General features: G+C 35.8%; 8 protein-coding genes and 1 pseudogene across 9 annotated transcripts; 3 read left to right on the top strand and 6 right to left on the bottom strand.

The window, feature by feature from the left end:
- The first annotated feature begins 13,952 nt into the window (after positions 1–13,952).
- Positions 13,953–17,240, top strand: LOC18991602 (LRR receptor-like serine/threonine-protein kinase GSO2). The gene is made up of 2 exons (XM_006395986.2): positions 13,953–16,658; positions 16,737–17,240. The coding sequence occupies exons 1-2, from the start codon at positions 14,084–14,086 to the stop codon at positions 17,039–17,041; spliced, it is 2,880 nt and encodes a 959-aa protein (XP_006396048.1). The 5' UTR covers positions 13,953–14,083; the 3' UTR covers positions 17,042–17,240.
- Positions 17,241–17,305: 65 nt separating this feature from the next.
- LOC18991615 (dihydrolipoyllysine-residue acetyltransferase component 5 of pyruvate dehydrogenase complex, chloroplastic) lies at positions 17,306–19,825 on the bottom strand. The gene is made up of 6 exons (XM_006395985.2): positions 18,854–19,825; positions 18,244–18,435; positions 18,043–18,130; positions 17,875–17,945; positions 17,703–17,786; positions 17,306–17,583 (listed from the first exon to the last, which is right to left on the bottom strand). Exons 1-6 carry the CDS (start codon positions 19,709–19,711, stop codon positions 17,479–17,481), a joined length of 1,398 nt encoding a protein of 465 aa, XP_006396047.1. The 5' UTR covers positions 19,712–19,825; the 3' UTR covers positions 17,306–17,478.
- A 2,825-nt stretch (positions 19,826–22,650) lies between these two features.
- Positions 22,651–27,292, bottom strand: LOC18991614. The gene is made up of 7 exons (XM_006395984.2): positions 26,724–27,292; positions 25,962–26,600; positions 25,523–25,878; positions 24,711–24,922; positions 24,125–24,381; positions 23,594–23,772; positions 22,651–23,121 (listed from the first exon to the last, which is right to left on the bottom strand). Exons 1-7 carry the CDS (start codon positions 27,028–27,030, stop codon positions 23,032–23,034), a joined length of 2,040 nt encoding a protein of 679 aa, XP_006396046.1. The 5' UTR covers positions 27,031–27,292; the 3' UTR covers positions 22,651–23,031.
- Positions 27,293–38,003: 10,711 nt separating this feature from the next.
- LOC112084058 lies at positions 38,004–39,991 on the bottom strand. The gene is made up of 4 exons (XM_024152464.1): positions 39,326–39,991; positions 38,871–38,994; positions 38,579–38,794; positions 38,004–38,231 (listed from the first exon to the last, which is right to left on the bottom strand). Exons 2-4 carry the CDS (start codon positions 38,970–38,972, stop codon positions 38,004–38,006), a joined length of 546 nt encoding a protein of 181 aa, XP_024008232.1. The 5' UTR covers positions 38,973–38,994; positions 39,326–39,991.
- Positions 39,992–55,122: 15,131 nt separating this feature from the next.
- Positions 55,123–57,227, top strand: LOC112084149. The gene is made up of 4 exons (XM_024153318.1): positions 55,123–55,278; positions 55,559–55,689; positions 55,806–56,356; positions 56,413–57,227. The coding sequence occupies exons 1-4, from the start codon at positions 55,123–55,125 to the stop codon at positions 57,225–57,227; spliced, it is 1,653 nt and encodes a 550-aa protein (XP_024009086.1).
- A 5,837-nt stretch (positions 57,228–63,064) lies between these two features.
- On the bottom strand, positions 63,065–64,375 carry LOC18991600 (putative F-box/kelch-repeat protein At2g29810). The gene has a single exon (XM_006395982.1). It carries the CDS (start codon positions 64,373–64,375, stop codon positions 63,065–63,067), a length of 1,311 nt encoding a protein of 436 aa, XP_006396044.1.
- A 946-nt stretch (positions 64,376–65,321) lies between these two features.
- Positions 65,322–66,512, bottom strand: LOC18991604 (putative F-box/kelch-repeat protein At2g29810). The gene is made up of 2 exons (XM_024153316.1): positions 65,707–66,512; positions 65,322–65,658 (listed from the first exon to the last, which is right to left on the bottom strand). Exons 1-2 carry the CDS (start codon positions 66,510–66,512, stop codon positions 65,322–65,324), a joined length of 1,143 nt encoding a protein of 380 aa, XP_024009084.1.
- Positions 66,513–66,673: 161 nt separating this feature from the next.
- LOC18994753 lies at positions 66,674–68,580 on the bottom strand. 2 transcript variants are annotated; one of them, XM_006395980.2, is made up of 5 exons: positions 68,306–68,580; positions 68,164–68,223; positions 67,595–67,716; positions 67,359–67,480; positions 66,674–67,255 (listed from the first exon to the last, which is right to left on the bottom strand). In XM_006395980.2, exons 1-5 carry the CDS (start codon positions 68,466–68,468, stop codon positions 66,943–66,945), a joined length of 780 nt encoding a protein of 259 aa, XP_006396042.2. In that variant the 5' UTR covers positions 68,469–68,580; the 3' UTR covers positions 66,674–66,942. The 2 variants fall into 2 exon arrangements, with proteins under 2 accessions (XP_006396042.2, XP_024008231.1); XM_024152463.1 differs by having other exon boundaries at positions 66,675–67,255; positions 67,595–67,734.
- Positions 68,581–68,752: 172 nt separating this feature from the next.
- Positions 68,753–70,379, top strand: LOC112084059 (annotated as a pseudogene).
- The last annotated feature ends 449 nt before the right edge of the window (positions 70,380–70,828 follow it).

Genomic DNA, 70,828 nt, shown 5'->3' with positions numbered 1-70,828 from the left:
TTTCTTTAAGTTTTTCTTTCTTTTTCTATTGATGTTTTTCTTTTTCTTAGTTTCAGGTGTTCCTATAAATAAAATAAAAACGACCAAAAAATTAAAAAACAAAAATACCAAAAAGAAGAATTGGTTTCCAACTACTCGACCCAGAAAATTCCAAGGAGAAAAAGGACTTGACCGCATGAAGATCGGCTGCGGTCGTAACCAACCGGACTGAGGCCAAGGTGAATTTGAGCGCGACCCCAAACTTGTGACCGTGGCTAAACACATGTTTCCCAAGGTCGTGATGCCTTTACTCGTGGCCAATGGTCGTTTGACCAAGCCTCATCTTACCTCACTTCACATTTCCCCCCATATCACCTCTTCCAGCATCTTCCACCACCTTCATGCACCTTGCTGCATCATCCTGCATCGTCCCGCACCAACCAAATCAACTTCCTGAATGGTCGATTCACCACGGTCGCAACCACCCCGACCAAAGCCCAGCATGCATAGACTGCGATCCCGTGTTTTGGACCGCGGCCGAGCCATCCCTTGCCACGGGCACCTCCTGCCCGACCCATCCCGACCCATCCTGACCCTAGCTCGATCCGACTCATCCCGCCTGCATCCCGGTTCGAAGCTCATTCATCATTTGGATCATCATCATCATCCAAAATGCATTCCATCATCATATGCATCATTCATTCCCTTCTGCATCCAGGTAAGTCTTCTTTTTTCTTATCTTTTTCATTCATACATACTCTTTTTCTCATCCTTACTCGGTTTATTTCACACTGAGGACAGTGTGATTTAAGTCTGGAGGAGGATTTTATCTCTTACTAATCACATTTCTTTCATGAGTCTTACATTATCTACATTTTTCTTGTTTTCTTTAAAAAATTGTGAAAACGTTTTCAAAGCCAAATACGTTTTTAAAGGGGATGGTGAACATGAATCAATGATAGTTGATTGTGTTCTTCTAGGCTATTTCCTAGTGACATGTTCATTCGTGTTTTAGGACTAGATTAGGTGGTAGCTAAGCACATTTGAAACGAAGTATCTCAGAGGAATTTGAATGGTTTCGATTAAGATAAAGGAATACACTAGCTCGGTTTTATCTTGACTTAACATAAGGGAAATTAAACAAGAGATTACAAATTTGCAACCTTTAAATCTTTTGCTAATCTTTATAGTTCATAAGCTACATGTAATTTTTTTTATTTCATGTTACTCTTGTTAGGTTAATGCATATTATAGTTATTGTTACATTAATGTAGTTATGTAAAATAGTCTTTCTTTAATTATTGTAGTTCCAATATTTTGTGTACAAATAATATTATGATTATTGATTGATGGGCTTGCGAGTCTATGGTTGTTTTTTAACAAGCCCGTTGGTCCTCTAAAAGTTTTAAATTTATAAAACCTAGTGTTTGCAAGTGCACAGATGTACATTGTAGGACTTAGGGTGTCGATCCACAGGGAGGATGTCTAATCTGCGAGAAACAACAAACTGGGAAATAAGCAAACTCATAAACCAATAAAAGTTTTGGGGTTTTGGTTAAGATCCTAAACTAAACCTAATCTAATATTCACAAGAAATGCAATGCAGGATGAATTGTTAAAAGAACATCTAAAGCATATCGACTCAAACTAAAGACTCTTAAACTCATAGGTGGCAATTTAGACTTCTCCGGGTTACTCTAATCGCTGTATGATGGCATTTCCAATTAGCTTCCGGGCGATTTATCTTCATCTGTTTCTGGGAATCTGCATTGAACTAGAATAGACATATGTAAGATTAACCAACTGTCGCCACCTTAATCAACCAATCTCTTAGATCTAGCAATTAACTCTCGCTCTCATGCTAAACTTAAGATCATGCATTGGACATTGAATTCGTGCTCACATCTTCTCTATAGGTAGCTCTCGACTCCTATAGCGACTATGTTCTTCTGAAGCTAGGTTCGGATGATCTGATACAACACTCTCGTGGCTTTGATCGATCCTAGGCTCAGAGAATACGTCATGAGTCTACTCTCATGCTTTACGAACAAATTAGAAGAGATGAGATCCAGAATATGGCTAAGAACAATAGAAATCCTAATCGATATATATTCTTGTCGATATCTTCAAACAACTTGACTCTCTGGGACTAATCTACATGATGCAATGAATAATAAAAGACATAGAAGAATGCAAAAGAATGAAACAGAAAAGTTAATAAGATAAAAAGGAGAAAGAACAATGGATCTGGGGAAGAATCCCCATCTCCATCGCCTAACCCTAGAAAAACAGAGTTTGGTGGCTCAAAATCTCATTACAGGAGCACACACCCGTTTAGGACTGCTAAACAATGTAAAAATAGGTCCTAAGGTCTTCCAGGTCTCATTTAAGGTTTCTCTGAAGAGAAATGGCAAAGTGGGCTTTGATGTTGGGCCTTGTGGCTCGTCCTGAGGTCCACCGCTGGTGAGAGTCTTCCAGGGCAGGTAGAACATGTGTTTCTCGTGGACGAGAGTCTTCCGGGACTGGTGAACTGGGTCAATATTTTCTCCATTTATCTTTTGATTGCACCGTTGGATCTTTGTGATGTAAAATGCTATGGAAAGCTGGTTGTTTTCTCTTGATTGTATCTAAATTTGAGCTGGATCAGACGGTGAAAAAGTCTTCATTTGATGCTGAACTTCTGACGGTCTGACTCTGTGCTAAAAAAGTGGATTTCTTCCATTTTGCCATCATATTCCATTTTGTCATCACATTCCCTAAGTTTACTGAAAAGAGCGTTGAAACTACAAATACATGAAAATCATAATAAAAGTTCCTAAAACTAATTAAAACCTTTGAAAAACCATTTGAAATCCATGGTAAAAAGTGGTCAAAATCAGGTGTTATCATTGATACCTTTATTTTTAACTTTATATGATAAGATTCTTTCATTGGGTGATCTTATTTTGTTTTCTCATTATTTTTTTTTTTTTTTTTTATGGGTTATAAAATATTAAATCATAAATTTGCACATATGTGAATGCTTATCTAGATGTGGTTATTGTTACATTAGTATAGTCATGTTAGAATAGTTATGCTTTAATTATAATATTATTATTATTTTGTGTGTAAATTATTTTATGATTGTTGATCATTTTATTTTTAAACTTATGTATTACCTATTTTCACGGGTGATGTCAATTTATATTATTTTATTTTATTTTTACTTTTTTAGAGCTATGAAATATGAAATTATAAATCTGCATATATGCGGATACATATCTAGTCTTTATATAAAGAAAAATGATTCAAAATAAGTAATTCGTCTGATCGTGACACATGTCAAGAGAAAAAATCAGATTTTGACATGTGTTTATACCTTTTTAATTATATTTTAATTAATATTAATAGAAAAAAAGAAATTTTTATAGTTGGTTCCTAATCTTAAAAGTAAAAGGGATAACAAAATCATGTTTAGACAAAAAAGGTTAAAAAATATAAAAAAAACCATGATTTATATTAAAAAACCCTATATATTTCAGTTTACCGTAAGGAAATTAAAAATAAATAATAATAATAAATAGTATTACTCTTTAGACACTACAAAAAAACAATCGTTTTCCAATGGTTTGTTATGACGGTTTAAAAATCGTCGTAAATAACCAATGGTTTTACGACAACTTTACGATGAAAAAATAACACGTCGTAAAACCGTTATAAAAAATCGTCATAAATTCGACGTATAATTTACGACGCTTTACGGCGATTATACATCGATAAATAGAGATATGATTTTTCATCATAATTCGTCATAAAATCGACGTAACTTTACGACGAATGTACAACGATAGTATTCCGATGTATAATTACGACGATTTTACGTCGAACAAAAACGTAGTTGAAAAACGATTTAAACATGTTCACCTACCTAATGTCGTTAAAATATTTTATCGCACAATCAATGTAAAATCGTCGTAATTTTGAGGTTTGGTTGTAAAAGCGATGTAAAAAGCCGTCGTAAAAGCGTCGTAATGTCTGAAATTTTGTTATAAATACATCTTCATTTCTTTTTTCATTCACAACATCATCATTCAAACATAAGAGCATCAGCATCCCAGAAACCCATTTGGGTCTCTTAAACCTTATTATAGTGTTTTTTCAGTTTATAGACTGTGTTTAAAAACCCGATATATTGGGTTGTCCATTGCTGGAAACCCGAATGAGTTTCTTTAAAAAAAAATGAAATAATAATATAAAAAGGTTTGTCCAATCAGGTGGCTACACGTGGCACAAGAGATCGTTTCTTATATTGTCTAAGCAATAGAGAGAGAGAGAGAGAGAGAGTTTTTTCGAGTTTGTTTTTGAGATGTCTATATACGAGCTAAGAACCTGGATGTATATGCGTAAAGATTCAGAAGGGGAGTTGACAGAAGAATTCAAGAACGGGTTAGAAAACTAATGTATCAAGCCACAAATATGGAGAGAACCAAAGAAAGCGGGAAGATGTGTTGTCCTTGTTTGAAATGCAAGAATACAAGGTATACACTAACCAAAACTGTGTGGACGCATTTATTAAATAGAAGGTTTACGCCGCAATATTTTGTTTGGTATCTATATAGAGAAGGATATGGCAGTAATACTCATGATAGGAATGCTGGTAGTAATAGTAATTATCAAAGTCATGTTGATTTTGATGAATCAAATTATGGTCAGCCTAATCAATATCAATCTGATCAAGGTCTAGATCATGATAGGATGCATGAGATGGTGACTGATGCATTTCATGAAATGCATACTGCATACTGGTAATGCTGTTGAAGAACCCAATGTAGATGCCAAACGATTTTATGATTTGTTAGACAATGCTAATCAGCCAATCTATGAAGGATGTAAAGAAGGTCTGTCTAAATTATCATTGGCAGCTAGGATGGTGTCAATTAAAACAGATCATAACCTGGCTGAGGTTTGCATTGATGATTGGGCTGATCTTCTGAAAGAGTATTTACTGGAGGATAACTTGGCAGCGGCAACTTACTATGAAATACAGAAGTTGATTTTTATTCTTGGTCTACCTTCTGAGATGATAGATGTATGTGTTGATAAATGTATGATTTTTTGGAAAGATGATGATCAGCTGTAGGAATGTCGATTTTGCCAAAAACCAAGATACATGCCGCAAACTGGTGGGCGTAAAAGGATGCCGTACCAACGTATGTGGTATCTCCCTATAACTGATAGGTTGAAACGGCTTTATCAATCTGAAAGGACAGCTTCATGGATGAGATGGCATGCAGAACATACACAAGTAGATGGAGAAGTTGCTCATCCATCAGTGGCAAAGGCATGGAAACACTTCAGTATGGTATACCCAGATTTTGCTAAGTTCAAACGAAATGTCTATCTTGGTCTGTGCACTGATGGTTTTAGTCCATTTGGTATGTCTGGTAGACAATATTCATTATGGCCAGTAATCTTGAACCCTTATAAACTTCTTTCAGATATGTGCATGCAAAGAGAATTTCTTTTCCTTAATATTTTGGTTCCAAGTCCCAATCATCCGAAGCGAGCTCTCGATGTATTTCTGCAGCCACTCATACATGAATTGAATCAGTTATGGTATACTTGCGTTCGAACATATGACTGTTCAACGGGGAAAAATTTTACAATACGGGCTGTGCTTATGTGGACAATAAGTGATTTCTCCGCTTATGGTATGCTATCAGGATGGACTACACATGGGAGGTTATCTTGTCCTTATTGTCTTGATCAAACTGATGCGTTTCAACTAAAACATGGTAGAAAAACATGTTGGTTTGATTGTCACCGGAGGTTTTTACCAGATAATCATCCATATCGGAGGAACAAGAGGTTATTTAGGAAGAACAAAAGTGTATGTGTTCCTCTACCTGTATATTTAACAGGAGCTGATATTGAAGCGCAAATAGAGCATTGGGGGGCAGAGGAAACAATAACGCATGGGGAAAACTGGCACACTCCTGCAAATATGCCTGAAGGTTATGGAGTTCATCATAATTGGCACAAGAAAAGTATTTTTTGGCAACTACCGTATTGGAAAGATCATCTGCTCGGACACAGTCTTGATACACATTGAGAAATTTTTTTTTAATAACATCATGCATACAGTTATGAACGTGACGGGAAGAACAAAAGACAATGGTAAGTCAATATTATACTTGCCTGATTTATGCAACAGAAGTGAGTTGCATATACTGAGAAACGGGAAAGCACCAGTTCCTGTATTTCGGTTGAGTGTAGATCAGAAGTCAGCATTGTTCAAATGGGTTTCATCTGACGTTAAGTTTCCTGATGGGTATGTTTCTAATCTTTCTAAATCTGTTGAGAAAGGGGTAAATTTTGCAGGGATGAAAAGTCATGACTGCCACGTGTTTATGCAACAATTATTTCTATTTGCATTTATTGAACTCTTGCCCAAAAAATTCCATGAAGCTGTTGGAGGTAAAATAATTACTACTTAACTACACTTTATTCCTATTATACTTTTTGTAGATATTTAAAGTTTTATCTAATATATTATTTATATGTCATAACACAACTGGCACTGAATATTCCAATCTTGTTGTGCAATTTAGAAAAGATCTTCTCGCCATCATTTTTTGATGTTATGGAACACCTTCCTGTTCATCTCCCTCATGAAGCAGAGCTCGGTGGACCGGTTCAGTACAGGTGGATGTATCCGTTCGAGCGTTTCATGAGGCATCTTAAGGGTAAAGCCAAAAACCTAGCTAAAGTGGAAGGTTCAATTGTGGCTGGAAGCTTAACGGAAGAGACTTCGCACTTCACTTCATACTATTTTGCACCAAAAGTACGAACACGCAAAAGAGCTACTCGTCGATATGATGATGGAGGACTTGGCCAAACATATGCAGTTGAGGGTGTACCTGACATATTCTCGCCGATCGGATGTCTTAGTGAAAAAGTGAAGGAAGTTTGGTGGTCCAATAAAAAATATTATCACAGTGCACATACGTACATCCTGTTAAACTGCGAAGAGTTTTCGTCTTAAGGGTAAAGCCAAAAACCTAGCTAAAGTGGAAGGTTCAATTGTGGCTGGAAGCTTAACGGAAGAGACTTTGCACTTCACTTCATACTACTCGTCGATATGATGATGGAGGAGTTGGCCAAACACCTGACATATTCTCGCCGATCGGACGTCTTAGTGAAAAAGTGAAGGAAGTTTGGTGGTCCAATAAAAAATATTATCACAGTGCACATACGTACATCCTGTTAAACTGCAAAGAGTTTTCGTCATACGAGAGATATATTTTTTTTCATTGTATATATAGAGAAGTCGGTGTTAATTATTAGTTGTTTTAACATTATATATATATACATATTTTTGCAGCACATTCGTTGACGAGGTTAAAGAATGCATCTCCTGGGTTTCTGAAACTAAAATCAATGATCGTAAAGATTAACACTATGCCCAGTGGTTAAAAGCGCAAGTACGTATAAAATATATATATATATGTATTGTTTTTTGGTACAGGATATGCATATTTGCAAAATTAAGAAATTAAAGCAATTTTTTTGTGATTAGGTGGACCCGAATGATCCGGATGAATATCTAACATGGTTCCATGAGTTACTCTTAGGTCCGATAGCAAAAATAACGACAGACTCCATGTATTTTACTCGGGGCTATGTTTTTCATACATACAGTCACTGTGTAAAGCATGCGACAACTAACTATAGAGTTTGTGTGAGGGGTGAAATAGATTTTTATGGAGTTCTGCAAGAAATAATTGAAATGGAGTATCTTGGATTGTTAAGGCTGAAAACTGTTATCTTCAAAGTTGATTGGTTTGATCCAACTGTTGGAAGAGGGGTACAACTACACAAATTTGGAAACCGTCGCAATTTCGTCGTAATAGGGGTTATACAATGAACTTACGATGGTTTCGGCCGTTATAAAATAGTGTTTTTCTTGTAGTGAGATTATAAAAACTAAAAAATAAAGTACAAACCTAAAAAGAAAAAAAAATTATAATTTCCTAATTCTATAAAACCAAATTTGATAGATTCTCAAATTCACAATTAAAAAAAAATCATTTATTTTTTATATTACAAAAAATGATTTAAAGTTTATAACTGACATGATCGTAATACGTGTCAAGATAAATGATTTGATTTTGCCATATATTTAATTAATTTTTAATTATATCTTTAACTAATCATGTTAGAAAAAATGAAATTTTATAGTTCTTTCTTAAGGAGATAAAAAAAATTATGTTTAGATTAGAGAAAATATAATAGATTAAAAGACAATAAATAAAAGCACAGTTATAAGAAAAAAGGAAAAATTATATACTTCAGTTTAGCATAAGTAAATTAAAAATACATTACAATCTTAAAAAATTCAAGTTTAAAACAAATAATAATAATTAGTATTTCTGTTTAGATTAGAAAAAAAAGAATACAAACCTAAAATGAAAAAGAATTCTAATTTATCACCTTTATAACCAGTTTGATAGCTTTTCAAATTCACAATAAAAAAATTTACTAATCTTTTTAGACAAAATTTGTTTTTTATTTTTTATTTTTTTACGTGCTATAAATATAAATTATAAATCCATATATATGCGGGTGCTTATCTAGTATAGAATATATATAATATCATCAATTAAAGACTTAAAAATGTAACAACACAAAGTGAAGTTAATTAATTAAAGTTAAAAAACAAAAAAAGTCCATCTTATTTTATTTTTTTTTGGGAACATTTTAATTGTATTAAATTAACTGAAGCAAAAGTGCTCACATTGTTTTACAATATAAGCCATCTTTAGTCACAAACTCATAAGTTAAAAGAACCTAATTGAACCAAGAAATAAAGGCTTTGATGAGGAAGCCCCTACGATGAAGTTGATATTGCCCATAGGAAAGCCCAATTTTGAAGATAATTTTCTGTCCATCACGAGACCCAGAGAGAGTAATCAGAATCGAAACCTAACCAGATAATGTAAGTCGACGATGGAGCCGCCGATTAGTTCGAGAGACTTTGTTGCTTCACTAGTTGCTTCACTAGTTATTTATTAAGAAAACGACGTGTTGCAAAGAAAACATAGTAGTTGAAAAGAAGTGTAAAACTTGCTAATTACAGTAATTACATTCAAAACTAAGCAATTCCAGAAATTTCCATGAAACATCGTTGCTTCCCGGTTATGAGACGTCCTCGGACAAGGCTCTCAAGGAACCGTGCACTAGGGAAAGCTTCCAGATGGTAGTCTCATGGCGGTGAAGAGGTATAGAGCTGTGAGTGAAGACAATCGGGCAGAGGTCATCAATGAGCTGCTGCTTCTAATTAAGGTTGAGCATAGCAATAGATTCTTCTTGAGCAATATCATTCCTGCACACAAATGATCAGCATAAGATCTACCACAGAGATATCAAAGCTTCCAACATCATGCTCGATGAGCACAACAGAGCAACTAGCTGACTTTGGACTTTCAAGGTCAGTAATTATTGACAATACACACTTGTCGACAAGAGAATGTGCAAGTACTTTCAAGTTCAGTAATTATTGATATATATAATTTTAAACCATTTACTTAATTTCTCTCTTTTAATATTAGAATAATATTAAGCAAAATACACAAAAAATATAAAAAATATATATATAATTAAGCAAAATATAAGAAAAATATGAGCAAACATAATATATATATATATAAAGAAAACAATAAAAATAGATAAGTTTGTCACACAAACCAATTGTTTCATAGTATTTAAATAAAAAAATAGTATTTAAATAAAAGCATGAGTTTTAAATATTATATCTTACGTACTATTAATTTAAGACTAAATATGTGATTTACTATTAAAAAACTAAAAGATATGGTGGCCTTAGATCCTAACCCGCCTATCCAACGGGCAGGGCCTGGTGAGATCCGGACCAGGGAAACAACCAACGATCAGTCAAGTGCATATGGTGATATGGAGTTGGAGAATATCCGTGAGCTACAGTTTAGTGATCTTGATCTTAATATATAGAATTTTCACGTCCTTTTCTTAAAGATACCACATACAAACTCATGGTCCTCTCACATTGGTATGTTTATTAGTCCATATATATTATCACCATGTTTTTTTTTTATGGACTAATGTTATGAAATTATTATTATGTACATAGAAACACATGCTTATATATACATATATATATATGTATATGCATGTGTGTGTTTATATATATATATATATGTGCATGTATAATATAAATAGATATCGATATGATGCATATCTAAAAGTGTGTAGATTGATTGATAGGATACTTATCTTTGAGGTAATAAGCTATCAGCAACTAGCTAGGAAAGTGACAATAGAGCCAACAAAACAAATATAATTAAAAACCAACTTGAAGTTTTACGTCTTTGTTATAAATCTCTAGGCAAGACATTTTTGAATATTGGATTATATGTATGTGAGTTTAAGAGAATAATTAAAAAAATATTTTTAGTGTTTTTTTCGGAAGTGATATGAGAGAATTATAACAAAGGACGAAGACGGAAGAAGCAGAAAACAAGTTCAAGCTTGGATGTTGTAGAGAAGAGGAAATTGAGAATAAATATGTAGAAGCTTGGAAGATGATTTGAACTGTACTAATTTTACATGGGACATTCACATGCCCAATACATATTCTTGATCAGACCACAAGGTTGTGGCTTGTGGGCTTGAAGTGTTCCATAGTATGATGTATTTGGGTCAGCTTGATCAGTTTTCCAACGCGCAGACACCAGACAGACTAAAGAGCTTCGGGAGCGCTCTGTGTATGATGTCAATGTCGATGGGGAGCTTTGTAAGTAGCTTGTTGGTGACAATGGTGGTAAAGATCTCTACAGAGGATCACATGCCTGGTTGGATTCCAAGGAACCTCAACAAAGGTCACTTGGATAGATTCTATTTCCTCCTGACTGCATTGACCAGCATTGACCTGGTGGTATACATTGCATGTGCACGGTGGTACAAATGTATAAAACTAGAAGGGAACGATGAGATGCAAAACATGAGTGATGATGAAAATGATACATACAGCAACGCTACAAGGAACCAATGAAGGATTCTAAAGTATAACAATGTGTGTTTGGTTTTCGGTTTTTCAAGGTGTCGGGTGATGTAACAGCAAACTGATTGATAAATAAAAGGCTGATTTCGGATTAGGTTTGCAAATTGAGAGGGCAAAGGCTTGGACATAGCTGGGATGATTTGGATGAAAGAAGTTGATGAATTCGTTATTGGGTAACTAAAGTTGTCTTAACATATATATATCATCGAAAGCTTCTGACATATTTGATTGTAATAATATTGTAGTTCTATGCAATACAAGTAATGATTTTTCATGTCTATACTTCTGTTTCGGATCGTGTTTGTTATATTCATCAAGATAATACTTCTCAAGAGCCCAAATCTTCGAGAGAAAAATATAAAAATCCTAGTATACTATAAACATAAGTAACACACAATATTTCGATCAGTTATTATCATTCTCTAATTCATAACTATCATGCCATTGAACTAGGATTTCAATAAATCAATCAGTAACGAAGTTTAATTTCAGTAAGATTCTACACAACTCTTAACATGAAACATAACCTTTCTTTTTCATGTTCGTAATTGGAGAAAGATCAGTTATATAATATTCGATCAATTGTAACCAAAGATATTAGTGCTTAATGATAATCTCAACATTGATATAAGATGGGATCTCAAAAGAGGTTAGAAAGATATGTTGGATATGAATCTTCTTTGATGATTAAATGTATTGAGCCATCAAATAAGGAAAAAGGTCTAATGTGTTGTATCAAAGATCCTTGTAGGATTTTACATACAAAATACTCATATATAGTTGGTCTTGAAGTACCACAATATGATATTTGAGCAAGTTGTTGTTCACTTCATGATTAAAAGATGTGTTTTCGTATGAGACAGAAGAAATCTAAAGCAATAAGAATAGCATGAATAAATTATATGCACAAATTTTGGATAATACAAATTTTTAGAAAACTATATATTAAAAGAAATTTGGCATGAATTCCAAGTAAACGAAGAAAATATCTTCTATGAGAAAAAGTATATTACAGACTAGAAGTCCAATAACTTGAGAAATTATGATAATCATACGAGTGTATTAAGTAAGGTTATACTTTTTTTGATTGTGTAAAGATGATATATATGATTGGAATGCATCTCTTGAAGAAGATGTTTCAAATGAGAGAATTATGATGGTACGTGTGGCTGTACTCTTTTCCTAATTATGGTTTTTATTATATTGGGTTTTTTCATGAAAAAGTTTTAACGAAATGGCAGAAAACACGTAAACGATAGACACTTAAGGAAAATGTAAATATGAAAGTCTATCACCATTCTAAAGATTAATGAGATCATTATAACCAAATAGAATGATCAAGATGGATCATCCGCGACACCCATCAAGTGCAGAAGAATAGTGATGTACATGTACTACAAATTTGTTCAAGTAAAGATTTGGCGAACTTATTTACCAAGAGGTTTCCAACTACTACTTTCAAGAAGCAAGTTCATCATATTGAACTGCTGCTTCTCAATCTTTCAAGTGATATACTCAAGCGGTGGAGTAATAGCACGATGCACTCTTTTTTTTTTGACTATTGTTTTCCTCATTAGGTTTTCCTAGTAAAGTTTTTTTATTAGACAACATCTGACACATTACGAATAATGGATATCAAATAGAGAATGTTATTAATTAAATATATGAATACCTATTATAAAACTCATATCATAAGAAGGTTTAAAATATTATTGGTTTCTTTATTTTCCCCATACAACTTATTCTTCAAGTCTTTGTAAATCTATTCGTACTCTTCATTATTCAAAAAAATAAAACACAACAATTTTCTCTCTCTTTATTCACAACACATAATATTTATAAAAAAAATAATGAAAATAAAATATATGGGATTTATGAGATAAAATATAATTAAGAAATAGAAAGAAAATGATGAAATGGTAAAAGCGCATGCTACTGTAGCACATAAGTGTGTCATATAAAAAAAAAATATCTATCCTATTAAAGACATCTCCAAAAAAAATTTCATTTTTGAAGTTGGTCAAACTTCAAATTTGAGATATAAAGGTGTTTGTTTCTAAAAGTAAAACCTCATATCAAATACAATCTTACAAAATTTTACATTTTGCATTATAGTTTTTACTATTAATCTTATTAGTAAAAATCATAAAAACTATAAAAAAAAGAAAAAAACATACATAGTATTGTTGCACTATTATAACTTGTGTAAAATTTCAGTTTTCATACAACTTTATTTATTTCTATTACTTTATGTTTTGCTAAGTTTGTTTAATATAATATTATTATTCTGTAAATTTTTTTAATATTATGTAATATTTCGTTTATGTTGATATTCTTATTTTAATGTTATAATTTTTTATTTAATTTTGTATATAAACGTAAACTTTATAAAAATGATTAAATTTATAGAGATTAAAATGATAAACAAATAAATTAAAATAATTATTTTTAAAATATATAATTTTAAAGACTAAAATACGCAAAAAGTAAAACTCAAATTTAAGATTTTGAACAATGAAATCTCATAAGTGAAATTGTTGAGGTTTTATTTTTCAAAACCTCAAAATTTAATGTTTTAAAGTTGTTTTGGGAGAACACAAAATCTCAAGTATAAAATTTTAAGGGTGTTTTTTTTAAGATGTCCTAAGTAAATTCATAAAAGTTTTCAAAGTTTAATGCATTCTTCTTTAAAACACTTGGTTATTGGATCAACAAAGCTACAAAAGAGAACCCATTAATTTTAAGACAGAAAAAAACGTGATAGAAGAAGCTGACGCTGCAGAACAGAAAATCAAAAAGACTTGGAAAAGTCTTTTGTATCATAAAAACACACCAGTCAACGTCTTCAACCCAATCAACACGCCACTACAAACTGTAACAGTGCCCCCACACCATTTTTCTCTTCACTTTCCTTCCTTGACCACTTTTTTCCATTTTTCTCATCGAATTTTCTCGGCACTCTGTTTCCATTAAGCTTGTCTATCTCCTTTGCCTGAAAAAAGAAAAAAGATCACTAGGGTCAAAAAGATGAAGGAGATACATGTTCCTTCAGAAACAGGCAAGTCTATGTTCTTTCTCTTCTTCATCATCTTCCTGTCTTGTTGTAATCTCTCTTTCTCGGAGCTGTCTTCGAACCAGACAAGCACAATGATCGAGCTCTCAAGATTCCTCAATGTCTCAGATTGGAATCTTCCTGGTTCTGAGAGGAATCCATGTTTATGGAAAGGTGTTCTTTGCAGCCGGCCAGACAATGGCTCTGTAATAAGCTTGTCTCTCTCTCGTTTTGATCTTACCAATTCTTCCTTTCTACCACTCGTCTGCCAAATCCAGACTCTTGAGTCTCTCGATGTCTCCAGCAATAGCTTGAGCTCAGTCCCAGATGGGTTCATGACGAATTGTGAAACGCTCGTAGGGTTGAAGCAACTGAATTTCAGCATGAACCAAGTTTCTTCTTTTCCTCGTTTCCGCAATTTCTCCAAATTGGAGGTTCTTGATTTCTCATACAACAGGTTGAGTGGGAACATTGGAGACTATGGTTTTGATGGTTTGGTTCAGTTGAAAAGTCTGAATCTCAACTTCAACAATCTATCTGGTTCAGTTCCTACCAATTTGGCCAAACGTGTGGAGACGCTCGAGGTTTCATACAATTCCTTGAGCGGTAGTATTCCTGAGGGCATTGAAGATTATCAAGAACTAAAGCTGATAGATCTCAGTAATAATCAGCTTAACGGGTCAATTCCAAGTTCGCTGGGAAAACTCTCAAAGTTAGAAAGTTTGCTTCTTTCCAACAACCATCTTAGCGGCTCAATCCCAGAATCACTCCCAAACATCCAAACCTTGCGTAGATTTGCAGCGAACCGTAACAGATTCACTGGAGAAATTCCTTCTAAGATCACAAGACATCTCGTGAGTTTAGATCTCAGTTACAACAGTCTAACGGGGTTGATTCCAAGTGAACTTTTATCACAGGCCAATCTCGTCTCTGTGGATTTGTCGTTTAATCAGTTAGATGGATGGATACCACAAAGCATTTCGCCTAGCCTGGTTAGGCTGAGACTAGGAAGCAATAAGCTAACAGGATCGCTGCCTTCTGCTTCGTTTAAATCATTGAGGAACCTAACTTATCTGGAGATGGACAACAACAGTTTGATCGGCACCATACCTAGTGAGCTCGCTTCGTGTTCGAATTTGACTCTCCTGAACTTGGCTACGAACCAGTTCACTGGGATCTTATCTCATGCAATTGGGAACCTTAGTACAACGCTCCAAGTGATAAAACTGCAGCAAAACAAGCTTACAGGAGAAATCCCAGACGACATCAGACAGTTAAGTAACCTCTTGATTCTTAACATCAGCCGGAATTCTCTGAGTGGCTCCATACCACCTTCGATTTCGCAGCTAGCGAACCTTTCCAACATGAACTTGCAAGGCAATGATCTAAGTGGTGCCATACCTGACAAGATTAGAGATCTGAATAGTCTGATAGAGCTCCAGCTCGGTGAAAACAAGCTAAGCGGGAGGATACCAGTAATGCCACCAAAGTTGCAAATCTCCTTGAATCTCAGCTACAACTTGTTTGGAGGACCTATCCCTACTACATTGTCTCAACTTGAGCGCTTGGAAGTTCTTGATCTGTCAAATAACAAATTTTCAGGCGAAATCCCTGATTTTCTGACCGGTTTAATATCCCTCACACAGCTCATACTCTCCAACAATCAGCTTACCGGGAAAGTTCCAAGTTTCATCCGGAATGTTTCAATCAGTGTCAGCGGAAACCCCGGGATAACTGAGGATGATGAAGTCTTGATTCAGAGAATGCCATCACAGAAGAGCAAACTAATTGTGGTTGTAAAATATGTCGCCATTGGAGTGTGTTCTCTTGTGGCAGTGATCATAACTGTCATCGTGCTGAAACTTTCTAGGCGTTTCAAGGGGGTTAACAACATGCAGGTCGACCATGATGAAGAAGGATCAACTGTTCTTCCCGAAGTCATTCGTGGCAAGCTTCTCACTTCAAACGCTTCACACAAATCAAACATCAATTTCACCAAAGCTGTGGAAGCTGTGGCACATCCCGAACATGCTCTGTTCCAGACAATATTTTGGAGTTACTACAGAGTAGTCATGCCCTCCGGTTCCAGTTACTTGATAAAAAAACTCAACACAAGAGACCGACTTTTCCAGCAAGCCAGCAGTGTGCAACTAGAGCTAGAGCTAGAGATGTTAGGGAAACTGCATCACGCAAATGTTATGGTTCCACTAGCTTATGTGCTCTATTCAGAAGGATGCCTTCTCTTCTATGACTATGCTCACACTCGTACCCTTTACGATGTTCTACACAACAATCCCAGCGATGTGGTTGATTGGACGAGCAGGTACAGTATAGCAGTTGGCATAGCTCAGGGAATCTGCTACTTACATGGATCCAAATCCAGCGGTCGTGATCCAATCCTTCTACCAGATCTTTCTAGTAAGAAAATTATGCTCAAGTCGCTCACTGAGCCACTAGTAGGGGACATTGAACTGTTCAAAGTAATTGATCATTCCAAAAGCAATAGTAGCCTCTCGGCAGTTGCAGGCACAATCGGCTATATTCCACCAGGTGAGCATATAATACAAAAGCTTTTTGGGCTTGTCTGAGAGCTCTGTCTTAATCTTTCCGTTTTGATCTCTTAATCAGAGTATGCTTACACAATGAGGGTGACAATGGCTGGGAACGTCTACAGCTTTGGGGTGATACTTTTGGAGCTGTTAACTGGAAGACCAGCGGTATGCGAAGGAAGAGAATTGGCTAAGTGGGTACAGAGCCATCCAAGCCAACCAGAGCAGCTCAACAGCATTCTTGATATCAGAGTGAGCAAAACATCAACTGTAGCAACCAAGCAGATGCTCCGTGCCCTCAGCGTTGCTCTTGCCTGCATAAACATCTCTCCTGGGGCAAGGCCAAAGATGAAGAATGTCCTACGGATGCTCACAAGACTCTAGGTAAAAGTATCAGATGATGCATGATGTGTAAACTTTTACTTGTTGCTGTATGTACAAAAAACATAGAGAGGTTTTCTCTGGCACTCCATTATGCTGAGAAACAAAAGGATCTTATGCATTCAATAGTTGTAATTTAAAAACTACGAGTCCATATCAGATTCATCAGATGAATATGAAACCTAGGAATACCAGATGGCTACAGATGATCGAAATCCAATAACATGAAGTGAATATGTATATATAAAAAAGTTAGCAGCAAAATCATGTGGGAAGGGCTTTCAATGAGCCAAATGTTGCAGAAGATACTTAAACAAAGAAAATATTATGTTCAACATTACTCTTATCAATTCTATCAAAGAACTGATTACCGAGAAATACAAGCTCCCATGGAATCAAAAGCAGAGAAAATCTGGGTAGCGAAAAAGCAGAAATTTGGCCTAGAATGTAAGGTCCTTTGGGTCCTCAATAATGCTAGCCAATGTTTGCAAGAACTGTGCAAGATCGGCACCATAGATGACCCGATGATCTGCCGTCACATTCACCTGTGAGTTTGCAAGTGACCAGTCATCATCAACAAGTTCCCAGGACAACTCGGGCCGGTTTCATGAAGAAGAGAGGAGAAGTAAAACAAGTTCTAACGATGGTTAAAAGAAAGTCTTACCTGCATCTGGTTTTTCATGCCAATGCGGCCGTCTTTAGTAGCAACCACTGTAGGTTGAGATGCTCCTACAGCCATAATCGCTCCCTTCATTGATGAGAGAGGAGAAAATCAATGATCTGTTAATTGTTATAACTTTGGCAAAATCATAAGGTTAAAAGAAATAAGCACTTACGGTTCCAGGGGGAAGAATGGCATCAAACCGATCAACGCCAAACATTCCAAGGTTAGAGAGAGTAAAAGTACCTGAAATTACCCGAAAGGAGAATAAGAAACTCAAACGATATTTACACAAGCACTTCCGTTGCAGAACCACAAATAATGTATTCTAGCATAAGGTTACCAGTGTTGTATTCCTGAGGCTGTAGCTGCTTGGCTCGGGCCTTATCTACCAATTCTTTCCATTTTCTAGACAAGGAATAAATGTCAACCTGTTTACAAAGAAAAAAAGAGCAATCCGTTGATACCAGTTTCAAAGGCGGAGTGAAACGCAAACTGCTGAAAAAGTGTGCAAAAGAAAATATAACCAAAAGAGAAAATAAACCTTATCAGCGTTCTGAAGCACCGGAGTGATCAAACCACCATCAATAGCAACAGCAACAGCAATGTTGATGCTACTGTTATACACAAAACTGTTTCCATCTCTGCAAGAAGAGTTTACAACTGGATGTTTTGCCAGTGCAAGTGCGGTTGCCTTTGCTAGGAGTGCCGTCATTGTCACCCCTTTCGACTTAATCTAAACCAACCAAACAAAAACAAAGAAAAGAAATCAATATACACTTACAAGTTGGAAGAACCAATGCACATCATAAGATACTATCATATATACTTCAACTATCTATCTCTGATTATAACCACGTTCAACATTATATGCAAATCGAAACAGAGACAACCAGGTCGGTGAAAAACGGTTCCATATGTTCCTTTACCGATCAAATTGTGTAGTTACTTAAGCATCTAGGTAACAAGATTGCATTAAACTATAACGCTTAAGCCCTAATCTTCTTCAACTTTACTATCATCCCAAAGTTCAAAAATTTTCCATTCTACTGTACCATATCCATAAACTAAATACTTTTCTATCTGTTTGCAATCATAATCAATGTAACCACCAATTTTCTATCATGCAACTCAAATCTCAAAAACTTACTCACCTTCTTGTAGAGAGCATCCAGAGCATTGGTGTTGATTGTGTATCCGACCCTAAAAGTCGGAACCGAAAGACTCTCCACCATATTCCTACTCACAGCTCCCTGCATTGTCGTGAATGGAACCACCGATCCCAACTCTACACCAGGAGCCGCCGCAGCCGCCGCAGGTACCTCCGTTTTCACAGCTGAAGCAGCTCCTCCTTCAGCTACAGCCGCTTCAACGTCTGTAGCCACAATCCTACCCATTGGTCCACTTCCAATCAAACCAGCCAATTCCACTTTCAGTTCCTTTGCTAGCTTCTTAGCGTAAGGAGAAGCCACGATCCTCTTCCCTCCTTCAGACGCCGGATGCACCGAAGACGCAGACACAATAGACGGCGGAGGAACCGAAACCTTCTTCTCAACAACCGCAGGTGCTTCGGAAACAGGCGGTGGAGGAGAAACCGGAGACTGAGAATCGCTTCCACCACCAGAAGCCTTAGCCCTAGCATCGGCGATTTCTTCCTCGGTCTCAGCTAACAAAGCAATGGCGGATCCGACGGGAGCAACACCGCCTTCTTCGACCATGATTGCGGCGAGATAACCGTCGTAGAAAGTCTCGACGTCCATATCGGCCTTGTCGGATTCAACCACGACGACACTCTCTCCTTTGTTGAGCTTATCGCCTTCGGATTTAACCCACGAGACGATTTTTCCTTCGGTCATGGTTGAGCTGAGAGCAGGCATGAAAATCTCTCGGATCTTCGCTCGGACGGGGACGATTCGGGGCTTGTTAGCCCGGAAATTCGGAACAGAGGATCGGGATTTGGAGTGGAGAGAAGTGGAAGAAGGAAGGAAGGATGTGTGGAGAAGACGAGACATTGTTTCGAGTTTTCAGAAATCACAATGCGCTGAGTGAAACAGAGAGAGAGAGAGAGAGAAATGTGATTTAAGGAGAGAGAGAGAGAAGTTCCTCGGAATTATCGAAAGAGTAGACGGAGGGAGTTTGCCAACTAATTTACCGGTGACGGACTCTGCCACTGTTACTATTGTATGGAAGGTGTCTTGCACGCGCTCTCTTTTGGGCTTTTAATAGGCTCAATAGAAGGTCTAAGATCCGTATAGGACCCGCAAAAAAATTGGTTTGGTACGAGATGGGGTAGATTTCGGGTCTCGATCGGTTTCGAATACCCAAAAGTTATTGGAAATGTCGAAAAAACTAAAATTTAGCTCTTAAAAACAAATTGATTCCATTTGATAAAAATTTCTATAACTGTGACATATATTTTTGATGATCCAATAACACATGAATTTTGGTCATGGATTGTTTGATATGACTTCAGAACATTGTATGTTATCCATTGAAATTTTGTTAACAACAGTGATTTATCGACTTTAAGTTTACATTAACATCGTAATTAGGTTAATAATCTCGCGTGAAATTATTATAGAAATCAAATAATTAATCCTTAATTTTTCTTGAAAGAAACTTAATCAAAACATAAACTCACTTCTTTTTTTTTTTTTTTTTTTTAAAAATTTCCTTTTCATTCATAGCCCAATTACATCATATCCCAGCGGGATTATAGCACATACATCCAACCAGTTCACAGAACTGCATACAAAAAATAAGTGAACATACTAACCTAAAGGAGAAAGGATATCATTCTGGAAAACCGAAAACCAAGAGGTGAGATAAGAAACAGTGGAGGGTAGATTACGCTGAGCTCTGGATAGAGGATCGAGCTTGCATCTGATGACCTGCTGGATATCCTTGAGAACGACCAGGGGAGGACGCGAGACCGTAGAGTGAAGCCTAGCGTTCCTCTCCTTACAAATAGCATAAATCGAAGCTTGGAAGGCAAACTTTAAGATGAGACTGACATTCTTGTTTCGCGTAGGTTGCTTCATCCAAGTGAAGGATGCTTCAAAATCCGCCGGTGGTGAGATATTTGCCTTTGACACGAAAAAGCCCCATATAACATTGCTAAAAGCACAGTCGAAGAAGAGATGTTGACGGCTCTCGTCGAAGGAGTTACACAACAAACAAACCGAAGGAACTTGAAGACCCCAGGAAATGAGTCTGTCACGAGTAACCATTCTGTTCCGAGCTGCAATCCAAGTAAGGAAGGCGTGCTTGGGGATATTTTTCTTAAACCAAACGGAGGAGAACCAGTCAACGGAATTGAGAGAGGGGTTAAGAGATTTCCAAGTGTCTGCAGAAGAGAAGATGTCAGAAGCTGGGAGGACTCCCACCTTCCATCTAAAACAGTCATCCACTTCAGAACTGGCGATACAGGCAGCATCCGGAAGGCACCCACGCAAAAGCACAATAACTGGGTTCCGACTACGGGAGTTAGCGAACCACCAACCTGACTCCGTGATAGCCTCCGCCACAACCGCATCCATATGCAGTCCTGAAATCCTTGGTCCCATTTCACCAGTTAGGTCCAGAAGAGGTCCCAAACCTGTCCAGTTATCTCTCCAGAAAGAAGCGGTGATGCCGGAGCCAACCTCGCACGAGATAAAGGGGCGAGCAATAGGTCGCAGCTTACATAAACTGCGCCAAACCCAGCTCCCCGAGCCATCAGTAACACATGGAGAACATTAAGTAACACATGGAGAACATTAAGCAATATGTACAAACTAGTACTATATTATATGTCTCATCATGTCATATTAGAACACCATCAATTTTAAACATAATTTAAAAGTTAAAGATTGCTTCAATCAGACTTTGGTTTCACATGTAATTAATATTATTTAAGATTTTTAGCTACAACTTATCATTTATTTTCTGAATTAATACCTTCGAATGCTACACCAACCACTTTATTTCATATGATTAAGAGGCCACCATTGTATAAGATGGCATGCATCTGCGTCTTAGCTCATCCAAGAATATTTGGAATGGGAAAAGAAAGGAAAAATTCCATATTCTTTTATGATAATTCTGGAAAATAGATTTGGACTTGTTTATATATGTGTGTCAAACTTAAATCCTCCAGACCAGAGTTAAATGATTTGAATCATGTCTTTAGATAATATGTCAAGCGAATCAACATAATGGTGATGAATATTGGCTCATTGAATTATCTCCAACAAGGAACCAAGGTATATGACAGTATATATGTTTCATCCCTAAAATGTTTACACAAAGAAACTGGATAATTACAACAATGGATATCAGAGGCGGGCAGAGCCGTGCGCATTAGCTTTAGAGCCGATAATATTAAAACATTTTAGGGGCCAATTTTCCTGAAATCAAAATAGCACAGTTGGTTTTGTGTGGGTGTATAAAGCAGTATCAGCGTGGGTTCGATTACCATATGACCAATAATTTTTATATATTTTAAAAGTTGATTTTTTAGTGTCCCACATCGAATAAAAGTCTTCATCTTAAATAAGAGTCTGCACTATAAATAAGAACTTTTATCTTGAGCTAGTAATAAGTTAAATCGTTGTGGACTTAAGCAAATTTATAGGTTTGAAGGGCCAAATTTGTTTTCCTTGCTTGTAATATGCAAAAATTCAGGCACAGCTCTGGAGGCGGGATGGAAGATTTTGAAAATTTTGAAAATATAAAAAATTGCAAAATAAGATGTTAGACATAAGAAATGGGTGTTTTGCTTTCAATAAAAAAAAGGGTCCTCCATTTTGGTTTCTGCTTAACACTGTATCTATTCTTCAGATTTTATTTTGGTTAGTGATCATTTCATTTCAGCCATGTAAAATCACATTGCTCCAATAACCAAAATGAAAACTGAAGAAATCCAAAATTCGGCATATCATGCTTTTGCTTTGGCTCCCCCATTTTGTGCTTTTTGTTTCAAAAGATGAAAATATAATCAATGTAGTATCTTCGTAAGGAATATACTGTTGCATGATGATAGTGATACAGACAATATAACAAAGCAATGAATTGAATAAAAATGGAGGACCCTTTTTTCATAAATCTAATCGAATCAAAGCCTCTTCTTCTTCTTCTTCCAAAAGTTTCAACTCTTAAACGCCGCCTACATCTACAAATCACCTCACATTGTTTCCGTATACCTTCTCTTGGTTATCGCCACAAGCAACAGACTCGGTCCAATGTACAAACAATCTGGATCTTCCTGCAGTCATCGGAGCAAAGAAAACGAAGCTTTTCTCCAAGTGACAACACTGTGTAATATACAGGAAAGACAAAAAGGAAGGTCGTTTTATTGTTGTTGTAGTGCTGCTTGTATAAGGTTTCGCTTCTCTTCAGATCTGTGACGGAACAACTTTGCAATCTTTCTTCTCTCGCAGTCCTGAAAATTAAGATGAGGAAACAAGATAAAATTAGAAATCTATTAACTACTCAGACTTATGATATGAACCTAATCCACCATTCCACAAATTCATCGGTCGAGTTGTCTCGGCTCTGAGACCCCTCTCGGTTCCATATGATATGGTTCTTATGCTAACCAACATTGATTCACCTATCTTAGACCTGACCCATGCAATTGAATCATAGTTTGATGAGCCTATCAATCACTAATTAGCTTACGAGATAAAATGTAAGACCATTACAGCTAGACAAGCCACTGTATTTGGGGTTTGGCTCTGATACTAGTCTATTATAGGACTTCGGTCAATATTATGCCAAGAGCACTTTTGACTTCACAACCCGAAACCTTACACATGGAGGCAACCCAATGTCTTAGATAAGCATCAAGCAGCTTATTGTTAGGGTCGATGCAGAATTATAATCATGGAGACTTGTTAAACAGAGATCTTTACCTTGAACATGTGAAGATTAAATGGTTTTTCAGGATTCATCCTTCTTAGTTTCTGGTAAGTATAGGCAAAGCTCAGCTGGTCCCGGGGAGTGAAGCGTTCCACTTCGTTGAACCAAAGACATGAGAATAGGTTCGACATGGGAGTATGTGCCCGTACTATGAAAGACCCCTCTGGAACATCTGCGAACAAGATAAGCAAGAGGATTATAAGTAAGCAAAAACACACAAATATAACCAACGCCAAGTATTGATTGACCCTTTCATGGTGGCAATAAGGATTTGACCCCAAAGAGCATATTATAACCTAAATGCTGGAATAACAGCTGGCTGCAAAAACTATTAACATACCGTGACCAAGGATGTAGTTGTGAATGCGAAAATCTAAAACCTAAACTGATCATAAGCTTAAGAAGTTAAAACCCCAAGTCAGCTTATGAGCAACCAAGTAGCAGTTATGGCCACTAACTAATGCAAACTCTCCCGAAGCACCGTTCTAATCCTGGATTGTATTAGTTATCAAACAGAATCTTACTGCTAGGAAGAAGCTTGAACGGATCCGAAGCGTTGAATCTGGTCAGCCCATCAGCCTTGTAAAACTCAAACTGTTGATCAATAACAGTATGGTTGTACTTATTCAGCTTCTTGTTTTGTGCAACCTCTTCCCATAAACAATGGCGGTCATAGTGATTGGATATAGCATACTCGTGACCTTTACGCCATAGGAAGTACTCTAGAATGAGTAGGGGATCCAACTGAAGTCGTAACTTGCTGTCCAACCAGATTGAGTACCTGGAAGAATTAAGTTTCTCTATCAACATACAGATTTGGTCTGACATGAAAAGCTTTTCAGTGGGTATCACATATCGCATTCAGATGCATATGTCTAGAGAAACCAGTTTCAAGATCTAATCTCTAGTGTGTATTCTGTCGTTGACATTTGTCTTTGTGGCTCAGAATGAACATATGCTTTATAAGTTATAACTGATGTTCTTCCGGTATTTTCTTTCAATCATATTCAACCATGAGCCACTGATCTGTTTTCTAACTGCAAGTGGTGGAAAAATTTGTGCTAGTCTAAACCCATCAAAATGAAAACTACCGCTATGCATGAGACTCACCTAGCTGATGGGAAAAGTCGGTGTGGCAACAGTTTTGGTATTTTCCCTACCCTCCGCATATCTGCGTAAGGAAGATTCTTCACGACAACCAACTTCCACAAACCAATGAATCCTGCTCTGTCTGGGGCATGTCCTTCTGCAGAAAGTGTTTGCATGGTAATCTCGTCCACGAACACAATGAAGCAAACATTTTTTCTTGACAACCGACTTATCTATATGAAAAGAACAAAAATATAAGTTAGCACAAGCAACAAATATCATAACCAATAAGCAAAAGAAATTACAAATACAAAAGAGGACATGTGTCTTTTGAGATTATTGATGAAGCATGAGGTTGCTTCTTAACTCTAACTCCACTAAAGTGAATCTAGATATTTGTGTGAGAAGAGCTACTACCAAGTCCTGGTAAACCATATGAGCAGATATCTTTAATTCTTAACATATGGCTGCCCATGTCTGATGAAAACACCGACAAAACCAACTTTCACATGCCAGCTATCAAGCATTCATAACTCATTATTCGTGTATCTAGTTCAAAAACTGCTCAATTTCATCTTATTTCCAGCCACTAGTCTACAACAGTTGGTTAAACTGCACCCATAGGTCAACACGTGCCACTTGAACTCTGAGATAACTCGCTCACAAGTCTCTGCTAGTAACTATGTATGTGCCACTAAACCTCAGGTTCTATGTATGTGAAGGTAGGCTACTCTAAAGATACACAACTCGCTGGTCACAGTTTCCAGATCTTAGACGTGGAAACGAGAAGGCCAAACAACATAACTACACATCAATGATGGACAAAATCATACCATTTTATTGGCAGGAGGCCTTAAGCGATCAGAATTGCCAAAGATGCATGAGATCACAGCGATGTGGCATCGACTGATATAATTAGTATCATCTTCTGTCAGGTCAAACCCAGTACTTGGAGAACCTTTGAGGGCTTTGACAAAGCCACAATGAATTTTCTTGTCTTGAACCAAGAAGGAATCTTCCCGCTCCTGTAAACTCTGATGACCTGCAAATCTAGGCTCCCACTGTTCTTCCCCATCAGGTTTATCTTCTGTCTCGATGTACTGTAAAGAGAATCTAGCAGATTTTCGAGTATTTAAGGGCTCCACTATTTGGTGACTTGAATTCATTAGCTTCATCTCACAAGATGCACCTGAAAGTTTTGAACAATAAAAGAATGATGAGAAGCAAACACGCAGACTGAGGTTAACAACCCAACTAATCACAAGTTATCACCTGAAGATCTGCGACCCCGGCCTCTTCTCTTAGTATCAGATCGTGATGTTTTCCCGGACTTACCACCCTTACTAACAACAGATATATCCCCAAGTGACCTTTTTGAAGCAGCTACATCATCCTTCTCCGAATTCTGTTGCTTGGTCATGGAAGGGAGAACCTCGGTATCCTTCTCTTTGTGCGGCTCCTCGTTTTCATCCTCATCATGCCCAGAATCAACGTATTCATCCCCTTGACTATCATGAGAATCAATGGCATCATCTTCATCAGGGTCCATATCAACCGCCTCATGATCCCCACCGCTTTTCTTTAACGATTCACCACCTTTCACAAGCGAAGCTTGATACTCTGCTTCATACTTCTTTAACTCATTTCTTCCGTCTTCATTGTACAAACCAATCCCCTTCAAATCTAAACCCTTGACAGGATCCTTTTTCACTTCAGCCACTGACCTATCCACATCAACATATTTATGCTCTACTTCATCTTCATTATAATCATCATCCCGTCTTCTATCATCCTTATCCCAATATATCGAGTCTCGTCCATGAACCACTGAACCATGACCAAACTCAAGCACCTTTGCAGGGTCGATTCTCGTCACATTCGTCAGAAAATCACCCTCATAAGAATCAAATCCTGCCGGAAAGTGTAACACATCAGAACCAATCTGAGATATAGCAAAAATCCAATTTCCAGCAAACAAAAGAAGATCCAGATAAGTAAATAATGAAATCTAAACAAACGAAAATCCAACGAAACCTTTATCATCGTAGCCATTATTAGCAAAACCAGAGATGTAATAGTACGCGAGGACAGTGACAACGAGCACAAGGCAGAGAACAAACACAACAGAGCCGATTCCAAGGCGACGGATCCTGTCAGGTCGTACGGATCGCCTCCACCGGTTAGCCTTCCCTTGCTGAGGCGCTCCTCCTCCGACGCCGTTTCGGATCCCGATCGCTATGTGATCAGAAGAAGAAGACGCTGCGCCGTTGTTGGCGTAGTGAGGGTAACCAACGCCGCGACCGCTGAATCTCTCCGTTCCCGATTGTCTATATTGAGCCATTCTAGCATTGTCGACGAGACGAGTCGCCCCCTCTCTACGCGAGATTACGTATGTATATACGCAAATGGCAGAGTGTGTTTGTTGTTTGAGAAGGAGATTTGAAGAAGTATGAATGAAGCAAACTTGGCTTGAGCTACTTCACGGATGGAATCGCCATTATAAGCAATCTGATTAAGATTAGGTGAGAGGAGAGAAAGGAGAAACGGAGGCGGATTACAGATGATTGCGCGTGATCGGCGACGCGCTTCCGGCGAGATACTTATATACGGTGCGTTGCTTTAGATCTGTATACGGGGACTCAAGCCGCTAGATCTGGCCCGACCCGGTTTGGTTATAGATATCCGCTATTTTGGGCTTTTGGCTTTATGGATTTTGGGTACATGGAGAAATTTGGAATATTTGTTGATGTATTTTTTTTTTGTCGACTAACACTTTTATTGATTTTGAAAATCACAATTTTTTGTAAAGCTGAAGTTTTAGATTAAGATTCTGCCATTGATGATGCGGTTTATGTTCAAATTTTCATTTTCAAATTCAATTTTTCAATTACCAAGTGACCAAGATGCTTGCATTGCCTATAGCAAAGTTGTGCATTTTGCCTCCTCTCATCTGTGCTAATCTTGAAAGTTACTCATATCACATTCTAAGAAGATTCTATTGTTGTTTTGGAGAACTCACTGATTTTGGAATTGATATATGTTATGATGAGAGACATATAAACTTTATACAATAATATTCGATAAATTAATATAAGTAAATGTTTTTGGTTCTGAAATGTGTATTTCAACCGGTTAATCTCTATCTAAATTATAAGTCCCAACACTATTAATTTTAACTAACTTTAAAGAGTCAGAGATTTCTCAATGAAATCTGCTTGTAGGTCAGATTTGTATTTGACCAAATCTTAATTAAATTAATAATAGACTTCTAAAGAAATATGCTCTTAATTTTGGGAAAATGATGTATTTCCCCTTCGGAAGTATCATATAGTAACATATTCATCTAAACTTTCGATCTCAACTTATATGTTCGTGATTGAAAAGTTAATAACGTATTTCTCCCCAATTAAAAAGTTCCAAACATATTTACTCCTAATCATTGGTTTAAATGGTTAACTAGATTCTAATATGTGCATCTGCAGGGAAATTATTTCTTTATTTTATAACATTTTTTATAATATAATTTCAATTATATTCTGGTGTTTAAATGTATAGATTTTTTGTATATTTAATTTTTGTAATAATAAGTTAAAGATTTTCTTTTATTTGTGTTTTAAGAATAAGTATTTGTAATATCTTTAATTTTTATTATGTATTTTTATTTTTTTGTTATATGTTTATATGTTTATTTATGTGTTTTGTGTTGATTTTTTTTAGTTTAAAAAATAAAATTTAAAACAAAATTATGTTAGTAAACTAATTGGATTATCTTTAATATTATAACACACAAAAATTAGTAGATATTTGCACAATTTCTCTATGTATACTATACACTATCTAATAATAGTATAAAATAAATGGGTTTTAATGTTTCGATACTTCTAATAAAAGTTAATTCTCTCAATTCCAATTTTTTTTTAAAAAAAAAGACATTACAAAAACACAAAAAAAAACAGAAAAAATATTCGAAAAAACGAGAGAACATAAAAAGACCAAATTTCTGGATTTTAGGGATATTCGTGATCCGCTACGCTCCATCTAGATCATCATTTTCTGATCCGTATCCGCTCCGTAATTATCCGGATATCCACCAAAAACTAAATATTTGCTGGATATCCGATCAGTTCAATTAAAATATTTAAATAATAATATATTTAAAATAAAAATAAAAAATTTCAAAATTTAGCCAAAAATTAGAATATTTATTTAAAAAAATTTCTTAATTTATTAAGCTTTAATATTTATAATAATCAAATTTATAAACAAAACTTCACAAAAATTACATCTATATATAATAATTATACAGTTTATATGAATTATTATCTATCTATATATAGATATATACTTATACCGGAGCGGATCGGATATCCGTCTTATTTTTTTTAAAGAATTTGTGATTCGCTCCGTTTTTAACGAATATTGAATTTTGGTATTTGCTTTGCTCCGTAAAATTACGGATATCCGAATTTTTCGGATCAAATCAAGACGAATAACGGATCGAAGCAAATATAACGGATATTTTGTCCAGCCCTAGTGTCAGCTAGGAACGATTGGGTATAATCTCTTCTTCAGTATGGACTTGATTGGTTTAAACGCAGCGATTGCGGTTGCGAATGCGGGAGTTTGCGGAAATGCGTGTTTGCAGTTTTGAGCGTTATTAAGCAGTTTACATGACTGGTTAAACTTTTTAAGGCGGATCCGTTTGCGGGACATTTTTAACTGGCAAACTAGCGGATGTTTTAGCAGTTAAACATAAAATTACCAAAATAAACATCATATATAATTATAAAAAAAAACAGAAAACTATATTATTATGGTTAATATCAAAATCACTAGTTCAAAATAATTAATAAATAAATTATAAATAAATACTAAATAATTATTTTAAAAAGTAATAAATTTTATAATAATATGTTTTATTTCAAATATTGGAACGTCACCCAAAATTGTGTTTAGTAATGTAATAGACTGGAAAAAATTTGCTCCAATACATGGATCTTCTGAATTTGTCTTATGCATGATGTAAAATTTTTTCAATTGATCTAATCAATTTTTTTGCACGACCCCAACTCAAATCAACTCCAAATTGCTCATTAGTATTCTTCAGAATACATTCTTTCTGGAGTGCACTCAAAAATCTAGGTTCGTTATCTTTAGTTTATTTTTTCACAATGATCCGTTGAAGTAACGCACATGTCATCTCGTTTGATCATATAGAAGGAAAAAAATATAACAAACTAATTTTGTAATTAATAAGATACATATTTATAAATTTTTACTTTAAAAGTGGAAACAGAATAATTAATATGAATGAATTAAACCAAAGTATTATGACATTTATGCTTGTATCTTAATTTTCTTCAACTGGTATGAAAACCATGATTAGAGACTAGAATTTTATAGAAAAAATGATAGGTTAGGGTTTATAATAGGAGAAGATTAGTAAGGTTAGGGTTTTATATTCTTTTAACGTGATCTTCTATTTTTTTTCTAGCATGATTTTTTTTTATCCAACCGCTACCGTCCGCAACCGCAAACGCTGGTGGAAAGCAGCTTTTGGATTCAGCGGTATAAAACGATACGAAGCGGTTCACAGTGATTTCTATGATTGTGATAAAACGCCACTAACCGCTACCAACCGCAAACACAGCGTTTGCGGGTGATAGCGGGTGAACCAATCAACACCTATATGTAAGTAACTTGCATCACTTCCATTATTTTATATATTTTATATATAAATATATCTATATATATATATATCTAACAGAATTTATACAACCAAATTATTTTTACTTGTTTACGTGAAAAGCCATTGTCTTAAAATTTAAAGTACAAAACAATTACTTGCAAATAAGTAAAACAATCTAAAACATAAAATTGCAAATGTAGCAATGATTTACTTTTCTACAGTACACCTAGAATGTAATCTTATTAAATGTAACAAAGATGTTTAACATATCAATTTATTAAGCATTAAAAAAAAGAATAAAACATTGAAAGCTTCAAAATACATCGAAAGTTTTTTTATTCTGCCATCTTTCCTTTATCCTCATCTGCTATTCTCTGAATCCATCTTTAAGAAGAAAAACTAACCTCCCCCTGCAATGAAGACCAGAATAAGTATGTTTTGGTTACAACAATTGACTGCAATAGGTAAAAGATAAATTTGAAATGAGAAGAGTTTAACCATGTATCTCGATGATTTCTTCACCATTTGCTTCAGAGCTAGAGGTTTGATTGTGTTGGTGTGTCGAGGGTTGTCAAGTTTTACCCTAAATGAAATCAATAGCCGCAAGTGCACAGCTGATCGATTGTAGTACTTTGGGATCGAATCCACAGGGAAGGAGGATCTTTTCTTGCAAAAGCATTTGAATACGCTACTGTCGTGATCATAGACAACTATCTCTCTCAACCCTGACCAGTAGGTTTCCACTCTGGCCCTGGAAAAGAAGAGATGCATTATGTTTAAGACTCGTCAGCATTCACAAATCGCCCATAGGTAGGTTTCCACTCCTATGTTTGTTTTGCTCTCCCAAACTAGATCTGACACCGGATGAACACTTTCGTGTCACCAAGATCTGGATCAGATTGTAGTTCATGACGCTACTCTCATGCAGTAAAAACGAATTCAGAAGAAAAAGTTCTAAGATTCGGCTCAAAAGCTCATGGAATCCTCATCGAACATATAAATCCCCATCGAAAATCCCTTAATCCCAACAATAAAACTACTCAGACATGGTGAACGAAATCAAAAACATAGTATTAAAAAGTAGAATAGAAACCGAAATTGAAAAAGAAAGAACAAGGGTTCAAGAGACAAATCTCTCTCTCCCTAAAACCTAAAAACAAAGCTTCAAGTAAAATTTCTGTAAAGTCGTCTCTATTCTTCTCTCTAAAAAAACGACCTAAATGACATGTATTTATAGTCTCCAATATTCTCTGGTGTCTAGGGTTCCGGAATTGAGGCTGGGAAAATGATACGGGCTTCAGAAATGGGCCTTCGGGCTCGGAGTTGGCTGGCCGCGGTCGGGATGGCTGTGACCGCGGGGAATGGATGGCTGGCCGCGGTCGCGGTGCTTCTGGCCGCGGGAAATTGCTTGCTGGTCGCGGGTGAAAATGCTTGCCGGCTGGTTTACGGGACATCTTGCTCTTCGCGTATCTTTTGATTGAACCGTTGGATTGCCAAGCTGTAAAGTGTGCTGGAAAGCTGATACTTCCATCTTTAAGATCTCCAAATTTGAGCTGGATCAGACGGTGAGAAGACCTTCAATCAGGGGTGAACTTCTGACGATTTGACTCTGAGCTGAAATCTGGTTTTCTATCAATTTTGTTAAGCTTTTCCCTAAGTTACCTGAAAAGAGTCTTGGAACTACAAATACTAGAAAAACGTAATAAAAGTACTTGAAAGCAATTAAAAACATAGAAAAAGTATTTGAAAACGATCCATAAAAGTGGTCAAAATACGGTGTTATCAAGGTTTGTAAAAACTTGTTTGAAAACCCATTCTTTGTTTTCTTCTCTGGTTTACCATCTTTGTCCACAATCAAAATTTTTAATCCTTTTTTAGACATAACCCTGGATATAGCCATATAGAGTTGTCCGTGTGAAAACATAGGATTTGGTAAAAAATAACCCCATTTTTGTGATTGCCCTTGACTCTTGTTGATTGTTATGGCAAAAGCCACAGCAAGTGGCAACTGCCTCCTCCTCATTTTGAACGGTAATCTTGTATGTGATTAACAATTTTGGAATAAGCACCTTAACACCAACTTTATCTCCGGTTAAAACAGTAGCTTCCACCATGAAATCAGTCATTTGTGTAATTTGAAGCCTAGTACCATTCATCAGTCCTCCTTTAGGATTAATATTTCTTAACAACATCACAGGACAACCAATCTTCAATCGTAACTTATGGTTGGGTAATCCAGAAATCTTGATAGTGTTCAAAAAATCAGGACTTAGAGCTTCATCATTAACTGAGCTTTTATCTGAAGGATCAATAGAATTTGAACTCAAATAGATCTGCTCCTCACCTGATACCAAAAAAAATCAGTATAAAATCTTTTAAAAACCACATATATTAATTTTAAATTAAGTACTAACCAATAAGCTTATCCAGCATATGATCGTTTATGGTATTAATGTCCTCATTGTAGGACATAGAACTGCTATTTCTTGGAAAAAATTTGGTTCTTTCAACTCTTGTAAGGAAGCCGTATCACCATACACTTCTTTGCTAATAGCTTCCATTGGATCATTGGCATCCATTATAAGAAACTCTTATGGAATATCTATTATAGCATCACCATCATTAGGTTCTCCAACTTCCCCATCACCAACATCTAATATCCATTCCGAGAATTCTTTAAGATATTTTGCCTCTTGTGTAGTCAATTTGTTTGCAAGCAGTCGCATGTTCTTAGTGAGTTTCAACACTTTGCAATGATCCCAAATATATGATGAATTAAGTGCACCCATAGCAATGTCGGCCCTAGAACCTCCATTTATTACAGGAAGAACCTGTCTGAAATCACCTCCAAACACAACAAATTTTCCACCAAAACGTTTTTTCTCTGGAATCCGAATAATATCATCGAAATAACGTGGACCTTTTACATAGTTCAGCAATACTCGCAAATAATATGCATCTTCCTTCTTACGTGGAGCATAATTAATCCTTCCAATGCTAAACCCATTTTTCTTGACTCTGTCTTTGAACATATTCTTTTCTTATCGAAAGTAAACTTGGTAGGAATTTGCTCATAAGTTAACTTTCTAGCATCTTCATTAACCTTGTTGAGCTCAAACCAGGCTAGGAACATTGTATTTTCGATGAGTTTACGGCTGACCACAGATTCTAAATTGTCATCACCATTGAAAATTATAATCTGTTTCCCCGGAAGATGGAAAAAAAATCTCTCAACCGGTGTAGAACGATAATGTATTGGGTATTTAAAAATTCTCCATATTGCTTCAGATGCAGAGACATACCTGCAAATTTTCAAATAGGTATGTTTATAGATATAATGGAAAGACAAAGACATGATTTGAACAAAGAACATTACGGTGAAACCATATCTAACCTGCAGTCAAAAAAGTCTTTGATTTCATTTTTCTTGTTTTGACTGTTTCCTTGTTTTTCCCCAACAACGTTTGATCCATTTTGAGGTGGTTCTACAACAACGCTTACACGATCTTGCCCTTTGTTAATGTACTTAAATAAGTACTTAACAGAGCCTGTTTGGTTGCACCATTCCACATTTATTTGAGCTCGGTACCTGAGAGATAGTTTCTTATTGTAAGGTACAACGTAGGTGTTGTCACACTTAAAACCATTCTTCTCAATAAATTTTTCTGGTTGGTTGCGTCTTCTGTAAACTAGAAATCTTTTTTTGTTAATTGTAGTTATTTCGGCAAAAGCCTTTGGATATGACTTAGAACATTTGCCATTCTCCATGCATGGTGAATTCAGATTAACAACCCCACAAGGACCGTGAATCATCGTATCATTTATAACTTCATAAAGTTCTGGTTCTTTTTCCTTTTCTGGAATTTCCGCAGAAATGATTGTGTCTATGTCGTCAGTTGAAACTAACTTTGATTTTGGATCCATAAAAAGAAGAATATAAGCAGGTGGTAAGCCTCATTTTTGAAACTCAATTGTATACATTGCTTCAGATTTGAGGTAAAAAAACTTGAATGTTAGTTACTATAAGTAGTAATTTATAAATATAGATAAAACAAAATGAAGAGAAACTAATGAAAACTTACACGATCTTGTAACTCCCAACAGGTTTGTCTTTGTTAAATCTTCCATCAAAGCATCTAGTTTCATCTTAAATATCCTGAAAATAATATCTGGCCGATCCTCACTCGTTAAGTTTTGCTTGGAAGATATCTAGTGATCTCAGGCCATTTAGGATTGCATGTAAAGTTATGAAAAGATCTGGCAATCCAAAATGTTTGAAAATGGCCACTGTATCCAAATATTTATTCTTCATGTATCTGGGTCCACCTGTGAAAGTAGCTGGTAACATAAACTGTTTTCCTTGTTCATGCAAATCAGTGATACCAGCATGCTCTGATTGTTTGATGGAATCATAACTATCAGAACGTAAACACTTCTGATTTTTCCTCAAATAACGTAGTCTGTTAGATTCTATACTTTGGAATAATCGTCTTGAATGAAGAAGAGTATGAGACTCAGTTTTTCTTTCCTGAAGACGGTATGCAAAGAATTATCTCATAGAAATAGTTTTTTTCTTGAACTCTTTCCCATTTTTAGTGGAAGCTTTTTTAATCCCAAGCCTAAAATCCTCACCATATGGAAATATGAGAGGATATTGAAGTGCAAGATAGGAAGGATGGATTTTGCTAATCCTTTTAAGTTTTCCTAATTGTTCTTTTAGGATAATATCATGCATATCCATGTCTGGGCTGAAATCCCCAGAAATTAATGCAGCAACTTCAGATGCTGTGGGGATATTATATGTCCTTCCATCAGTGACATGATCACTAAGCATCCTCATATGGAAAGTTTCTGCAGGATTAGTATCAAATCTCTCACTAGCTGATCTCAAATTTTCAACATATGGATTGACGTCATTTAACATTTGGATGATAGGCTCTATAATCTCGTTTTTCTAACTATCTTTTTTCTTTTGCTGTGAAGCATTCTTAGAGCTGCAATATTTTAAAAAAAAAAAAAGATAGTGAGAAACATTTTTTTGATAAGAAAAAAATTTGGAAGATAGATTAATGAACATCAAATTTGGGATGAAATTTACTTCAAAGTCGTTGCTCTATTTTTAACCTCATTTTCTGTGTGAACAACATATAGCTATAGGAACTTAGCAAAATTTCTGCGTGTTGGCTTTAAACTTCCCATCATGTGATAGTTTTTTCTCTGAAGCTGAAACATTTGTGGTCCACGCCCTTTTTTAATTGACCGGTCAACTTTTCTACCAAGAGAATTAAATGAGAACGACATGTTGTAAGGCCTTGAATTCTTCTGAAAATGTTTATTGAGTTTGTCTGTGCCCTTAAATAGTCTCTTAAAGAGTTCAGGTGGCTCCTTTAAGATTGGCAATTTCACTTGGCCTTGCATACAACAGAGCGTAAAAGTAGGATTGTATGAATGAGTGCTTCTTCCTATGCGTTCCCCATACCACATAATAACTCCACAATGATGACATATATATAAAGGATCTCCCTCATCAATGTATACTGTAAAAATTAAAGTGTTAGCAAAGTAAAAAGTTAAAAACTAAAATTTTTATCCATGAGAAAGTTCAATTTTTCACCATCGCTGTATTTTGATTCGTTTCGGTATTCTCTGCATTACTGAAATATTTTAATTTCCCGTGCTTTTTTTGGCATACCACCTATCTCTAAATCTTCATCTGATATGTCCTCATCTTTTTTTTTCAGAATCTGTACTTCCTTGTCTACTATAATCAAATACTTGTTCTACATGTTCTGCTTTCACTGATCCTGCAATGTTTGTTTACGGTCCATTGTCATATATATAGATATGCAATATTAATATGCACTAAAATACCTTCTGAATCATAATTAGGTACATAATAACTTCCTTCTCTCTCTGATTGCAGATTATCCAAACGACCAATGACATTTAAATCTCTGACTGATATGGAAGTTCGAGTGCCTCTTGATGAATTTTGACGATATGTTTGTAATGTCTTTCAGTACAGTATTAGACTGCCTTCTGAATTCTCTAAAACCATTTGTTTAGTGGTTAACCCTGCAATTTTGTTCTGGTTTACTGTAAGAGAAATTTATATCACTGGTTTTCAATTAAGTTTTTGTATATACAAAGATCATAAAATAGTCAAAAGTGAAGTTAATTATGCAGCTTAAGTTTCCATTTATAAGAAGATCATAAAATAGTCAAAAGTGAGTTAATTATGCAGCTTACGTGAATGTCCATTAGTGCAAAGCTTTTTCAAAGATTGCGGATTTTCACAATTTTCTTTGTTAGCGACTGTATAGACATGTTAGGAAATCACACATTAGACTCAATTGTAATAGCAGAATAAGTTGATTTTTATATGTGATATCTAATTTAATAATAAAGAAGAGGTCTCGTGGTTGCCACCAATTGTTTTTCTTTTGTTTGTTGGTGGTTTGGACAGTATAGAATTCTCTTTGACACCAACATCTGTATAGTTTATTCCAAAAAAAAAAAGCATTCAAGAATGTTTTGGTTTATGGTAGAATCTAGTAATTAATTCATTAATTAGCAGGGTAAAAAACGTACAACTAATCTGTTTTCTCCTATTTTTAGGTGGATTTGGCATGGAAGCATTTCCGTCAGATTGCAGTTGTTTATTCTGCAAAACAGGTAAATTTGTGAGATCATTTCTAACTCTATTGAAAATCAAACTCAGTAGAAAAGGTTTTCTAGAATTAGTTTCAGGCTTTTTTTTTTTATTGGAAGCCATGTTTTCAGAGTGATGAGTATCTGTCATTGTCTACAATCTTCATATGTTTAGATTGCAATTCGTTAGCCAATTATCATGAGCAGAAAATCCTATTTATACGAGATCTCAGTTGTTACTATAATCAGTTGTTGTCGATGTGGTACAGTAATTAGAAAAACAAAACAGTATATGCTAAGCATATATGTCGACAAAAAAAAATATGCTAAGCATATACTATCGTTCAATCGAAAATTTTCATTCAGGAAAGAAATGATTTTTAATATTATTTCTATTATCATGAAAGTTATATTTGATACTTAGTGACTTCAGTGTACGACAAAACTTTCCACTAAGCACTGTAATCATGTGTTTCTCTATATTATTTCATAGAAAACCACTAAACACTATCTTTTTTAAAAAAGCTACATTTGACACCTAGTGACTTCAGTTTACTACGTAAGCTCTCTTTAATAGCCATGCAACAAATTACCAGCAAACCCATTTTAGAATTTTTTTTAATTAGAAAAACATAACAGTATATGCTATACTGTCTTTCAATCGAAAAATTTCATTCAGGAAATAAATAATTTTCAATATTATTTATATTATCTGCTTATGAAAATTTATACATGCAAAGATACATAATTTTGATTTTCATGTAGCAAAAATAAATAATATTGAAACATAACTGAAACATAAGAATCCAGAAACTTGAAATTATAGCCAATCCTAACTGAAACATAAGAATTCAGAAATTTGAAATTATAGCAAATCCTAAAAAATCCCCGAACACAACCGATTTGAATTAAACGAATTATTTTAAACCAGCAATAAAAAACTTAAAACTTAGAAAGCGAAAATAGGAGCATCTTTATTTTTTATCTTCTTCTTTTACTGCAATCTGTGGTTTCACTTCCTCCTCATCTGTAATGTTCTCAACCTTGATGATCTTGGTGCATTGTTTCTTAGAAGTAGAACTTAGATCAGGTAAATTATTACTATCTTCTGATGACCGCTTAGAAGAAGGGGTACAAAATGATCCAGAATGTGATGAAAGTGATCCAGAAATTCCATCACTGATAGTTCCAATTAGTGAAACCTATGTATAATTTAAAACACAAGTTTAGAATATAAGAAAACCATCACGTGTTTAGAATATTAGAAAACCAATCATGTGTTTTCTCTATATCATTCCATCTAGAAAACCACTAAGCACTATCTTTTTTTTTAAAAAGTTACATTTGACACCTAGTGACTTCAGTTTAACTACGTAAGTATCCTTTAATGACCATGCAACAAATTACCAGCAAACACATTTCATTCTTATCTCTTATACATGATTAAAAATGCAATTATACGATTGAATATATATACGCATGCAGAAACAATTTCGATATAAATTCAAAAAGGATCCGTATAATTTTAGAAAACTGGAATTATTTTTACCTCATCACCAGATACAATTGACACAACATTGTTTAAAAGATTGTCTTGTTCGGACTCATATTCAATCTTTATCAGATCCTGACCATTTCCAGCCTTTGAATACTTGTAGATTTCTGATCCATATAAAACATTCTCCTTCTCAATACAAATTGCAAACATATAAGTCTTTCCAACCAAATCCTTAAGAGCTTGGGGTATTGCTTCTGGATCTTCAATCTGAATTAATAAGAATCCAAAGTTTTAGGTTATATTTTGTTAAACCACATAATTAAACCAAACAATCATTTTATACCTCATCAAATGATCCATTAAGGAGCTGAGCAGCAGATTGTGTCACAATCGGCTCTGCAGTTTTATCAAGAAGCAAAAAGTTTGTTTTTCCTGTGTCTTCCATGACCTTGAGATGCAACGTAAACCTTCAAAACATTACAATCTATTACGACAATTTAAAAAACTTAATGCAAATACGTTAGATGACATTGTGTAGATATGATACCTTCTTGTACATCCGTGACAATTCCATTACAAACATCACATTTGAATTTGGGTTTATTAATGTTTGTGTTATTTGTTATCACTCTTTGGACTCTTCTGTTACACTTTCCATATCCAAAATAATACCAACTAAAGTCCGTATCAATAACATAGATAGTACACATGACTTTGCATTTTTCAATCTGCCAATAAAATTGGTAAGGTTATTGTATGTAAACTAAACATTAAAAATGGATAATTAGAATTACAAACCTCAGTGGCGTTTAGGATTTCTGCTACTGATTTTGTTGGAAGTTGAGACCACTTTTCGATTCCCTTCTTGATGACTTGTTCAAACTTCTCTTTTGGTTCAATGATAGTTAGAGCAAGACCATCTTGGGGTAAACTGTTAATTCGACGTAAAATAATAAAGTTAGTGTGTCCATAATCTTTAATTTTTATTTGAATAAATGAAAGCATAAAATAATTGAACATATTTTGAAAATTTTTTTTTTGGAACTCTTCCACTTCAGGTATGGCAGGGTTTAGGAGGAGAGATGATGCGTCAAATGCATTTGTCATTTGAAGTTCTCATGCATAAAAAAATAATCAGGTATGTATGATATAAAATCTGGCAATTCTTTTGAATTTGATGCTAGTTTTCTCATATCGATAGAAGCCTATTTTTCCAAACCAGAGCAAAAACACAACATTTTCTTCGCCAGCATTTTGGCAATATGCTGTAATTTGATCAGCAAAAGTACCCCATAAACAACATTAAATACGATTGTCGCTGCACCAAATCATAGATTCAAAAATTGATTAGGAGTCAAAATACAAATGAATAAAAAGCAAACAAAATTAGTTTACATCTTACTCAGTGTCTCTTAGATGAAATTCAACTTTCTTTATATCTTTAGCACCCACCGGAACCGTAGAGATTTCCCCATGTCCACCACTTGACCAACAACATCTGTAAAATATGAAATGTATGTAAAAAGATCTAAATATATTAAGATATATTGGAAGAAACTATTTTTTTTTCAAAAAAGGTATCCTACCATGGAAGTTGTGCTCATGAAATAATTAATCGGTTTTCTTAATATAGTTGTGTTTGGATCATTGAAAAAATTCATGGTTTCGTTTCAGCTACGTTATTATGCATGTAGTTTTTTTTTTTTTGAAATTGTATAGAAAATATTTCAAGTTTGGTTTCAACTTAAAATTCAATTCGAAATTTTAAATATTTTTGGAGAAATAAAATAATATACTTAATAAACATCATTCTATGATATTTTACTTTCTTAGTATACAGGGTGAATTCCCTCGAGACATACATTCATTTCAAACTCTCATGATAAGAAAACTATTTAATTTCATAAATAATATCTTATAAAATATTTAATAATCCAGAATAAAATTCAGAAATTTTTGTAAATAGAAAAACAAAACATGAAATCATGTAGTAGAGTGCTAAATATGAACTTAACAATCAAGTATTGAGTTTTGAGATTACCACTTGTGATATGCTCAAAACTGGTCAATGACAAAAAAAATCATCTGATTTTAACAAAGATCGTGTGATGGTTGTTGTGCTCACGAAACTCATTTTGTAGACATGGCTAGTTAGACAGAAATTGCCATTTGCAGGAGATAAAGAGAAGTTTTCAATTATTTTCTACTCTCCAACACTAAGTTGTTTTTCAAGACGAAAAATCCAAGTTTTTCTACATGAAGCATGGATTTTAACACCCTTAACAGAGTAAGAGTTGCTTTTAATAGTATAGGAAAAAATATTAGCAGAAATTAAATATATACTGATATTGAAATTACAAAAATGACTAACGGTTTCATCTGCCAATACCAACTCTAATGATTCTGCAGCATGGGATGTATATTGCTTCCACGAATGCAATACTTTTATGTGGATTCGCCAAGTCTTTTTGTAAGGCTTCACATCTTTAAGGTAAGTGAATGAACTTTTTGAAACCATTTTTTTCACAAACACGTTAGTATGAGTTGGTGGTGTTGAGTAATGAAATTCTTAAATGAGTTTCTATTTTATAGACGTAGGTTATCGATAATTTAGGAGAATCAAAATGTTATTATTGATTATTAAAATAAGATATTATCTCAAGAAGGATTGACACAGATCGAATATGCTAAAGCATAATATGGTATAAAGTAAAGGATTATTATGTAGTAATTCAACTTTAATAATTTGAAATTGAAATCCCTGAAACAGAACTGAAATATACGGATGTCAAATTAAAAGAACCGTAGAGATTGCATGATTTGGTGGGATTGCATGCTAAATATATTTAAAAAAAAATTAAAACTTTGCTGATTTGGTGAGATTGCATGCTAGAATATCGATGGATAAGGTTTAGTATGTATTTCTAATTTATTATCTTTTAAAAATGATGAAAAAAAATCGGGAGAGAGAAACAATAAAACCTTAATTATAAAAATAATTAAAACAGAAAAATCGAATTTAAATTTGGTTTAGTAACAGAAATATTAGATATCCACAAGTAAAATAGTAAAAAACTTTTAAAAAAAAATTGTTTGGACATGAAACACCCTTCTCTCATAATAGAAAAGATAAGCATAACCTGATATGAAATCATCTTGACCAATACCAGACCGAATTATAAACCGACCAAACTTAAATCTTAGGGGGGGGGTGAGGGGTATTGGATCTCGACATGTGATTGATTTTCGAGGAATAAACGTTTCTATTAAATTCTGTGTTATTTAATTAGGTGTTTCATCAATTCTTTTAAATGTAGGTGTTATTGGATTAAGTATTTGTAGTCATTCCTTTATAATACTTTAAATTTTACTGTTATTCAATATATGAGTTTTCCAATTCTATTAAATATTTGTGTTATTCAATATTGGGTGGATTTTGGAGTAACATCATTTACAAATAATTTAATAGAAAATGATTGTAAAAATGTAAAGAACCAATTTTTTGCTTTTTTGCTATGATTTTAGAAAGAATTATACCCTTGTGTCGTAACACTAAGTATTATTATGTTTTTATGTTGTGTTTTCACATTAATCTTCTATTATATGATTATGATAATTTTGTTGCAAGATCTTTCCAGTGATTGGTTACAAATTCTAATCAACCATATATTAAAAGATAAATAAAAATCAATTATATATCCTTTTAAAATTCTTACCAAATAGTATTCAAATTTCAAATATTGTTCATCTAGTCAATTTAGTCAATCGTATATTATAAAATTCCTACAAAATAGTAATTATTTTTTACAAATTAAAAAAAAACTTATCTGTTATATCATCTCCCCTATATATAGCATTGCATAACTCTCTGAAAACAACAAACCAAATAAAACAGTATCACCAGTAAAAATGTATCTTTTTTTTACCATTCTTGAAATGATTAGTTCTTGTACTAGTTCCATAACACTGTTTTGTATTTTTCTTCAAAAAATCTTACGTTTGTTAATTATTGTTTTCATATGTTATGTCATATATATTTATTATATATTGAATCTTTTTGGCACATGTACGTTAATATATTCATGTTTTTTTTTTCTTTAACTAGATGGAAACCAGAGACTTTTTTAATACTAAATTTCTTATTTTTTATACTCTATAAATAGAAAGTTGTTTTATTTGATTTGGACGCAGAAAAAAAACATATGGTTTTCTATACTTTTTGTATTAGATTTATTATACATTTTTTTGTGAAATGAATCCCAACAATCATTTTTTAATATCTAAAATTCTACTAACTACTTAAATTTTGACAATTATCAATTTTAAAATTAATTTTCCAAAAAAACTGAAACATATAAAATAAAAATTAACAAATTATTTTACTCTTAATTATTTTAATTTAGTTTTTATAATTATAAAAACAGAAAACATAAAAAATAAGAATATGAAATAAAAGTGATAAAGTAAAGTGTTGAATGTTATTAAACAAAACTATTGTAAAATATAAAAGTTTAGTGGGAGTTGAATTATTAAGTGGAAGAGAGAGAAGATGATGTGGAATGTTTATAAGTAAAAAGTAAGATGTTAAAAAATTAAATCAATGTACATAGTCTAATAAAGATGACATGGAGAAAACATAGTGGAATAGTTTCAACAGGCGTGAATCAAATTTTGTGGAATTATCTTCTGCCATTTTTCACATATTTAATTATTAAAAAAATATTGGATAATATATATATATATATATATAGAAAGATGTGTTGTATTCTAATTGCCTATTTAGATTCTTGATATTTCTTTTTACCTGAATTATGTCAGATAAATTATGTCATCGAATAATATTGTTTTTATATTTTTCTATATCAAAATTCATCATTTTCATATTCTATAAATAGAGACTTGGTTCACTTAATTTGGACACAGAAAAAAAATATTTTTTACTATATTTTTTCTATTAGCTTCAAATAAACCCTTGTTTATTTTTTTACTTAAATGTTTAGTGAAATGGATCCTTATAATAACCATTTTAGCTCCCAAAATACTTCTAATTATGCTTTTAACTATCTAAATCCTAACAATTATCTTTTTCCAAATCAATTTTCCAACCAACCACAAAACATTTCAAATTATGATTATCCACTAAATATTTTCATGCCGTCAGCTGTTCAAACTATCGTCGTCCATATTATGGATCGATGATGCCATATCCATCTCAAAACACCTCCTTATGGATCGATTCAATCGCGAACGAGCTCACATGTGAGATATAGCCGATTTAGCTATAATTATAAGGTCATGTATTATATTGTATAATATAATTGTTAAAGATGAATGAGATACATATGCTCAAAATTAGACTGATTATGATTAGTCTGAGTAAAATTTAAAAAATTAAATTTAATATATAATAATTAGTCTCAAATAATTAGGAATATAAAAAAATCAAAAATTAGCGAATAACAACACAAAAGCATATTAGTGTGGCGCTGCCGGACTCATCTCACCCTTATTCAACATGTTAAATTTTTTTAACTCAATTTAATCCACCTAGATAAAAACATTATATTCAACACCCTTTATTGATTCAACTGTTTAATTTTTCTTTCCACACTACCATTGTAACTAATCTTATTATTCAACATCCATTGTGATGATTCATCAGTTGAATCAATTATTCAATAATTGAAAATGCACCACTATAACTAGTTTTACGAAAAAAGTTAAGTAAGACTATGAGCAATAGAGGTGTTGAATTATTATTATTAATTCAACAGTTGATAACATGCAATTGAGGTGTTTAAATATTTAAAAGATGACATGGCCATTCAGCTACTGAATGAAATAAAAATAATAATAAAGCTTAAACAATTTAATCTGACAGAAATTGAGAAGGAAGAGAATATAAGATAGGACACATGTCCAAATATCATTTGGGTTTGAGATTTTTGATTTTTTTTATCATCCACAACTTTTTAACTCAATTAGTATTTTCTTATTATTTTTTTAAAACAATTATACTAAAATCTATTATTATTTGAACTCTATAAATAGAGTCTTGTTTCATTTAATTTGGACACAAAAGAATTATATTTTTTTCCTATGACTTTCACTATCATTCCAAAAACTCTTATTTTCAAACATATTTTGGGTAATTATCATTTTCACTATCCAAATCTCAACAGCTATCAAATTCCTAATCTGTATACCAATAAACATCCCCAAATTTTACAATGTCGTCAGCTGTTCTAAATTATCATCCATATCAATATTATGGCTCGACGATGCCATATTCATTTCAAGCAACAAAATTTTCAGAATCTTCAACACAAATAGTTTTTGGTGTTATGAGTAGTCCAAATGAGAGCGGTGCAAATGTGATCAGTCCAACTATGGAGGACTCAACTTCTACTTGAAAGAAAAGCCCCAAATGGACTACATATATTGTTTTTTGGGTTGAATTTGTCGTAACAATTAAGTCATGTGTGTTTTTCTAATTGTTAGGTGTGGTTTTTTTTGGTCAAAGTGTGGTAAGTTTATTCATACACTGTATTGCAATTTAAGTTTTTTGTAATTTTATTTGTTTTAATAAAAATATTTTTGATTCATTTATTATTTGAAATAAAAATCATAATTTGGTATATATAGCAAAAGATATTTAAATTTTTATTGAACTTTTAGTTACTTTATTTTTAATTATTAATTGTTATTAATATATAGTTATAATATATAAATGAAAATAAGAATATATAATAAAAATAGTGTGGTAAAGTGTTGAATTTTATTAAACAAAACTATTTTAAGGATATAAAAATTGAAAGGGTGTTAAATGATTAGGTAGACGAGACAGAAGATAATGTGGAGTGTTAAATTTAGAAAAAAGGGTTTTGAAAAAAAAAACTATTATGGATAGTCTTTAATACATACGAATATACATGCTATTTTATATTTTAAATTAATAGATAAATCATTATAAAAGTTCTCAATAAATAACAAGACACACATATAACTTCCCAATAAAAAATAGACTTTCTCTTCTAAATTTTCGTTCACATTATTTTATTCTTTTTCCACGTTATTTCCTTTTTTTCAATTCACATTCAACTCCACAGTAGAAAAGCAAATTAATATGTCTTTCCTCCAACTCATTTTTTCTTTCCGCTACATCACTTCATCATATAAAACTTATCATATCTATTTATATTATCTTCATTATTTTATATATCTTGTATATGATATAAATACTATTGCTACTAATAAATTTATAATCACAAAAATAATTTTTTATAATATAAAAATAATTGATATATAATATTTTTTAATTAGAGTTGATTAATATATAAAAATCTCTAATATTAGTAATTCAAATAATATACTTATTTTTCAATCAACAAACAACACTCGTAATTATCAATAAAAACAAACCAAACATACATAATTCATTGAAATCTAACAACAAAACAAACACCAAACATTTATAAATTTGAGATTTGTTTTTGGTATCCAAATGATATAAAAGAGAGCTCTACTTATGGATCTTAAAAAATAAAAAATAATTATATAATTTTTTTTTTAAAAAAATGATCAATTATTAAATAAAAATAACATGTAAGAAGAAAAGAGAAAAGAAAAAGAATAAAAAATAGCTATCAAATGACAAACTGCCACATCTGTACTTTTGTGGGACCTATTCAAAATTCATTTCAAGAGAAAATATCTATTTTATATTTGTCTTTCTATTGAATCTAAATACTTCCTATTTGCCTATCTATTGCATAAGAGTGTCTATAAGACTATGTACAATGGTTTTTTTTTCAAAACCTTTTTTTCTCTTTTAACACCCTACACTCTACGATACTTTTCTTTAATAAAATTCAACACTCTACCCATTACTTTAATTTCATATTTTTATTTTATCTAATGTTTTGTTTTGACTATAAATTAATATTAGATTACAATAAAATCAAATTAAAATAGTAAAATAGTTAAATATTTTAAAAATATTTTTCTTTCATATTTTAAATTTCAACTATATCTTTTCTTATTAAATAATTATTATTAAATCAAATAATATTATAAAAACTTAAAATGCAATACAATACAAGAATAAACATATGACAAAACTAAATAAGACACACATAACTTTAACTCACAAACAATTGTTAAGATTTAGATAGTTAAAAGGATAACTAGAAGAATTTTGGGAGCTAACAAAGTTATTATTCGGATCTATTACACTAAAAAAATGGATAAAGAAATAAACAAGAGTTTCTTAGAAGCTAATAGGAAATAAGAAATATACTGAAAAAATGGTTTTTTTACTGTGTCCAAATTAAATGAAACAAGTTTCTATTAATAGAGAATGAAATTTTTTGAATTTTGATATAATAAAAATTCAAATTCAAATATAATTTTCTATGAAATAATTGATCTCAAATGATTTGGAGAAAAGAAAAAAAAATATCAAGAATCTCAGCAACCAATACAAATTGAACACATGTCATTATCTTTTCAGTAATTAAAAAATAATTTTTTTCAAACAATCACACAATGTCATATGTCTCTTTGTCTCTCTATATTCACAAATTCAACCTCTTGAATTTTTTTAATATTATAAAATAGATAATAATTATCCATTTGTATTATTATAATATATGTTCTCCACCGCCTTAAACTTTAGCCGACTTACTCTCTTATATAAATGTGAGAGTTTACTATCTTAATTAATATAGAGAAGTGAATAAGAGGAAATCATTCTCTCCCTTCTCCCCTCTCTCTCTCGTCTATTACTCTCATATACATATATATAAATATATATATATATATACACAAACACAAATCTCACGTTCCTCCTCTCCTTCTCCCCTCTTTCTTTCTCGTCGCTTACTCTCTCAAATACATATAGTTATATAATATATACACAAATATATCTCACCTTATATATATAATATAATATAGTTTTATAACACGTTATCAGCACGATCGTCTCTCGATCTGATCAAATACCGAAAATGTGATATTTATTGTAATACCAAAAAGGTGAGATTTGATTTATATTCATTCCGTTTATGTTTATGTATTATTATGGTCGAGATGATAGGCGTTGTCATCTCCAAACCGATCATCATGATAAGTTATGTCTTCACGATCATCATGATCATATAGTAGGCTATGTCTTCTCAGATCAAATATATGGTTCACTTATGATCATATGGTAGTTGTCTCCTCAGATCACGGCCTCCATATATAAATGTCTCGAAGACATTTATGCAAGGTTCCTGAAGAACAGTTTGAAAACAAATGTCTAGAAGACATTTCAGAAAAGTTCTTGAAGAACTGAATAAAAAAAATGTCCAGAAGATATATACGAAAAAATTTGAGAAGAACTATATAAAAAAATATATTTAGAAGATATATATGAAAGCATTCCTGAAAAACTGAATTTTCGTCCAGAAGACGACTAACATATATACTAATTGTTTTACATTATAATTATTAAATTTCTGTTTTATTATTTATTTATATTTAACTATTTAATTTATTTTATTAATATGGTTAAAGACAGTGAAACATGCATGTCTTTAAAAGTTAGAACTTCCGACAGAGCTAGAAGCTCCAGAAAACTAAAAACTTCAAAAGAGTTAAAATCTCTGGAAGAGCTAGAAGCTCTAGAAGAGATAAAAGCTCTGGAAGAGCTAGAAGTTCTCAAAGAACTAAACATTATAGAAAAGAAAAATTTAAAGATAATGGAAAGCTCCAAAAGAGCGAAATGCTCCCGATAAGCAGAACGCTCCGGAAGAGCTACATGTTTTAAAAGAAACTAGATGTTCTAAAAGAACGAAACGCTCCAGCAGAGCAAAACATTCTAGAAAATACATGATAAAAACATGCATAAAGATGGAAAAATTTCTTAAGATAGTAAACCCAAAGTTTACTAGTATATAACATAACCGGTTTAAGCCATCCTGGTATAATAATAGTATTGAAGATTTATTGTAAAAAAACCTAATTTATGTGGAAACCAGAAGTTTTTCATAGAAATGTTTCATATATAGCATGGCTTAACGATAATAAAAATGAGACCATCATGAGAGATGTATCACCAATTTTTTTTTAAACGAATTCATCTGATATGATGGTTGAATTTCTTTAAGCAGTCCCCAAATTATACCCAAGTAGGTGAAAAACAGTTCAAGATGATTGGGCAAGAAAAGCCATCAACACATGGGGTATTAAGAGTCCACTTAAGGATTTGATGCATAATACAAGGCCCAAAGATTGGGGGGGGGAGAATTAAAGAATCCCACATTAATAGTAAGGTGAACATACAGAAGATTATGTTCACACTTTTATGGATAATCTAGAAGATCACAAAATCAACAAATGGTGAAATTTAATCTCCATGTTTGGTATGGAACAGCTAATGAATGAGATTTTTCAAAATGAATTATCATTGGAAATTATGGATCCTCGTATAAATGATTTAGAACCTGAAGTTCAAAAGGATAATTCATATGTAAACGCCAGACATACAATGAAATAAAATCTCAATTCTAGCTCAAAATGCTCCAAGAATATGTCCCACAAGGACGATTTATCAATAAAGAGTCTATGACACGTAATAAACGTGATAGATTACTTTGGTTCCAAATATAAAATCCTCAAACGGAAGGGAGCAAATATCTGTTGAAAAAAGGATGAATCTCCTGAAGAGACTCGTTGATTTGGTTAATAATAAAATCAGGTACCTGAATGATATCATTGATAAAGAGATCTCGATTAACCATGTCATTACAAAAAGTGAAATCAAAGAAAAAATAATTGTCGACAATAATGAGATAGTACACTATATGAATGAGGATCATAAATCTATCTCTATGTATGAGTATCGAAAGATAACATATTGGCCAAAGAAGGCAATCAAGTTTATGTTAAGCTCATATGAAAAATGAGAAATTTTTTGGACCAGCAGTCCAAAAATTAAAAGTAATATCAAGTCTGGCAGAAAATGAGCGACTTGATTTGCGAAAGAAATACTCCCTGAAGGATTAATGATTATGTTCCCGGAAACTCTACTTGATGAGTATATGTTGCATGAGTTTAATAATTTTAGTTAAGGTTAACCAATACATAGATAAAAGAAAGTACTGATCCTTGATTTAGTCGTAAGATATGATTCATTTTAGAGAAAAAAATTGTGTTCAGTTTATTTTGCAGGTATCCCAATTGAACATCTCATTTCAAAATATCACAGCAGGATCTAAAATATAGAAAAGCTCAGATTTAGGCATTTTTAAAGAAAGTGCTATTTAATCCTCCTTACATTTTTAAAGAAATGAGGCCAATGAACTCTAAAACTCTCCTGAAGAGAAAGAAAAATAGAGAATAAAATGAAAAGATTCCAGAAGAATCAATAAAAGAAAATATTGTAGGACTCATAATCATTACACCTGAAAATGTATGTCCTTCGAGACCAAATGGCTCTTTGTTCGAAAACAATGAGAAAAACAAAGTCAAAAGATATAAAACTCGGTTTGTAGGACAGTTTTTCTCAAAGATCAGAATTGATGTTCTCCGGTCATGGATGTAATCACATTCAGTAATGTATTGATTAAAATTCCAGAAGGATCAATGATGCCTGAAGCATCTGAGAAATTTTATTTGGTCAAGTTACATTGATCAAAAAAAGGGTTTGAAATGAGAGATCTTGGAAAGTCAAGATAATATATTTCATGAAAAGAGCATGACTAACTCGAACTATGGGCCAAAGTCCAAGGATCCAAGAATGACGATCATACGAATTTGTTCACTAACACTCTACATATAAAGATTCCCCAAAAAGATGGTGTATATAATTGGAATGCATCTCCTAAAGATGATGTTTCCAGGGGAAGAATTGTAATGATATGCGTGGCTGTACTCTTTTTTTTCTTTTCATGATTTTATCCCAATGAGTTTTTCCATGATGAGGTTTTTAACGAGGCAGTAAAGAAAACGCACAAAGATAAACATATAAAGAGGAGAACTTCCAGAAGAAGTATGAATACGCATGGATACATTTTTTCCTTGCTATGGTTTTTGTCCCATTGGATTTTTCCATAACAAGGTTTTTACTGAAGCATCAAAGAACACGCAAGAAGATATGTATTTAAAAAGGAATATATAATTCCAATGAAGATAGTTTATTACATCGACGAGATCAAGATGAATCAACGATCTATGAAGAGAAGAAGATTCATCTTTCCATGAGAGAGATTACATCACTGTACTTTTTTTTATTTTTCATGGTTTTTATTCCACTGGATTTTCTATAACTAAGTTTTTAACGAGGAGGCAGTACGCGATATATCGGCGGTGATGGATAATCAAAGGTAAGTGTTATAAAATAGATAATGATTATCCATTTTTATTATTATAATATATTTTCTCCACTGATGAGGTCATCGAACCAGAATCAAACCAAACACATGTTCCCGAGCTCAAAGAAGCACCAGTGACTCGTTCCAAAGCAAGGAGGCTGAGGGAAAGGTTCAACTTGGCCATAGAAGCTTTAATAAACACCATAGAGCTTGGAGATGCATTCAAAACCGGTTCACAAGAGTACAACATGCGAGACAGCCCTAAAGCACCCGAACAAGACATAATGGAAGGCTTCGTGCGTTTGAGTGATATGTTCATAATTTGCATCATTTAGGTTGTACATTTCATTCCAAATCATGTATTTTCTCATGCATATTAGGTCCTTAGGTGTTGTTTTAGGGCTTAGGAGTTGCATTAGGTCCCAATGAGTCTTTGCATGTTTGGAGTGTTTATCAGGTGTATTTGGAGCTATTTGGAGTTGAAAAGGTGAAACCAGGAAGAGAAATGGCGATCAGAACTTGAAAGATGGTGAAAATGGGTTTTTGGAGGTTCTCGACGATTCTCACGTACCGCAGGGAACTTTTCTCGGCGATTTTCATGTACCGCGAGTGAGCCTCTCGGCCAAAACACGTACCGCTGTTAAGGTCTCTCGGCCAAAACTTCTGGGTACAAACACATTTCAGAAATCGCGTTACCGGAAGGTTTTGCCGGTCGATTCAGCTGTCGGGTGCTTCACCAAAGTTGGAGAGGATTGGATAATGATTCCAGGTGGAGTCATAGGATTTGGAGGCGTGATCAGAGAGTTAAGCTCGTCGGAAGGCACGCCTGTCTCGCTACTGTTTTGGACCGACCAGATGAGCTCCGAAGAATGCGAAGGACGATGCACTTCCAGACCGATTCAGTCTAGAGGGCCCTCATCAAGATTTGATATATTTGAGTCCTATTTCCAGAAAGTTTGATAACATTCAATTTGGAGCTATGAGCAAGAAGATAACGTTTCTGGAATGGACGCATGTCTAGAAGCCTCTTTCTGGCCGTGTCAATGCACTGCGAAGATGAGCCCTCCAGGGAACATTCCACTTCCCAAGCGCCGAAGGTTCTTTCACAAAAGTTGAAGATATCTGAGTGTTATTTCCACTGAAGTTAGAATCGCGCCATTTGGACCAGTATCCTGGGAGTTACTCTCCCACGAATGTGAAGTGGTCCGAGGAGACCTGAAGCCTGCGAGATAGTCTTGTGACTTGGTTAACTCGCAATGCCTGGAGATTAATGTCTGGGGGTTGAGCTGCGTGTTGAGATGTGCAAGTAAGGTAACACTGGGTAAGGTCTAAGATTCCCAAGCAAGAAAAATACTAAGTCCACAAGCGTGCGACTTGAGCATGCGAGTTGGCCAAGCTTGGAACTGAGCCGCATGAAGACTCGCAATTTACACCGACTTGAGCATGCGACTGGGGAGTGATGAAGACCATCCCACACATATTTCTGAAGGCTCCTGCTACATGGTCGTGCGATTTAAGGAGAAAAGGGAACTGAGCCGCATGAAGATTCGCGTTTTACACCGAGAGAGTAATGCGGCTGGGCTTACATAGATTCTACCTCGCTGAAGCTTCTTTCTAGGATCATGCGAGTTGGGCATGCGACTTGGGACTAAAGGAGGACCAAGTCGCACACATATTATTCCCAGATTTCGTCTTGGTCATGCGAGTTGAAGAGGAGGAAGACTGAATCGCACAAAGACTCGCAGAACACACCTAGATGGGCATGCGGCTGAAACTAAAGGACTTAAGGCTCACAAGACTGCTTCTTTGGCTGTGCGACTTGGGCATGCGACTTGGGAAGCTCCTGACCAACTCGCACACTCGTCATTTTACCCATTAAATCCGGGTCAGGACCCGGTTTGTTGCGGGTTGACCCGGTTCGTTTTAGAACCTATATATAGTTTTTTAGGGTTTTACCCCAAGGACTGAAGCTTTATTCTTTTTGTTTCTTGCCTCTTTGGTGAAAGACTCCCCTTTGAGAAGAGTATTATCGATTTTTAAGAGTTCTAATGAAGAGAGTTTGAGAGATCTTTGTGTTTAAAGCTGCAAATTCATCATTATATATCTTCTCCATCTACATTTCGCATCATTAATCATGCCAATCTTCTCAACTTGCAAAGGTTTAAGAGAGATTAGCATGATTAGTGAGTAATCCCCATATTAAGGTCTTAGATATGTAGATTAGGGTGCTTAGGTGTTAGATTAGTGAGTTTAGGGATTAGATCATTCATATTCCATTCTCTACAACTTATTCTCTATGCTAGATCCATATACATCATATGTGGTCTAGATTCTGGGTATTTCATGCACCAAAAGTGTTTGATGAAATGCCTGAACCAAGGTTGTTAGAGGTTTAAGTATTATTCATCATGGGAATGATTGTTTATATGCTTAAATGACAGATTAAACTGGTTCTCAATGCTTGTTGATTCATGTTTCACTAATGATGATTAGGTTGGAAACTGTTTTAACATAGATGTTAATGCCTTCATGAGAGGATTAGCTTACTTAATGATGTTTAAGTTGAATGGTTTGCTTGATCACATGATTCATTAGCTCACTAGTTTAGCACCAAAGGCACCCTAATCCACTATCATGTCTAAGACCTTTCTCATCATCATACATACAATTTCATCTCATTTAGCTTACTTACTTGCTTGTTTAAGTTGATCATTAGTTTTCATTCTTGTTTTAAGTTCTTAGTTGTCATTAGTAACCAAAACATCACTCATTTGGCTTGAATTAAGAACTGATCCTGCATCTTAGTGTCTACACATGATGGATTGATACCCTTTGTACTGCAAAGTGACAAAATGGATTGATAACCCCTCATTTAGAGCCTTGAAAAGTCTAAGTTATCATTGAGCCTCAAAGAAGACCAGCCTCGACCCAAGCAAGGTATACATGTTTAATGGCAGGAAATGGAGCTCGTAACACTAAGAATCTCGAAGAGACCGTTTCGGAGCTTCAAGATACAACAATCTCAAGACATGAAGCCGATAAAGGGCAAATGGAACAAGAGGAAGGACATTAAGCTGGACACATTAAGATACTTAAAGAATTCACGAGACATGACATTAGCAGAACTCAAGATGAAGAATACATCAAGACTAACAAGCTGTATGGACTGGAACGCGATTTAATCAACCTCACAACAAGCAAGCTCATAACCGGCCATAACCAGGTATTTTCAATTTATACGATTTGTGCAGGTAACATGGAAGTGTCCTAGTGGTGTATAACACGCTAGAGAGCCTCAGAGATCATCGGTTCAAGTCCAGGAAAGGTTGCACGTAGTTTATTTTCTTTTTAGTTTAAGTGAACTTTCCATTTTTGTGTCCAAATGAGACGTCTTGCCATTATTCTTATTTACTTTTTACAAGTCCTGTTGTCTTCAGTCTATTATGCCGTTTTCTTTTATTGAGTCGAACCCTAGAAGGTTCAAAGCTGACGGACTATTAATAAATTCCCACATGCAGCTGTTGTAGACACACTTTTTACCATATCAATAAAATAACGATGTTTTCCTCTTAGCTTGTGCTGAGAGTCTTTGCTTGTGTTCTTGCGTGTGTGATTCACCGAGAGACAAGTTTGCAGTATCAGAGATCCTCACATCATCTCTGTGCTGCCTTCAATCCACTTCATAACCATTCACCGATCCCTCAAGAGAGAGAGTCAAAGCCAGCTTGACAAATCCCATCTCGATTCAAGCCTTGTGGAAACAAGTCTTGTCTTACCATCTCCATCCACTGATCCACACGAGAGAGCATGAAAGCCAGCGTGTTGATCCCACCAAGCCATCGATTTCGCAATCTTATAAGCCTCATCAGAGTTTTATATCATTTTGGTATCAGAGCCCAAGGTTCCTGCCTTTGGTTTTTATCCCTTGCACCTTTTAGTTTTGTTCACACTCGTTTAGTTTCTTTAGATTCATAAAACCGAAAACCCTAGAAAAATCTAGCGTTTGCTTGCGTATTCATTAGTAAAAAAAAAATCAGTTGCATTGTTAGTTTACTACCGTTGTCTTTAGTTTCATTTAAAATCTCCAAAATCGAAAACCCCATAAAAGGCTTGTTTAATTTATCTAAGTGTTGAGCTAGTTTGTTGTAAGAGAGTTGTTGACCTTGTTATTCTGTGGTACGTTGATCTTTTGTTGTTTTTGGTGAGTACAAGGACATTTAAGAAAACCTAGTTAGCACCATGGCCGATGGAGAGCCAGTTCCGAACGATGCTCTTGTTCAAATGATGACCGCGTTGAGGGAAGAGTTGAGGAACATGACTCAACAAATGGGCTACATACGTCAAGAGCTTGGAGCAAGGATCGACCGAGTTGAAGCACAACCAAGGAGAGACCCGGTTAGAGGAGCACCAGTGCCAGCTGGTTAAGCAAGTGATGATGAAGAGATGCCAGGATTGGAGGATGATCTCCCATCCGACCCTCTTCAACATCGACATCAGAGGAGAAAGGATCCTCTAAGGAGAAATTCAGCTAGGGTAGTAGATACTCGAGAGCAAACTCATGATCTTAAACTAACACCTCCCACTTTTGCAGAAAAATCTGATCCCAAAGCATACTTCGATTGGGAGACGACTATAGCACATCTTTGAGTGCTATGGCTACACTGAACGCAAGAAGGTGGCTGTTGGGGCTGCACAGCTCACTGGCAATTCATTGGCGTGGTGGGACAGAAACGTGGCCGAGAGAAGAAGGCCACACTTTGGACCGTTCATAACTTGGAGTGACATGAAATTCCTTCTACGACTCAGGTATGTGCCTGAACACTATCATAGAGACTTACAAAACCGTTTTCGCAAGTTGTCTCAAGAAAACAAGAGTGTAGATGAGTATTTTGAGGAATTTTAGAAGCTGATGAACTCACTAGAGTTAAAAGAATCGGAGGAGGCCTTAATGGCACAATTTTTACAAGAAAGGTGGAGAGAGCTCAATACAATGGGTTGCACGATTTGTTGCATCTTGCCGTGCAAGTGGAGCAGCAAATCAAACGCAAAACAACTCTCACCAACTGCAACCATACGAATCAAACATGGAACACCAGCAGCTCTAAACCAGTAGACAAGGGCAAAGCCGTGGAGATTGACTCAAGGTTTAAAGGCAAAAACGCCGAGGCTCCCAAGTTCAACCGAGCTGAGCAAGATAAGTCTTCTAACAATACCTCAAGAACTCATGACATAACATGCTTTAGATGTCAAGGCATGGATCACATATCAAGGGAGTGCCCAAACCAACGAGTCATGATCATCACACCAAGTGGGGATTACGAGTCTCAAGATGAGCAAGAAGATGACTCTAATGACATAGATGAAAAGTTTGAATACCCTGATACTGGTGAAGTACTAGTAACTCGCAGAGTGCTAAGTGTTCTTGTTCACCCCGAGGAGACAACCCAAAAGGAAAACATTTTCCACACTAGATGTACCGTAAAAAAAAGGTATGTAACCTTATCATAGATGGTGGTTCATGTACTAAAGTGGCTAGCAAGTACATGTTAGACAGATTATGTCTTGAGAAGACAAAGCATCATCGCCCTTACAAGTTAAGGTGGTTAAACAATCAAACCGAGCTCAAGATCTCCGAGCAAGTATCCGTGCCTTTTAGTATTGGTAAGTACCATGATCAAGTCACTTGTGACGTGGTGCCAATGCAAGCAGGGCATCTAATACTCGGCAGGCCATGGCAGTTTGACCGAGCAAAAAACCACAATGGCCGCACCAACCATTACTCTTTCATGCACAAGGAGCATAAGTATAATCTTGCTCCTCTTAGCCCCACCGAGGTACATGAAATGCAAGTGCATATGAACAAAGAGGCCGAGATAAGTAGAAACAATCTTTATTTATCATCTAGTGATATTTGTAAAACCATGAGTTCCAATGGCACCGTGCTATTAATGATTTTTAAAGAGTGTTTGAGCACAGGCATGAGTAACTCTGAGCTCCCACCCGAAGTGCAAGCTATACTGAATAAGTTTAGAGACGTGTTTCCCAAAGAGATACATCCAGGCTTACCACCACTTCGTAGAATAGAGCACCAAATTGACTTAGTTCCCGGATCAGCATTGCTCAATAAGCCAGTTTATAGAATGAATCCCGAGGAGACTAAGGATTTGGAGAGACAAGTGCGAGACTTAATGGACAAAGCCTATATCCGTGAGAGCCTCAGTCCTTGTGCTGTGCCAGTTCTCTTAGTGCCAAAGAAAGATGGCACATGGAGAATGTTGGACGAGTTGAGTGGATCCACAATCTTCTCAAAAGTGTACTTAAAGAGCGGATACCACCAAGTTTGAATGCGTGAAGGAGACGAGTGGAAAACCGCGTTTAAGACCAAACAAGGTTTGTATGAGTGGTTAGCTATGCCTTTTGGCTTAACTAATGCACCAAGCACCTTCATGCGCCTTATGAACCAGGTTCTTTGAGCTTATATAATTAAATTTGTAGTTGTTTATTTTGATGATATACTTATATATAGTAAGAACCTTAATGATCATCTTCAACACCTCGAACTAGTGCTCAAAACACTTCGCAAGAAGGCTTATATGCTAACCTTAAGAAGTGCACATTTTGTACTAACCGGCTTGTTTTCTTAGGCTTTGTAGTAAGTGAACAGGGACTACAAGTAGACGAGGAGAAGATCAAGGCCATACGAGAGTGACCTACACCAACTACAATCGGTCATGTCAGGAGTTTTCATGGATTGGCCAGCTTCTATAGACGTTTCGTGCTAGATTTCAGCACGGTGGCAGCCCCACTCACCGCGATGATCAAGAAAAACATGTTATTCTCATGGGGTCCAGCTCAAGATGCAGCATTTGAAGCCATGAAGAAACGTTTAACACAAGCACTTGTTCTAGTCCTACCCGATTTTGAGGAGATGTTTCAGGTGGAGTGCAATTCATCAAGAGTGGGAATTGGAGCTGTGCTACATCAAAGAAAGAAACCAGTGGCATTCTTTAGTGAAAATCTCAGTGAAGCCACACTATACTATCCTATCTATGACAAGGAGTTAATGCCCTGGTCCGAGCATTGGAGACTTGGCAACATTACTTGTTGTCCAAGGAATTCATTATCCATACCGATCACGAGACCTTGAAGCACTTAAGAGGACAGACCACGCTTAAGAGACGCCATGCTAAGTGGCTAGAGTTTATAGAGACCTTCCCTTATGTGATCAAGTACAAGAAGGGGCAAGAAAATGTAGTGGCCGATGCACTCTCAAGAAGACATGCATTGATCTCTACTATGGAGGCAAAGGTACTTGGGTTTGAGCACATCAAGAAGCTATACAAAGATGATCCAGAGTTCGGAGAAGCTTATCAAGGGTATGGCAAAGGAGCTTTTAGCTCATACCACTTGCACAATGGGTTTCTATTCCGAGACAAGAAGCTATGTGTTCCTCAAGGGTCTTTAAGGGAGCTATTGCTGAAGGAAGCACACAGTGGAGGTCTCATGGTTCATTTTGGAGTGGACAAGACATTGGCAGTAATAGCTGATCACTTCTTTTGGCCGCACCTCAAGAAAGATGTGGAGAGACATTGTTCACGCTGTGTTACTTGCCACAAGGCCAAGTCCAGGTTACATCCTCATGGCTTATACTTACCTTTACCTATTTGTAATGCACCATGGGTGGATATCTCTATGGATTTCGTACTAGGTTTGCCCAAGATCAGACACAAGGACTCGATCTTTGTTGTTGTGTATCTTTTTTCAAAAATGGTGCATTTCATATCATGTGACAAGTCCAATGACGTCACACAAACCGCAGACTTGTTCTTCAAAGAGGTAATAAGACTACATGGAGTGCCGAGAATCATTGTCTCTGACCGAGACTCTAAGTTCTTAAGTCACTTTTGGAGAACCCTTTGGAGAAAGTTTGGCACCAAGTTTCTGTTCTCTACAACTTGTTATCCTCAAACGGATGGACAAACTGAAGTGGTAAACCGTACATTATCTACTTTACTTAGGGTCACTCTTGGTCAAAATTTAAAAACATGGTTAGATCATTTGCCTTTTATTGAATTCGCTTATAATCATGCTCCTCACTCGGCTACTAAGATGTTTCCTTCTGAAGTTGTGTATGGTTTTAATCCATTAACGCCCTTGGATCTTTCACCGATCCCACAAGCTGAACAAGTCAACTTAGATGGTCTTAAGAAAGGGGAGTTTGTGAAAAAGATACATTAGAAGGTCCGAGATAACATAGTGAAGAAAACGGAGGAATACAAAAAGAGAGCTAACAAAGGACGCAAAATGCTTGTATTCGAACCAGGATAGTGGGTTTGGGTACACATGAGACCAGAAAGATTCCCACAACAAAGGAGTTCAAAGCTTGCACCCTGAGGAGATGGGCCTTTCAAAGTTCTAGAAAAGATCAATGACAATGCAAACCGATTGGAACTTCCAGGTGAGTTTAATATCTCACATCATTTTAATGTTGCTGATTTGTCTCCTTATGATGCAGGTGACACAGTTTTGAGGACAAAACCTCTTGAAGAGGGAGGGAATGATGAGGTCATCGAACCAGAATCAAACCAAACACTTGTTCCTGTGCTCAAAGAAGCACCAATGACTCGTTCCAAAACAAGGAAGCTGAGGGAACGGTTCGACTTGGCCGTAGAAGCTTTACTAAACACCATGGAGCTTGGAGATGCATTTAAAACCGGTTCACAAGAGTACAACATGCGAGACAGCCCCAAAGCACCCGAACAAGACAAAATGGAAGGCTTCGCGCGTTTGAGCCTCAAAGAAGACCAGCCTCGACCCAAGCAAGGTATACATGTTTATTTGGCAGGAAATTGAGCTTGGAACACCAAGAATCTCGAAGAGACCGCCTCAGAGCTTCAAGATACAACAATATCAAGACATGAAGCCGATAGCGAGCAAATGGAACAAGAGGAAGGACATGAAGCTGGACACAAGAAGATACTTTAAGAATTCACGAGACATGACGTTAGCAGAACTCAAGATGAAGAAAACATCAAGACTAATGAGCTGCATGGACTGGAACGCGACTCAACCCCACAACAAGCAAGCTCATAACCGGCCATAACCAGGTATTTTCAATTTATACGATTTGTGCAGGTAACATGGAAGTGTCCTAGTGGTGTCTAACATGCTAGAGAGCCTCAGAGATCATCGTTTCAAGTCCAGGAAAGGTTGCACGTAGTTAGTTTATTTTCTTTTTAGTTTAAGTGAACTTTCCATTTTTTGTCCAAATGAGACGTCTTGCCATTTTTCTTATTTACTTTTTACAAGTCATGTTGTCTTCAGTTTATTATGCCGTTTTCTTTTATTGAGTCAAACCCTAGAAGGTTCAAAGCTGATGGACTATTAATCAAGTCCTACATGCAGCTGTTGTAGACACATTTTTTACCCTATCAATAAAATAATGCTGTTTTCCTCTTAGTTTGTGCTTGAGAGTCTTTGCTTGTGTTTTTGCGTGTGTGATTCACCGAGAGAAAATTTTGCAGTATCAGAGATCTTCACATCATCTCTGTGGTGCCTTCGATCCACTTCACAACCATTCACCAATCCTTCAAAAGAAAGCGTCAAAGTCAGCTTGACAGATCCCATCTCGATTCAAGCCTTGTGAAAACAAGTCTTGTCTTACCATCTCCATCCACTGATCCACACGAGAAAGCGTGAAAGACAGCGTGTTGATCCCACCAAACATCGATTTTACAATCTTATAAGCCTTACCCGAGTCTTATATCATCTACTGCCTTAAACTTTAGCCGACTTACTATCTTATATAAATGTGATAATTTGCTATCTTAATTAATATAATTAATATAGAGAAGTGAATAAGAAAAAATCATTCTCTCTCTTCTCTCATCTCTCGCTCGTCTTTTACTCTTATATACATATATATATATATATACTAACACAAATCTCACGTTCCTCCTCTTCATCTCCTCTTTTTCTTTCTCGTCATTTATTCTCTCAAATACATATAGCTATATAACATATACACAAATATATCTCATCTCATATATATAATATCATATAATTTTATAACATTTAACAGATTTTAATCCAACTCAGCTTTTTCTGTTTTCAACAAACCATTGTATCATTATTTTATTCAAATCACCATTATAAATAGTCTAATGGTCGGAGTGCACTGGAATTATCTGGATCAACTGTAGTCTTCACTTGAACCAATCTCTCAAAGTTATTCTTAAAATACTTAACTCTGTACACTTTACCTTCCTCATACGTGGAGTTCAAATTCTTACCAATGTCAACGTCTCCATAGTTCAAAACGCCTCTCTTGAATTTTTCGACACGTAAGGGCTCATTTCCTCGAATACTCTTTCCATCTGACTCAAGCAATCGCTAGACGAGTACTTAATCTTGAATATTTTCCCTGCTCGGTGAGGAAACACAGTTTTTATAGCCGTAATCTCGCTCATCCTCCCACCGTAATGGTTCCAATAAGCCACACGTTCTCGTTCTCTATCAAAATCTTGAATATTGAAGCTAAACCAGAATTGAAGATTGGTTTTTGCACGTAATCAGATTTTCTTTTAATCGGATTGGTTCCGCCGCTAAATTCCCCTGGCGCCTAGATCAGGGCAGGAAATCCACATAAGTGGTTGCTTTTGTTGGCGATGTTGTCAAATTTTGAATTCGGATTGGACCCACGCAGTGTCGAGTTTTGGATTGATCGTCGATTAAACATGCCAAGAACGACTCAATCGACGGTGGATAAGACCATCGTAGTCATGGCCTCCACTAGGGATTGATCATGGCTTGGATATGAGTACAGTGAGCCGCGTCAACGATCGCGACTGGTTAAGTGCCGTTGAAGTAACGAAGGTTATGGATGTATGGTGAGGAAGCTAGTGTTTTTGTTGCGTGTATGTGATGTGATTGGGAACTTTGGGTCGGAGGGTTTGAAAATGGTACGGTGTAAAACTTTCTTGGAGTTTTGTTGGTGCTGCGAATGATATTGGAATCGTAATTAAGGAGAAATGTCATGATTACTAGGGTTTGAATTGTTGAAGATTTCCTTGTTTATTGTTCTGCTGAGATAATAATTTTTATATATAGTTGGATTCTTATATAGTTTATTAGATTTGTCTTGAATATACAGATAGATTGCAAACAGTGATAAAAAAAAGTCTAAGGATGCAAATCAACAATAGCTTTTCTTGCTATTGATCTCATCCAACATATAGCTCCAGTTTCGAATAGCTACAAGCCTACAATGTATTGTTGAAGGTTTAGATTGATGATATTGCCATTGATGATGTGGTTTAAGTTCTTATTGTCAACTTCTATCTTTTATTTAAAAAGTGACCAAGATGCTTGCATTTCCCATAGCAAAGTTGTGCATTCTTCCTCTTCCTGTGTGTGCCCATACCACATTCTAAGAAGAATCCATTGTTGTTCCGAAGAATCCACCCGAGCCCCTAAAGGGTTTTCTTTCTTCTATTGAGAGGATCGATCTCATATAGTTATATATTGTTCTGCAGATTTAGTCATCTAGCACTTTATAAATAGCTTCTGGTGTTTCTATTTTTGTCAATTTGATGTTGTAGTTTACCCCATAAGGTCAAAACCTAAACCACCGGTTAACTAAACTGGTTTGTTTTGCATCATCTCATAGATTTCATATTTTGATCATAGCCTCATATATTAGAAGCAAACTTGGGTTATGTAATATCAGATTTATGGATTACGTACAGGAAGGAAGTTAACAACAGAGTATTCACACTGTGCACAAAGAAGTAAACTGAAGTTAACAAAAGAGTATTCACACTGTACAGAAAGAAGTTACCGTAATTGCACAAAATCCCCCAAAAGATAGCTAACAAAAAACGCATTTCGACAAGTTTTAGTAAGAATATTGTATAAAGGCAATGGCCTCTCCCTTTTTAGAGATTAAGAAACCTACTCCAGGGCTAAAGTTTGTAAAAGACTATTCACACTGTGCACAAAGTAACTCTTGAGGTGTCACGATCAACAAGCTGCTCAAATGGTAAATGCAATAAAGATCCTTGACCTGCAAGTTTTCATTAAAAAAGACAAAACTAAGCATTGAGACTAAAGAAAATTGCACTGAAAACATCATTATTAATAGTCCATATTCATCACCAGAAAGCACACCTGCAAGAAACCATCATATGGTAACAAATCGACAAAGCTCAATGGCAGGGAACAAGTTGGGTGTAAGCACACGCTTCAATGATTCGACCTTCCCCCAAACCTCGCCATATTCACGCCTTTTCAAAGAAATCTCTACGCACCAAATTTCTGCCCGTGGCCAACTCCAACTATCAATATACTGACTAGCACCCAAAATCACCAACTTTCCACCGCGATTCGCCACACTAGACACATTATAAAACAGATTAGGCAAGCCATCGTCTAATCCACTCACAGGTCCCCAAATCTTCTCTTTTGGATCATACACGACCAGTAAATGTCCAAGCGTACGCAGACAATCAATGGAATACAACAAATCATCCACCACACAGCAAGGCCTGAGCCATAAACTCCCTGCTTGGTTTTCCCAAAACCATTTACGTTCCCTGGGTTCGTAAACAAAACAACCTGCAGGATCCTTAACGTAAATCTTTTCGTTCATCACCACATGCGTCACAAACTCGGACGACCCTGGCACATAACCTTTTTTCCAATTCCAGCTAGCGTAAGGGTACGGACCACGCACAGTATCCCAAACCTGAGTCTCTAAATCAAACACTTCGATCCAATCCCAATCCTGATATCGCTTCTCGCAGCCTCCGATCACGTATATCTTCCCGTCGATTACTCCCGCGGCTGCGCAGTAGCGAACCCGTCGCATATTCTGGAGCCAGCGATGCTTGTGGGACCTGCAATCGATGACAATCACGCCCGAAGTGTGTATGTACTGCCCATAAGATCCGCCGATTACGTAAATCTCCGGTCCGATTGTGACGACGGCGGATCCAAAAGGTATCGGAGGAAGCGAACAACCGATTCTGCACAATCGCGAGATCTTGTTCACACGATGGAGGATGTACCAGCTCGGGGGATCGTGAGGAGGGAATCCGATTAAGGCGTAGAGAACCGATTCGTCGAGGCCACGTGTTAAGCGCGTTTCGTAGAGTCTCGGAGAAGAGATGAAAACGTCCAAGATCCTTGAGACGACTTGTAGCGTCGGGTAATTGCTTCTCCGGGTTTTTGCGAGGATGCTTTCGATGATATCGTCTGGAAGGTCAGTTAAAGAAATCCCAAGATTATGTTCTTGCGGTTTCTCGTTCTGATTCTTTACTTGTTCGTCTTCTTCTACTTTTGGTTTCTCGTTTTGATTCGCTTCTTTGTCGTCTTCTTCTGGTTCTTCGGGGTGATGAGCTTCTTCATCTTGCGGTTTCTTCTCGAGATTTTCCGGCTTCTTGTTTGGGTCGCCGCCGTTAGATTCGTCGGGAATTTCAGTGATTTCAACCATCGTCGTGTGAAAGTCAGTCAGCAGCGAAATAACGGAAAGCGAGCGTAATTTGATTTTTTTGAAAACGAAATAAAAAAGCTCTCTTGGGTATTTATAGAGAGTAAAAATTAATTCCGTAATTTCATTTTAGCGAGTGAGTGCGTTTTATTCTCCATCATTTCATCGTTTCTCATTTTAGAAAACGATCATCCTTATTTTCAGAAGAAAAAAAAAACACACAAAATTTCTTTTAAGTATAGTTTTTCACCTTCTTAAATCTTCTTCTGGCATATTATCACTTATAGAAAAATGATAATGTTGTTTTTCTTCACTTGTATTTTCATCAACAAAAACGATAATGTTCTTTTTCTTATATAAAATAGTTTACTGTTCAACATTTTTATTTTTTTTTACTTTTTTTAGAATTCCTCCTCTAAAAGGATGCTTCGGAGTTAAGAATATAACCAAAAAGTGTTTGGTTATAATATTGTATATATAACTAGATTAATATTACATAATATGATAAATAATATTATATTTGGTTAAAAAACATTTAATGTTAAGTAATATGATATGTGAAAAATAAAAATCATCAAGAAGAGTTTTTACAACGGCTAGTATGAACGAAACACCCACAAAACCCCCCTCAAAAGATAGCTAAACAAAGATACATTTCAACAAGTTTTGCAAGAATATTGTATAAAGGCAATGGCCTCAAATCTACTCACATGCTAATTTTGTAAAATAGTATTTAAACTGTACACAAAGGTTAACAAGAGGACGAGTTACTCATGAGGTGTCAAGATCAACAAGCTGCTCAAATGGTGAATGTAGTAAAGATCCTTTCACCTGCAAGTTTTCAGGAACAAAACAAACACAACTAAGCCTAGGTGACTAAAGAAAATGCCTGAAACATCATCATAATAGTACATACTCATCATCACAGAAGCATACCTGTAAGAAACCATCAAATGGTAACTGTTCGACAAAGCTCAATGGAAGGGGATATGTCAGATGTAAGCACAAGCGTCGCCGATTCGACATTCCCCCAAACCTCGCCATCTTCACGTCTTTCCAATGCGATCTCTACGCACCAAAGGTGTGCTTCCTTCACTGCTTCCTTCTCTGCTTCAATCCAAAGATCCTGTTCACTAGTACCCAAAATCACCAACTTCCCACCGAGATTCGCCATTTCAGACTCATTATAAACCAGACAAGGCAAGCCATCTACAGCTCCCGCAGGTCTCCAACTCTTCTTCTTTGGGTCATACAGAATAGGCAAGCCATCTAAACCTCTCACACGTCTCAGACTGTTCTCCTTTGGGTCATACACGAACAAGAAATGTCCAAGCATGGTATACAACAAATCATCCACCACACAGCATGGCCTATACCAGGGTCTCTTCAACCAATGTTGCCATTTACGTTCTCTGGGTTCGAAAGCAAAACATTTTTGAGCATCCAAAACGTAGATCTTCTCTTCCATCACCACATACGCCACAAACTTGGTCTCTGACGCTAAATTCAAGCCACACATTTCCCAAACTTGAGTCTTTACATCAAACACTTCGACACAATCATAAGGCAAAGGTCGATCCTCGCAGCCTCCGATCACGTATATCTTCCCGTCGATTACCCCGGCGGCTGCGCCGTAGCGATCCATTCGCATGCTCGGAAGAGAGCAAGACCTGTGAAACCTGCAATCGATGAGAAACACGCCCGATGTGCGCATGTTCTGGCCGACGGATCCGCCGATTACGTAAATCTCCGGTCCGATTGTGACGACGGCGCATCCGAGAGGCATGGCGCGATCAAGATTGATTCTGCACAACCGCCGAGAGTTGTTGTTACCATGGAGGATGTACCAGCTCGGGGGATCGTGAGGAGGGGATCGAATTAAGGCGTAGAGAACCGATTCGGCGAGGCCGAGGCTTGAGCGCTTTTCGTAGAGTCTCGTTTCTTTCATGAGACCATGAAAGAACCTTGAGGTGCGTGATAGTTCCGGGTAATGGCATCTCCGGACTCTTGTTGCGATGCAGGTTTCGATGATATCGTTTGGAATCTCGGCGAAAGAAGTCGGAAGATTATGTTGTACCTCTTCTTCTTGCGGCTTCTTGTTTGGATCGCCGTCGTCGGGAATTTCAGAGATTACAACCATCGTCGTGTGAAGTTAATCAGGAGCGAAATAACGGAAAGCGAGCGTAATTTGATTATTTGAAAACGAAATTAAAAGCTCTCTTGGGTATTTATATAGAGTAAAATTTCATTCCCTAATTCATTTTAGCGAGTGAGTTAGTTGTATTCTCCATCATTTCATCGCTTTTCATCCAAAAAAAACGATCATCTTTATTTCCAACAAAAAATAATACAAACTTACTATGAAATTGTTAGGTGTAACTTAATCACTTAATGGTTGTGATGTTCATGCATGAACATAGACAGATCTGATGAGAGCTTCGCTGTGATGTTCATGGCTTCAGGTCTATCTTACGAGCTTAGCTCAGTAACATAGCTTCTCAACTCCCAAGTCAGTTGTGGCTATAACCCGGAACTAGAGTCAAACCCTTCTTCTCCACTCTTCTCTTCCTCTATGTGTTCAATTTAGCTTCAATCTTAGGTGATTTGTCAAGAAGAGAGCTTACTTCAGTAACATAGCTTCCCAAGTCGGTTGTGGCATAAACACCAGAACCTGAAACAGAACCAGAACCGGGACCAGACTCAGACCCTTCTTCTCCACTCTTCTCTTCCCTTTGCTTTCTAGTCAGCGTTCCATAAAACAGTTTCATTGCAGCTTCTGTCGAGAGAGCATGCACAGAGTCGTGTAATTTCTGAAACTTCTCTTTAGTTTCTTGTTCATCGATAAGCTTTTCTCTTAGCTCATCAGGGAGGAAAGCCAACGCACTTCAAAAATTTGTCAAAACAAGAATATGTATTAGACTACTAATCGATATGTACAATCTGTGTAACCACATCACAGGAGCACAAAGCTAATCTAGTAATTTACCTGGAAACACCTCTAACAAAACCAAACTTGTAGCCAGCAAGAACTGATTCCTTGTAGCCTACATTATAACCTTCTTGCGCAGCAGCTTCTTTCCCAGCAGTAATCCCATCACGGTATCCAGCCTATGATATTGAATCAGCAGAAATGCCAATCATACATAAATGTTGATGAAAAGTGGTTTAAAGCATTTTCATAGTGAATAGGCCATTAGAAACTAATCAATTTAGAACGGATACCATGCGAAATTGCTCAAGTCTCTTCTCAGAGTCCTTGTTCATAGAGTAAGCTTCACTTGATTCTTCATCTGAACTCCCGAAAAAGGACCCATCTAAATCCTCAAGACTGTGATCATCATTACCTAAACCAAACGATGATTCTGTGGAAATCAAACATTAGCAATGCATTTAAGTTACTGCTCTAAATCCTAAATAACCCAGCAACAACAAAGATTAAGTATTGTCTTAGTAAACTATGATAGTATGATCATCGTTACCTAATTTCTAAAGTATTATCTTACTAAATTCTAAAGACTGTGATCATCTATTCCTACTTTCTAAAGTATTATCTTTCAAAATTCTCGAGAATGTGATCATCATTACCTAAACCAAACAATGATTCTGTGGAAATCAAACATCAGCAATGCATTTAAGTTAATCCTACTCTAAATCCTAAAAACCCCAGCAAACACCAAGATTAAGTATTATCTTAGTAAAGTAAGACCATTGGAATAAGAAAATCAAAACAAGCAAGAGACAAAACTTAAATTGAATTCAATTGCGTATAACCTATGAAGTAAGATTCTCACCAGGTTTTGAAAGCTGCAAACTTTCTTTGTAAAGCTCTTTGGCGAAATTAGGCTTCCCATCTGTAATTTTTAGAGAAGAAACTCAGCAGAAAGAAAGAAACTGGAATATAATAGTGACGGAAGAGATACGAATCATTGTCACCATTGTGCCCATCCGAGCGAGCAAACGAGGGTCGGTCATAGGAGACCTCTCCGGCGGAGACGTGGCGGTCGCCTTCTCCGTCGTTACTTCCGGATGGGTGCGCGACGAGAGTGCTGGAGTTAGGCGGCTGTTGCTGCGTCGCATGATCTCTTTCAATTGACATCGGAAATTAGGGTTTGCAGAGTGAAATTTAGAGCTTTTCTAAACGGAGAGGAATCTGAGACGGAGGAGAGAGGAGCTGTGCTAAAAAAAATCGGAGACGGAGAGAAAGCTGTGCTCGAAATAGGTGATTAGTTTTTTTTTTAAACTATTTTAATTATTTTTTAGTAATTTAATTATTATTATCTAAAGTATATTAAAGAAGATTAATATACCTGTGGTATGAAGAAGGGGCAGATGGAGGAGGGCGATTTAGGCGGCTCGAGGGTTTTGGTGCAGGATGCTACGATGGTGGATATGTGTGGAAGGGAGAGTCCTCTGGGAGAACCGCCTGATAAGGGAGGTTCATGGGCAGAAAAAGTAGTGGGGAGCAATGTGGGGGGGAGGTTGTCGCCGGAGACAATATTGGATGACGAGTTTGTTGAGTCGAGGATGGATTTGGCTTTCCCGGATGGGGAGGATGGGGAGCCAGTAATAACTATTGGGAAGGAGGTGCTGGATGTTTATGAATGGATTGTGGAAACGCTGTATGATCGTAAAAGTATTGGGGAGGCATATTTCGATAGCGATGTTAAGTCGAAGGCTAAGGGAGCTATGGAAGCCTAGTGGGGCTATGTATGTCATGGATCTCCCGAGGCAATTCTTTATGGTGCGTTTTGAGAAGGAGGAAGAGTACCTAGCAGCATTGACCGGAGGTCCATGGAGGGTATTCGGAAGTTATCTGTTGGTGAAAGCTTGGGCTCCGGATTTTGATCCGCTGAAGAATGATATCGTTACAACGCCAGTATGGGTGCGAATATCCAATATACCGGTGAATTTTTATCACCAATCGATCCTGCTGAGGATTGCACGAGGGTTAGGGAAGCCTATCAAAGTTGATTTGACCACATTGAATTTTGAAAGGGCTCGGTTTGCTAGAATTTGTGTGGAGGTGGATTTACGGAAGCCATTGAAAGGTTCAATCCTCATTAACGGGGAGAGATACTTCGTCGCCTATGAGGGACTGACTAATATTTGTTCAGGGTGCGGAGTTTATGGACATTTGATTCATTCCTGTCCTAAAGTCACATTGGAGAAGGAGGTGACTATGCAAACAGTGTGAAATGATGAGACAGTGCCAAGGGAGCATGTGCAGGGAAGTGAGGGCTTTACGGCGGTGAAAAGGGACGGAAGGAGAGTAGCGCCGCCGCAGAGCAAGGTGGTGGTTGCGACAGGAAAATCGGGAGGAAATCTCGGCCGTAATCTCAGGGAAATTATTCGGCCAGATTCGGTGAATATTGACGTTTCCAATAAATTCGGGAGTTTGGAGATTGAGGAGATATCTTCGGAGGATATTACTGGATCTGGTGCAAATAAGGAAAATGAATTTCGAATGATACAGTCTCGGAAAGGAAAGGGTCCTATTCAAGGGAGTGATGCGCGGGAAAAGGTGGTTTTTGGCCAGGGCCATGTGGGCCGAGAGGAGGGAAGTAAGGAAAATAAAGCCCAAGCGAGTAGGAATGGTACAAAGGGTGTGGTAAATGGGCCTAAAGCGCAGCAGAAAAGATCCAACAGGCCTGTTAGGGGACTTGTCTTCGGTCGTGCCTCTGAAGAACAAACTTTAACAACGAATGGGAAACGGCTAAGAGTTGAGAACAATCCTGTTGGTCGCGAAGGGGGGGTTTTCACGGGTAGTAGAGAAGTGAGTTCAGCAGGAGATGGGAAAAACCAAATGGAGTTGGGGAGCGATTCTCTGGGTCCCATTGAAAATGCAGAGGAAGAAAGCCCGAGAGAAGTGGAAATGCGAAGTGGCGCCCCTGATGAGGGGGGGGGGGGAAGTCCACCAGAAAGCATGACGGGGTTCCCCGGTAATTCAAAGCTTGATAAGTGTAGTGATGACGAACCTGTTATTTTGGAATTGCCGGGGGGCAAATAAACCCAATTTCGCAGATCAATAAGGTATATGCTGAAGAGGTTCCAGACTGATATACTAGCAATTTTTGAAACGCACGCAGGAGGCGATAGTGCAAGTCGAATTTGTCAAAGTTTGGGGTTTTCTAACGTTTTTAGAATTGACGCTAATGGGCAGAGGGGTGGTCTTTGGTTGTTGTGGAGATCAGAAGTAGGTAATGTGATGATTGTTGGGACCTCGGAGCAATACATTCACGCTCGGGTGGAGAATGGGTCGGAGATAATGCATATAATTGCGGTTTATGCGGCCCCATCAGTGAGTAGGAGGAATGGCTTATGGGCTACTCTGCATGATGAGATTCAAGGAATCGATGGACCTTTATTTGTTGGGGGAGACTTTAACACCATAGTCCGTTTAGATGAAAGAGTGGGGGGAAATGGGAATTTGTCACTAGATTCATTGTTATTTCGCCA

Source organism: Eutrema salsugineum, unplaced genomic scaffold (assembly GCF_000478725.1).
Source record: "Eutrema salsugineum unplaced genomic scaffold, Eutsalg1_0 scaffold_5, whole genome shotgun sequence".
Classification (NCBI taxonomy): domain Eukaryota; kingdom Viridiplantae; phylum Streptophyta; class Magnoliopsida; order Brassicales; family Brassicaceae; genus Eutrema; species Eutrema salsugineum.
This window is presented reverse-complemented; position numbering and strand designations above follow the sequence as displayed.

Excerpts from the sequence above, each read along its gene's own strand:
- LOC112084058 (XM_024152464.1), bottom strand. The coding sequence starts at position 38,972 with ATGGAAGACACAGGAAAAACAAACTTTTTGCTTCTTGATAAAACTGCA. Across the intron at positions 38,795-38,870 it reads TTAATGGATCATTTGATGAG|ATTGAAGATCCAGAAGCAAT; the intron begins GTATAAAATGAT and ends TTATTAATTCAG. Across the intron at positions 38,232-38,578 it reads CAATTGTATCTGGTGATGAG|GTTTCACTAATTGGAACTAT; the intron begins GTAAAAATAATT and ends AATTATACATAG.
- LOC18991604 (XM_024153316.1), bottom strand. The coding sequence starts at position 66,512 with ATGGTTGTAATCTCTGAAATTCCCGACGACGGCGATCCAAACAAGAAG. Across the intron at positions 65,659-65,706 it reads GATGATTTGTTGTATACCAT|ACGTGTGAGAGGTTTAGATG; the intron begins GCTTGGACATTT and ends GAACAGTCTGAG.
- LOC18991602 (XM_006395986.2), top strand. The coding sequence starts at position 14,084 with ATGAAGGAGATACATGTTCCTTCAGAAACAGGCAAGTCTATGTTCTTT. Across the intron at positions 16,659-16,736 it reads AATCGGCTATATTCCACCAG|AGTATGCTTACACAATGAGG; the intron begins GTGAGCATATAA and ends TCTCTTAATCAG.
- LOC18991615 (XM_006395985.2), bottom strand. The coding sequence starts at position 19,711 with ATGTCTCGTCTTCTCCACACATCCTTCCTTCCTTCTTCCACTTCTCTC. Across the intron at positions 17,946-18,042 it reads GCCTCAGGAATACAACACTG|GTACTTTTACTCTCTCTAAC; the intron begins GTAACCTTATGC and ends GGGTAATTTCAG. Across the intron at positions 17,787-17,874 it reads CCATTCTTCCCCCTGGAACC|GGAGCGATTATGGCTGTAGG; the intron begins GTAAGTGCTTAT and ends TCATCAATGAAG.
- LOC18991600 (XM_006395982.1), bottom strand. The coding sequence starts at position 64,375 with ATGGTTGAAATCACTGAAATTCCCGACGAATCTAACGGCGGCGACCCA.
- LOC18991614 (XM_006395984.2), bottom strand. The coding sequence starts at position 27,030 with ATGGCTCAATATAGACAATCGGGAACGGAGAGATTCAGCGGTCGCGGC. Across the intron at positions 25,879-25,961 it reads CCGGGGTCGCAGATCTTCAG|GTGCATCTTGTGAGATGAAG; the intron begins GTGATAACTTGT and ends CAAAACTTTCAG. Across the intron at positions 24,382-24,710 it reads CGACTTTTCCCATCAGCTAG|GTACTCAATCTGGTTGGACA; the intron begins GTGAGTCTCATG and ends TAATTCTTCCAG.
- LOC112084149 (XM_024153318.1), top strand. The coding sequence starts at position 55,123 with ATGGCCGATGGAGAGCCAGTTCCGAACGATGCTCTTGTTCAAATGATG. Across the intron at positions 55,279-55,558 it reads CACAACCAAGGAGAGACCCG|GTGGCTGTTGGGGCTGCACA; the intron begins GTTAGAGGAGCA and ends GAACGCAAGAAG. Across the intron at positions 55,690-55,805 it reads AAATTCCTTCTACGACTCAG|AGTTAAAAGAATCGGAGGAG; the intron begins GTATGTGCCTGA and ends TGAACTCACTAG.
- LOC18994753 (XM_024152463.1), bottom strand. The coding sequence starts at position 68,468 with ATGTCAATTGAAAGAGATCATGCGACGCAGCAACAGCCGCCTAACTCC. Across the intron at positions 67,735-68,163 it reads TTTGCAGCTTTCAAAACCTG|AATCATCGTTTGGTTTAGGT; the intron begins GTGAGAATCTTA and ends TGATTTCCACAG. Across the intron at positions 67,256-67,358 it reads TTTGTTAGAGGTGTTTCCAG|TGCGTTGGCTTTCCTCCCTG; the intron begins GTAAATTACTAG and ends AAATTTTTGAAG.